Genomic DNA, 63,289 nt, shown 5'->3' with positions numbered 1-63,289 from the left:
GCTACGCGCTGTTCACAGCCAGCTGCCTAACACTACAATGGCGAGTATTACAACAATGCAAAGCAGACACAGACTGCCCACAGCACAGCCAGTGATTTTCATACAGAGGTGGCGTTACCAATAAAAAAACCTAAACAGCCTACTTACATAGCCCCCATGCTCCCCACAAAAAATTTTTTACAAGTTGGAATGGGCAGTGGCCAATACAGATTTGAAAAAAATTTTTCATAATTACAATAACAAAGAAATCAAATGCACACACTTATTGATACAATGTTGGTCAAAAGCTAAAATTTTCTCACAGTCCATAAAGACAGTCCTGATCATTCATCATAATAGTAATTACAGGTTTTTTTTCACAAAGTCTCACTAGTAAAAGAAATTGCACACAGAAGTAGTGGATTTCCATGCAGTCTTGAAGAAGTAGTGTTGTCCTTCCAACGGAAAGACAGTGCTGACTCTTGACATGCTGACAGGTAATGGGCCACAACAGAGCAAACCCACAGCAGAGTCAGTCGTAGTTTGGAACAATATTGGTAGGTAGGTCATCACAGAGCAGACCCACTGGAGTCTTGGTAGAGATTGTGGTATTGGTGGGCCACCAGAGGTGCAGACCCACTGCAGTCCTTGTAGAAATAATGGTATTGATGGATCATCAAAGATGTAGACCCACTGTAGTCCTGGTAGAGACGGCCAGCAGCCATCTGTTGCAAATGTGCAGGTGCACAATCACCATCGAAGAGTCTTGCGGACAATATAGCAAGTCCATAAACCACCACTTGTGCACTCACAAAGTTTCTGGAATTGTCCTTAGATCCAGCAATGCTGTTATCCAGTCCCTTGCTGAATCATTAACACACGTGCAAACACTAACAGTCCCAACTTCTCACATATTGTCCATATACTATGACCAACAGAAATGTGTGCAGTGAAATGTAACTAACAAGTTAACAATATCATGAACTGGTGACAATTACAATTTTATAACATAAGAATACAATTACAAAGGTACAAAATACATCATTAAAGAACATAGCAATATAGATAACAATTGTAGTAACACAGGCTTTACAAAAGAATAGAAATAAACATATACATCAGTGTTACAGGAATTATGAGATAAGTAGATACATAAAAGATCAGAATAACTTTCGAAACATCAACTTCACACATGAGCATTAAACAGAACGGAATTAATAATGTCTAACATCTTTACAAAGTAAATAACATATTATTAATGCCAATTATATTCGAGAATAACAGTATTCCTCATCATAGTGAATGTAGCTTAATATTAAAAGAAGAAAAAATTCTATGAAACTACACAGAGACAGGAAGAAAACAAATACACAAGGGTACACAAACATATAGTGGGATAACACAAAAGGAAAGGACAGGGTTTGTTGTACTGCAGTATTTTGCAAACAAAACTTTCTTTACTTCTTGGAGATCTCCCTTCATTCAACATTATTCCCAAAAAGTCCTATCTATACCTGCTTTCTGTATTCTATTCATATTTTTTTCAATATAATTATTTCTCAGTGCACAATACTCATTTTGGCCCAAGTCTGTTTCATATAACTTGGCAACACATTCTTTACCTACTCTCCATAGTCAGTTTCTTATATAGTCTACCCCTCTTAAGCTAACTTAAATCTACTGAGCTCAAATGCTAAACTAAGGGACGAGGCAGTGCAGCAGCACAAAATAAGTAACACAAACAACAATGACCAAAAAATGCAAATTGGCAAAGCTAGCAGCATAAATTAGCAAAAGTCAAATTCAATAACACTATGCCTGGCAAACAGCAGCAACTTATACCTAAACATTACATAGCGCAAGCAGAAAAAATATTATACTAAAGACGATAATGCAGACAAGGGAAATGTATATTCACATCTTAATGTCTATGTAATTAAAGTGGTGCACCATAACAACTTATTGTAAAAAAAATATTACCATGTACTTGAAAAGAAAATTATGTGTTACTGTTACTAGTTCCTTCTTATTGTTCTTTCCTTTCCAAGTGCTCCTTTTTTAAAGAATGTGGATCATAAAATAATTATTTAATAGATCTGTTGACAGAAAGTGTTCACATTAGCAAATGCATTTCATTTTATAAAAGCAATGCTGCAACACAGCTGGAAACCAGACATCAAATGAAATAAGCAACTATGAAAAGCAAAGCATAAAAATATCATTCAATAGTCATGTGGCATTTCGTAAGTCAGTAGCACTCAACTCTCGGAGAAAGACACTTGTCATAATCAGGTGTGCAGATGTATGAATATTTCCCATCAATTCATAAGCATTTCAGTAATTAGCACAAAGTGCGAGTAATCATATGTTTTCAAGTAACGAGGGTGTCGCATTAGCGATGAAAGGCACACCCTAATGGCTTGTTCTCCAGGTGTTTGACACAGCTGTGTGCCCACAACGCATTACAAAAATCATATGTTTTCAAGTAACGAGCGTGTCGCATTAGCGATGCCCTCTACAAAGGAATATCAATAGCAAGGTTAATGGAAGTAATAAGGGTGTCGCATTTGCAATATTTTCTCTAAAGGAATGTCAATGGCGAGGATAAAGGCCTGCCTTTTTTTCCTTTTTTTTCTACCTGTGCCTCTGGAAAGACCCTCACTCTAATGGCTTGTTCTCCAGGTGTCTGACACAGCTGTGTGCCGACGACGCACGTGCAGGTGGTCACTTTCTTACGGAAATATTTACGACAGCAGTTTCCGCTACAGAGACAGTCTCATATACAAAATTTCACGGGTCGAGAATTTGCGTTGCAAGTGTGTAGAAACAAAATCCTATGAATATAACAGTGTCCAAAAAAATTTTCGCCGGCATTGTGATACATTCACGCATTTACACACACATTTCATAACTCTTAAAGTACGATTCTCGGTTTCCAACATCCTTTTTCAAAAGTCAAGAGTCCCTAACCACTATTCATTACTCCTTACCTTATTCGTCGACACTTCTTCAATATTGCATCATAACAGATAAGTAGCATAATCAAATAACTCATATAGCATCAGTCTATTAATCATAAACATACCTCAGCAGCATAATACACATCGTCGTCGTAATAATAACATCATAACACCTCAGTCAAATCTCAAAATCGTCGTAGCTTTCTGCAATAATTTCAAAACCTAAAGAAAATTCTCTGCTCATTTCAGTAGTGTCATCTACCTCAAACGTACTTTAAAAATCATGATCCCATACCAAATACATCATTCAAGGCTCTCATAGTATCACAATGGTTCCGAAAAAATATGAAGAGTTCACACAGTACAGACAAAATACAATTTCATAAGTGTGAAGTTACCCAACTGTGTAATTGCGTAAACATCTGTCACTAACGTAGTAAAAAGGTTTGTCTCTCTCAGTTAAATGATCAGATAGCTGTGTAATTTATGTGTTAGAGAAATATGGTACCGATGTGTAAAGTTGTATAAGCAAATACCATATTAGCTAGGGCTCCTTGTGCTTGCCAAACACATGGTACACAAAGCAGGCGTGTACCCCCCTGAGGTTTAATGTAATTATACCCTCAGGTGTTACAGATTACAGCAATGGAATGAAATATATCACGGAAAACTTTCTTTGTAATTCAAAAATCTTAAAAAATAAATGTTTTAAGTACAACATTAATCACTGAAATGCGTGTCCTGTAGCGCTAAATGTGCATCTTGTTGTAAGATAATCTCTGTGGAAGTGTCGTAGTTATCGTCCTCCAAAAGCTAAGTTCTGCAGAAGCCAATGTACTTACCTCATGATAAACAAAAGTGAAATGCTTTGCGTAAAGATATCTTAGTTATTACGCTTATTGTTGTGATGAAGAAATTACTGTGCTGTAATGTATTGTTGTGCCACGAAAAAGGCTGTCTCATTGTTGCTATACCACAAAAGTTACTACTAAAACATGTTTTTCTTCCTAGAAGAATTCAGAAAACTGTGCAGATATAAAACAGATACACTGCAAAAGCAACATTGTGAATTGTCACTCATTAGTAGCGTCGTGATAACATCGTGTAGCTGTCACATAAACTAACCACTGTGTCCTCTGGTATCTCACAGAAAGTACTTTAAACCCAGAATGTATTTTCAAGTAAACCAAAATGTTGCATTAAAATCTCATTAGCAGTACCAGTATGTGTCCTAAGTATGTAAGCCTGATAGTCGTTACGTAATCGTGCAACTAACAAGCAAGAATGTACAAATACAACACTGTGTCGTCTGTTCACTATAACAATGCATTCGTAATTTCTGTTTAAAAATGTTCCCTAGGTTCTAGACTGGATATTTAACTTCAAACATTGTTGCATGTTAACAGTTTCTTAAGTCTGACAAAGCATACTAGAAATGTGAAGTGAAAAGTTTTATGCAATATTTTGTTAGCGCAACGCAATCTGACTTTCAAAAATCCCTACAAAAGAATGGCCCTGACTAACATTAAACTATACCTTTCACAAATCACTTACCTCACAAAAATCTTCGCTGCTCAAGCTACTGCAATACAGCGAGCGCCACTACTGCCAGCTAAATAAAAGATTTAAAATATGGAAGGCACTAACTACTGATAGGGATAGTTAGCAAATGAAAGATATTAGTAGAGAGCAAACAATGTATTTACCGTGATATCATCATATATAAATATAGCAGTTCATGACAAATTACAAATCTCCGCCATCTCTCTCCCCACATCCACCACTGCTGGCGGCTCACCTCCAACTGCGCAACGCTACGCGCTGTTCACAGCCAGCTGCCTAACACTACAATGGCGAGTATTACAACAATGCAAAGCAGACACAGACTGCCCACAGCACAGCCAGTGATTTTCATACAGAGGTGGCGTTACCAATAAAAAAACCTAAACAGCCTACTTACAATCTTAAATGGTCGAATTTTGTCTACACTGGGAAAAGACTACGACAATTTTAAGGATCTCTGGGATACGATACCGACAGAAAAGCAAAGCTTGAATTTATTGATTGAAAAACTCTGTACTATTGAACTGCGTGAACAAGACGTTAATGGAAGTGCAGCTTTTGTCGTTTCTAAAACAAGAAAACGCCAAACAAGTAATCAGCAAGTAAAGATGACGAACTCCCAATTAAAACAGAAGTTTCCGTGTAATAAATGCAAACAATTAGGTCACTGGGCAGCAGAGTGTCCACAGAACACTCGTGACAGCAATAAAAGAAAAGAGAAGAAGCGAGACAGTGAACACGCTGCATTTACTTCATACGCTATGGGTGTGTGTACCAGTAATCACAGTGACCCAAATAAATGGTATTGCGACAGTGGCGCTACAAATCATATCCCTCCCAACAAACAGTATTTTGTTTCGAATAGTGAATTTGATGTTCCTCAAGTAATTTCATTGGGAATACAAGATGTGAAAATGTGTGCGTACGGTCAAGGAACAGTTTACATTCAAATCCGACGAAACAATAAATGGTACAATGCTAGAATGGACAATGTTTTATACGTCCCTGATGCAAGTGCTAATCTGTTCTCTGTGAGAGCCATTGCCTGCAGAGGCTACAGTACTAATTTTAGTTATAATAATGTCTGTGTTCGAAAACAAGTCAGTGGCAATAGTGTTACGACAGGTTATGTGAAAAATGGACTTTATGTGTTGAACATGCATGTTGTTAGAAATGCAAAAATGAATCGTATGAGCTTGATGACTTCATCCGAAACATTGCAAGTGTACCATGAAAGGTTTGGTCATCAGAATAAACAACATGTGAAGAATATTTTAAAAGGAATGAACATTAATGTGGAAGATGCCAAGAGTGAATTTTGTGACGGCTGTGCGGTTGGAAAGATGCATAGGCTGCCATTCAAAACACAAACAATACGCGCTACCAGTACTGGTGAATTAATCCATGCGGATGTAAATGGACCAATGAGCACGAAATCTTTTGGAGGCAAGCATTATTATGTATGTTTCAAAGACGATTTTAGTAAATTTCGTCGAATTTTCTTTCTAAGACACAAAAGTGAAGTGTGTACTGTGCTTAAGCAGTTTTTAAATGAAGCACGAACTAATGGACATGTTGTCAAACAATTTAGATGTGATGGTGGCAAAGAAGTTAACAATAAGAATGTCAGTGAACTGCTTGCAGACAGGGGAATAGAGCTACTGATTCCTCCTCCTTACACTCCTGAACAAAATGGTGTGGCTGAACGGGAAAATAGGACCATTGTTGAAGCTGCCCGGTCAATGCTAAATCTGAGTAAATTACCTAAAGGGTTGTGGGCAGAGGCATTTAACACAGCAGTCTACCTAATAAATCGTACTGGAAAATCTTCAGTTGAAAATAAAACCCCTTATGAACTATGGTTTAATCGACCAGTAGGACGACTTGATCATCTCAGAATTTTTGGTACAGGCTGCTATGTTCACATTAACAAACAATTTTGTTCCAAGTTTGATGATAAGGCAGTGTTTGGACGACTTGTTGGATATGTTAATGACAAAGATGGGTTCAGAGTTCGGATTCCATCTAAAAGAAAAGTGGTGTTGAGTCACGATGTAAAATTTAAGCCAGAAATTGTTTGTGATTTACATAGTGATCATGTTGAATTTGAAGTCCCTCGGGAAGAATTTAATGATCCGAATTCATCTAAAGATGACCAATGTAAATCTCCTAGGCTGTACACTTCTGGAGGAAGCCAAACTCAAGAAAAAATTGGTACTCTCGATTCTAGAGAACGTCTACTATGTTACCTATTCTAATACAAGTTGGTTAACATACAGGCATAGAGACCCAGCATTAGGCAATAAAGTTATAGAATAATCATTAGTAGACCCCCTGATTTAAATTCAGAGTCATTTCAAGCTTTTCCCTGTTCAGTACTGCTACTAGTTTCATGTGTTTCGGTATTAGGTTTTATAATCTGTTGCACCTAGTTCATTTAAGGTACTTGATTTTGAGAGGCATATTTTGCTGTTTACTATCTCATTCGCCATTTGCTTATCCGACTTACTAGTTAGTAGCACATTTATCTGTAAGGTTAGGTTATTGTGTTGTAGTGTGAACGGATATAATGAAAGAGTTTAGTGTGTGTGTCAAAGAAGATTAGGTTAGCCTTAGCACTGCCTTCTCTTTATCGTTATGGTTGACACAACAATGCCTAATTAGGCTGGCGACCTGTTTTAATATGTAATGTTACAACTTGCTTTTGTGCATGGGGGGCAGGGGGGGGGGGGGGGGGTACGTCTGTTCCTGGCCCACCATTCACTAATGTTTATACTCTGCTGGAGTATTTCGGAAATGAATCCGACTTTGATTGCTCTGTTTCCATTAGGTTATCTCGTGAACACATCTAAAAAATTCCTCGCACAGGTAGAACCTTAGCATTGATTGCTGTTTAAGGTGGTAGGTGGTGCTGTTACAGTGTGAATAGGTTAACTTGAAAAGTCATACAACGATACTTCAGTTTTTTACGTGATACTCTAATAAACTTCTAGACTAAATATTTTGTAATATATGTGGTATAAAAATATTCATTTAGGATCTATTCTATTATATCGTGACAAGTTGATCTTTAGTGATGTAGCTAAAAATCTTGAAAAATTCTTGACGAACTTCCTTCCAATTTGAACACAATACACTAATAAATGTTTGAATGGACATAGACTACATATTATGTGGGAAATGTTATTAAGGCTGGTATTACACTTTCCTATTTCTGTGTCAAAGTTGATATGACAAATATTTGTCTCAAAGAAATTTGATGGTGTAATAGGGAACTTTGTCAAATCTCGCCTGTCGTCAAATAAATATCATCAAATCTAGGGCCTCGCAGAAGATTTGATCATAAAAGTCACTTGTCTTCTGTTCACTACGATGTGAAATGTTACCACTTGGAGCGCTAGCATCACTCCAGCGTTCTGTCACCGTTAGTGTTTTTGTAAATTGGCTGTGAAGTTTAATTTGTGTGTGCCATCAACAACAAAATTAATAGAAATGTATGAAGCTGATGAGGCACTTTACAACATAAGACACCATGAGTACAAAAATAGGTTGAGAAGACTGGAGAGCTACAAAATAATTGCGGAGGTCATTAGCCATGAGATATGGCCTAGGTGCACAGCCGGCCAGATTGGCCGAGCAGTTCTAGGCGCTACAGTCTGGAACTGCGCGACCGCTATGGTCGCAGGTTCCAATCTTGCCTCAGGCATGGTTGTGTTTGATATCCTTAAGGCTAGTTAGGTTTAAGTAGTTCTAAGTTCTAGGGGACTGATGACCTCAGCAGTTAAGTCCCATAGTGCTCAGAGCCATTTGTTGAACCAGGTACACGGTTGAGGATATAAAAACGTAAATTAATGGCCTCCGTTCAAGCTATTCTCACGAGAAAGCAAAAGTAAGTATCACCATACTTATTTATATATATACAGAAATTTTCTGAACTCTCAAATATTCTTAATCGTTTTTTGTACTCAGGATGCCCCACATTGTAAAGCACCTCATCAGCTTCATACGTTTCTATTAATTTGGTAGTTTTGGGACACAAAATGTAATTATTGCTTTGATCTACAATAAAAATAGATCTTAGTGCACATAAAGTGCATAGAACATATATTTACTTTCAGATATTGGTCCTTTAGTGCTTTATGAATTGCTTCACAGGTTTCAGGTATTATATTAACTAATGTGCACTGTGGTATTAGAGTGCTGTACTTTAAGACAGAGTAACTCTCTCCTGTAGCAAGTAATTGTAAACCTACTGTGAGTCTGTCTTCTGCAGATATAACGGTTCTTAATTGAGTATTGTGCTTTGTGATATGACGAGACACTTCACTGAGCGAATACAGAAATGTATGCTCATCCATTCTTAAGTAATTTATGTACAACTTATGCCCTCCACTAGAAGCTGTTGAAAGCTTTTATCGTTTCGTCGTAAAACCCATAGCTTCACCCGGGTATGTTCCTTCACCCCCCCCCCCCCCACGCTCCTCTTTCAAATGCGCACACAGCACTATTGTGGTAAATGCAACTGCTGTGCATTGTAACAAGTTGTTGTCAGCCATCTTGAACTTTGACAAAAAATATGATGACAGCATAATACCCATTTTTAGCGCCACATCAAATATCTTTGCCAAACAAATTGGACAAATATTTGATCATATCTTTGATCAAATCTTTGACAAAGGAGTATGATAGTGTAGTACCATAATAAGAAACATATCGAAAAGTTCTTGACGGATTTACTTCAAATTTTTATGCAATACTGTAATGAACTTTTGTACAGACATAGGCCTGCTCCTCCCTCCCCCCCTACACACACAAGTGCACACACACAAACCGATATATATATATATATATATATATATATATATATATATATATATATATATATATGTGTGTGTGTGTGTGTGTGTGTGTGTGTGTGTGTGTGTGTGTGTGTGTGTGCGTGTGTGTGTGTGTGTGTGTGTGTGTGTGTGTGTATGTATGTATGTATATAAATATATACATACACTTCATAAAGGGGCAATATTGTTAACAAAAATCTAGAAAAGTTCCTGACCGATTTACTTCAAATTATTACACAATGCTCTTTGAACAGACATAGACTACACGTTTTTAATATACTCGTACGCTTTTGAAAATAAGTAATAAATCGAATTATTACTTTGTAGGGGCAAACCTTATAGCATAAGCAGCAGCAATTGTCCAAGTTTTCGATGTGCTACACACTGTTTGTATGTGATGCTTACTGTGCAATGGTAGTGTCTATATACATGATGGCGTCACAATAGGAAAAGGCTTTCTATGTGCACCGTATTGAGGTGTCCAGATCTGTGGTTACAGAGCAGTGTTAGTTTCATGCACAGTTTAAGACACCCCATACAAGAATAATATAAGCAGGTGGTGCCACTGTTCATGGAAACTAGATATCCTTGTAAGGCAGAGAGCTCTATTTGGCCTAGTTTTTTCTGGTGGAAACATCGAAAGAGTGCGCAAGGCGTTATACCAAAGTCCTCACAACTCACTTAGTAACACAAGCAGGGAATTGTTCATGCCAAAGATTACATTGTAGAAGGTGATGCGCAAGCAGCTATATTTAAAACTGTACAAAGTACTACATCATTAGGAAAAAGTGAAAAGGCGTGACTTTTGTGAAGAACTACAGTTAAAAATGGAGTATGGTGGTCTTGTAGAAAGTCCCATCTTTTGTAATGAAGAGCAGTTGAGTGCCAAGCACTGAGTGCGAGTAAAAGGGAGAGAGGGGATAAAGGTCCCTGAAATGCATGGTGAGGATGTGATAAATACATGGTGAAGACGTGAGGCCGATTCCAGGTTCAGAGAGAGCCCAAAATATTTACGAAAATCGGTCCTGAGGACAGAACAGTCGACATCAGCGACCTCGGAAGTCCAAGAGAACATCAGGTCCCCCGTGAGCTGGGAATGAATGTCGCAGTTGGTGGGTGCACAAAGGAACAGCAGACTTGTGAGACAGGATATGTAGTTGAAGATGAGACGCACTTTAACCTGTTTAAAAGTCCATAGCATGACGCCAAGTAGTTCCTCAGATGTGACTTCAAAGCGACAATGGCGCCACAATTGAGATGAGGTCTGAACCTGTAGCTTTACTTTGTGTATAATGTAGTGAATTGTTTCGCTAGGAGGGTGAAATAGGGGTTCAATAAGTGGGACCTAATGGTAGCATATTTATGTTGAGAGGGAAAATCCAGCAGCAGGTGACTGATGAAATCTGGTTCATTAGGTAAATGGTTAAGCGGGCATATGAAAACATCATAGTACAGAATTCTGTGAATGTCCAATGAGTTATAGACCAATGCGAACCCTGTTTTGAGATTCTCCTTCTGCGGGTGAGATAGTTTAGGGAAACGTTCGACAAGCACCTGTTGCGGCGATGCAGAAAGAGGCGAGTGGCAATGTTGCGATGACAGTGCCGACAAAGACCCATGAAGTAATACTTCGTCTGAAGTCTGAAGCGGGGGGGGGGGGGGGGGGATAACTACGCACTGTCCACACTTGACACATGATGCAGTTGGCATGGATGTGCATGCGGTTTTCGTGAGTGCTCCAACGTTGGTCACGAATGGACAAAACAGAAATGTTGTCGTTACAATGATTGCGCAAAAGTACATGTCCACATTTAGTGGAAGGACGGAACAAGTCCACTTTATGTACGAATGTCTGCTGTGGCAACACTGGAAAGCCGAAAATGTCTGTTGCTTGATTTGGTGTGGTATGAATTTGGGGTATTGTGGCACGTTGTGGATGAGGACATGTCCTATATGCAGTTCCCACTAAGGTGGCTGCAACACAGACACGTTAGTTTTCACATTCGCAGATGGATGCCAGCTGGTAGGCACAAACGACTGCAGGATAAGAACACACTGAATGGTAGCAGTGTCACTATCGAAAAACACTGTCCATGTGCCATGGTAGAGTCCACGTCACAAAACTGCAGCTGATCCATTGTGCAAGCTTAGGCATGAAGGCATTAATGCATCACACAAAAACATGATAGAATGGAACACATCAGATGGTCACCATTGTGGCAACTCAGGATATAGGGGGTTGTAGAATATTTAATACTCGATCTGTATGTGGAGTAACACAGTTTTTTATTGGAAACATTTACACAATACTTATGCACATCGCCAGAGCACAGTTCTTACTAAACAGAGACAGTCCACAAATTCACTCTTGTAGGTCGGTGATGTTATTGTGGTCCATAGCCACGATGGTCGCAAAGGCGTGATGTACACAGACATGACCCTACATATGGTAACAATCTAGATTTTGCTTTTAAACTGAATAAATCTTCATAGTTTTAAATTCACTGGGATGTAGATGTCAATGAACTACCTTTACTACTGAATCAGACGACTAGAAAAATATGAGTATTTTGTTTCATGCACCAACCACTAAAAGAGAAGATATTGTGAAATTTGAAGATTTTTAACTGGTTTAGACAAACAACTGTACAATATTACTCGTAAAGTAATTTACAGGCATACAGAAATGATTACATTTACCGTGTCTGTATAAAAGTGTTTTAAGGTAATCCCCAATGTGCCAGTAGCATATGGTATTGTCTTCTTGTATTAATGCTGTGAGAAAAGCTTCAGTAGCACAATTCATTCCTCAGTATTTAATGCACAATGATAATAACGTCGTCACGTACAGAACAACAAATGTTGACTATTGTTTAATCTTTAGTCTACTGATACAGCATGATCACACATGTGTTACGAAAATAGCAATAACATGCTTTCTTTCTGGCAGGCAAAAGTTCTTAAGGACAACTGCAAGGTAATTAGTGGTGAATTATTTACAAAGTGATACAGCCCTATAAATGTCTAACGGTGTGAGGAATCATAATGGCATTCGTAAGGAGTGTCAAAAATGTGGGGGCGCAACTTATAGGAGCTATGGTGACAGCGGCGGCCGTCTTGAAACCCGCCACGTGTTTCAAATGGGAAGAGGGTCATGTGGCACCTCATTTTGAACTGCCTCTTTCTCAGGAATACAAATGTGAAATTTGTTTTAAGATATCTTTATTTGTGTTGGAGTTGTCGCCTGTTAAAGTTTGAAGTTGCAAGGAGGTGATCAGTTCTGTTTATTGTTGCAGGTCATTCATAATGGCACTTACACAGCCGGAACGCATTGAAATTGTGTTAATTAGTGGTGGACGAAGGACCAGAGGGATTGTTGCTGACTTCAGTGCCCACTATCCAGAGAGAAATGGTGTTTCTCATATGACAGTATCCAAGTTATTGGACAAATTTCTTGCAACAGGTTCTGTGGTGGACAAGCCATTTAGTGGGTGCCCAGGAGCAGTCACCGATGAGAAGACTGCAACAGCAATTGTGCCATTGTTTGTGAAAAGTCCACATCTCAGTACACACTTGTTATCAGCAATATCTGGTGTCAGTCAGCATTCAATCCTGCATAAGTTGCACCCACACCAATGGCACACACAATTTACAGTTGCAGCATCATGTTTCAGAGGATGACCCAGATCGGCGAGTGCAGTTTGCAGAATGAGCTCCAGATCAGCGTAATAGGAATCGAAACTCTTATGACAGGTATTGTTCAGTGACAAAGCGAATTTTTATGTGCAAGGAGCAATAAACAAGGAGAATCATCATTACTGGTCAGACGCAAACCCCTCATGGGTGGATCCTCATGAAGGTTACGGTAGTGAAAAAGTGATGGCTTGGTGTTTATTGATGGAACCTAGAAGGGTGTGAGGTATCTTAACTTGCTGCTTGATGCATGCTTCCAACGCTGTTGAATCCACAGGATGATTTCCAAACCTTCTTCCAACAAGATGGTGCACAACCCCACTATACTATTGAGTTCAGACTGCTTCTGCATGAACAGTTTGGAGGTAAATGGATGAGCAGGAGAGCTCCTATCGAATGGCCACCATGGTCCCCTGATCTTACATCTCTTTCCTTTTATCTGTGAGGCCATTTGAAATCAATTGCATATGAACTGGAAATCAACAATGTAGCCCATCTTTGAAGGCATATTGACAAGGCGATAGCCACTGTTCACCCACAGATCCTGCAATGTGTACAGCAGGACCGGCAAGAAAGACCCAATTGTGTGTCAAGCACAGTGGAGGTCATATTGAGATACGCTGTAAAGTCGACTCTGACGAGTGTCCTAAACTGTAACAGCTCATAACTCCTACACAGATAAAGGTATCAAAAATAGATTTAAAGTGCGTATTTCTTAGAAAGAAACATGTAACCCAAATCCGAGATGGCGGAGTTCAAGATGGCCACCGCTGTAGCGATACCTCCCGTTGGTAGGGCCCCCACCCACAGACATCCCATACCAGAAGCTATTATGATTCCTCATTTCCCGACTTTTATGACGGTGTATCAAGACTTTTGCCTCACACCAAACAGTTTGATCGGCTTAATAATTCTATGTGGCTGAATTTCACCTATTAGAGTCCTTAACCATAGAATTTATTTTATGGTGAGAGACAATACCATATAAGCAGCCTCAACAGTAGTCAAGGCACTGTTCCTTGTCTCTTGCAAGACCAGGTTACAGGTTATCGATATTCCCATCAACTTCAAACAGCCACCTGTAATAGAATGTCTGTTATACCGTTGATTTCACCATTCTGCATCACACTGACGTTGCAGATTCCAGTTTGCTGTCTTACACTATCTTAATCCATAAAGAAGCAGTTCCTTTTCAATATCTACATATTCTAGGGTACTTAAAAATTTGCTAAGAGTATTAGCAGCAAAGGCAATCTCTTCCCTGAAAGTTTGAGCTAAATCTAAAAGACTTCCTGTTGCCTCCAAATAACGTACTTCCTTTTAACAAATTTCATCTTCTTCTGCTACTAAAGGCGTCGCACTCTGTTTCATAGGTGTCGAAACTTTTTCTTGTATCCTCTATGTGTACATTGTATGGTCATGGGACAATTCTTCTCCATTGCACGTCTTCATACTAAGATACTGCTTCACTTCAACTAAATCATGCATATCAAATTCAGACTGAACCTGTTTCCTGAAACTATTTGTTGAACTTTCCCCTTTTTGTCAAAATAAAAATGTCATAAACTGACATGTCCAAAATTATAGTTTCTTCTCCATTTCTTCTGTGATATATACCAGTATCAGCTACTGACACCTGTCCTGTTCTTGAGAAGTTTTCTTGGCTTCCTCTGGTGGCATTTCAGAAATTTCTTTCTCCAATTCTCCATTGAGATATGTGTTTCTTACATCCTTGTCATGGATTAATAAACCTTCTTTTACAGCAAGGAGCATGAGATAGTTTAAAAAAACATATTTCACTAGAAGTGACAACGTTTCTTTATAGTCTATGCATGCTGCCTGAAAATAGTCTTCAACTACCAAATGAACTATTAAATTTGAATTGCATCTTCAGGATTTTTAAAACTAAAGACCTGTCTCACGTGTAATAGGTCCTTTCCTTGTGGTACATCAACTCATTCATAAGTATCATTCTTGGAAAAAGACTGTAATTCCTTTCCTATAGCTTTCTTCCAATTAACTGCATTTGGACTGGCCAAGGCTTCTTTAACAATAAGAGAATCATTGTTGAATGTTTGAGTAGCTACATACATCTCATAATCAGGATACAACTTAGGTTCTATTGCACGTGATGAACACTTTAAATATGCATCTTCTGCTGCTGGAATTTTCTGGATCTCATTATCCAGTTCATCTTCAATAAACATATCTGACTGTTCCTGAACAACTTCATCAGGTACTTAAGTTTCTAAATTTACTGGTGTCAGTGCATTTTCTTGGACACCTTCTTCACGATTAATTTCTACATCTACTTATTCACCACTTGTTCATTATCACCAGATTCTTAAAATATTACATCTGTGCTAGTTATTGACCTTTTGCGTTTAGGGTTTATGAATCTGTAACCTTCGGAACCTTCACAGTGTCCAGTAAAAATTTATTGTTCAGATTTAGAGTCCCATTTTCTTCTAAGTGGTTTGGGAATCTGTACCATAGACTTTCATCCAAAAATTCTTAGGTAATCTAGGTCAGGTTTCTTTCCAGTGCAAACTAACTTCACATAAAGTCTTGTTTGGTACAGCTGTAGTACGTGATCTGTTATGCAGTTGATAGTGCATTTACCCAATAACATTTAGATAATCCTGCATCCTTTAACATGCTCCTTGCTTTCTCTATAACTGTTCTATTAGCCCATGCCATAACTCCATTTTGAGCAGAACTATAGCGAATTGTAGTTTGATGTATGATTCCAAATTCACTAAGTTGTTGGTACCTTTTTCTGAGTTGATATTTTTTATCTTCTTGCCAGTCTGCCTAACGACCATGGTGCAAAAACTGCCAAATATGTCGCTCACACGGTACTTGGTTCTAAGGAAATAAACATGACTATATCATAAAAGATCATGAATCAAGGTAAGCAAATAACAAATGCCTTCTATAGATTCTTCTTCCACAGAACCAGAGAGGTCTGTTTGTATCAACTGTAGAAGCTCAGTAGATGCTTTTTTACTCATTTGCTGCCTTGCTGTCTTTCTATACAAATTTTACAAGGTACGTTACAACTATTTCATTCCTTTAGCTCTGTTGGCAAACCTTTTGACAAAGCCTACTTCTATTAAGAAGCCTCAGTCTTTGATGCCATAAAAAACTTTTTGCAGAACATCTATTTACAATTTGAAGAACTTCTAATTTATAAATACCCCCTTCTTTACCTGGTGTGGCTATCACACTGCCACTCTGATCAATAATTTCTGCTCTATTTAAATCAAATTTACCTTCTTACCCATATTCACTATTTCACTCACTGAAAGCAAATTTATAGCAACTTTCTTCACATAATGTGCATTATGTGCTGTAATATCTTGTGACTCGTCTTCAACATTCAAATTAAAGTTTATCTTTCCTAACAGTCCACAAGTTAATTCATAACCATGCACTATTTTAACACTGATGTTTGTTTTTGGAGAGTCCTCACATTAAACTTCGGATCTTTGTTAATAGACACAGAGGCTTCAAAATCCAGGAAGCAGTCTGTACTCTTACTTTCAGTTTTATAATAGTAATAATATGCAGTAAGTGCTTTAACTTTATTGCTTGGATTGCTTGCATTCATCTCTGGATTTTTTCTTGTGAAATTGTTTTTCCACTCACTGGAATACAAAAAGCCTAATTCCTTGGAATTTGTAACATCAAAGACATTCCTCCTTTTTATGTTTTGAATACAAAGCCATTTTCTTGTCCTGGATGGGATAGTGATGTGCATGGTAAGAGATCCTGTGAAACATTACTAAATGCCTTCTCTGAAAACTACCTAGAACAGATAGTTAGGAGCCCCACTCATGATGGAAATCTATTGGATCTAATGGTAACAAATAGACCTGATCTTTTTAAGGATGTCCACATTGAAACTGGTATCAGTGACCATGATGTGGTTAGAGGCAACAATGAAAACTAAAGTACAAAGGAAAACTAAGACAACTAAAACAAGCAGAAACTTATATGTGATCAATAAAGTAGATAAAAAATTAGTAGTGCCATATCTCAATGCAGAAACTGAAATTTTCATCACAGGGCAGGAGCTGGTGGAGGAACTATGATTCAAGTTAAAAAGAATAGTTGACCACACAGTGGATAGATATGTACCCAGCAGAACAGTCCATGATGAGAGAGAACTTCCATAGTATACAGTCACTGCAACAAAACTTCTAAAGAAACAGAGATTACTGCAAAATAGGTGTAAAACAAAGTGTAGAGCTATAGGCAGAGAAATCCTGAAAGAAATTCATTTGACTGTCAAGAGAGCAATGTGTGATGCCTTCAATGGCTCTACAGCAGAATGTTGTCAAATGATATTTCACAAAACTCAAAGAAATCCTGGCCATATGTAAAGATTGTTAGTGTTGCCAAAGTTAGTGTCCAGTTCATAGGAGGATGGAACTTGAGATGAAACAGAAACTGAAATTGAGGGTAGCAAAGCAATAGCTGAATTGATTAACTCGGTTTTGAAATGTTCGTTTATAAAGGAAAAACCCAGGAAAACTGCCCCAATTTAATCCTTGTACCACTGAAAAAATCGACGAAATAAGTATTAGTGTCAGTGGTGTTGAAAACAGTTGAAATCATTAAAATTGAACAAAGCTCCAGGCCCTGATGGAATCCTTGTCAGATTCTATATTGAATTTGCAGCTGAGTTAGCCTCTGTTTTAACTATAGTCTATCAGAGATCTCTCAAACAGAAAAATGTGTCCAGTTCATGGAGAAAGGCATAGATCACTCCTGTCTGCAAGAAGGGTAGTGGAACTGATCCACAAAACTACCATCCAGTATCTTTGACATCGATTTGTTGTAGAATCTTAGAATGTATTCTGAACTGAAACATAATTAGGTATCTTGCACAAAATGTCTTCCTCAGTGTCGCCAGCATGGATTCCAGAATCATCGATCATGTGAAACCCAACTTACACTTTTCTCATATGACATAGTGAAAGCTCTGGATCAAGGCGATTAGGTCAATGCAGTATTTTTTTATTTCCAATAAGAATTTGACTCAGAACCACACTTACGCTTACTGTTGAAAGTATGATCATATGGGGTATCAAGTGAAATTTGTGACTGGATTGAGGATTTCTTGATAGGGAGGATGCAGCTTGTTATCTTGGATGGAGAGTCATAGTCAGACGTAGAAGTAACATCGGGTGTGCTCCAGGGAATTGTATTGCGACTCTTGCTCTTCATGTTGTATATTAATGATCTTGCAGACACTATTAATAGTAAAATCAGGCTTGTTGCAGATGATGTAGTTATCTGCAATAAAATACTATCTGAAAGAAACTGCATAAATATTCAGTCAGATCTTGATAAGATTTTAAAGTAGTACAAAAATTGGCAACTTACTCTCAATGTTCAGATATGTAAAATTGTGCACTTCACAAAACGATAAAACGCAGTACCCTATGACTATAATATCAATGAGTCTCTGTTGGAATCAGCCAACTCATACAAATACTTGGGTGTAACACTCAGTCATGGGTAAAGCAAGTGGCAGATTTTGGTCTAATGGTAGAATACTGGGGGAGAGCAATCAGTCTACAAAGTAGATTGTTTATAAATCACTCATTCGACTGGTTCTAGAATATTGTTCAGGTGTGTGGGACTCATACCAAATACAACTAACAGGGGATATTTAATGTATACAGAGAAGAGCAGAACGAATGGTTACAGGTTTGTTCATCCATGGAAGAGTGTCATAGAGATACTGAAGGAATTGTACTGGCAGACTCTTGAATACAAATGTAAACAATTCCGAGAAAGGCTATCAACAAAGTTTCAAGAATTGGCTTTAAATGATGACTCTAGGAAGATATTTCAATCCCCTGCATATCATTCCCATAGGGATCAAGAGGATAAGATTAGAAAAATTGCTACACCCACAGAGGCAATTGTTCTTCCTATACTGCATACGTGAATGGTACATGAAGAAACCACCATAACTGGCACAATGGGATGTATCCTTTGTTATGCACCTTATGGTGGTTTGCAGAGTATAGATGTAGATATATATGTAGATGTATATTCTTGTACATTCTTAACATCATGTAATACCTCGACTTTTACGCTGTCGCCTTTAGGTGGTATCCCTCAACTCTTATAAGGAGGGGAGTCACTTATCAGGTATCCCGCTAGTAACAAGGTACCAATCCATCCTTCAGCATTGTTGAATTCGTATTACATTAATTTAAAAGTGTGGTGATAAGCTCTCACAGGAAACGCACTTTCCCTGTTAAACCTCTGTACTAAAAACCTCTTCTTTGATTGTCCCATACTTCCTTAGCCATGCTGTTCTTTTCTAAATGAATGTAATTTATAGGATCGACTAGAAGAATTAATTTGGTTCTGCCTTATGATCTTTATTCTAGAAATCTGCATCCATGGACTTTAAGGTTCCATCAACGATGTCCCAAAGGTGGTCCTACTGTAGATAAGCTTCTATTGCAAACTTCCAAGTGCATAATTCTCTCGACTCAGGAGCTTCTTAATCTCTGGTATGTGACCAGAAGCCGTTTATGTAGTTACAATATAATTAGTGTAAAATATGAACTGTTCACAAGCAGTATTACATTTTTCACCGTTTACTGATCAAACTTATGCATTTCTTTCTTCCTGGGTCCGTAACATGTTGGGTTATATATTTGCACAGTAAAATAAAGTTTATGGAGAAACTTAAATTAGGAATATATATTTTATTACAAATAATGTCTTCGCAGCACTTACATAGGCACATTACGCAAGGGCATATTAAAGCCCATCCCCAAGAAACGAGCTGTCTGCGCAAATGTCTGCGCACATCACCCATACAGGCAGATCATTGTGTATGAACCATAGAGGTCTGTACAGGGTATCTGCACAGATATGATATCTGCACAAACCTGGAAGTTGGAGTTGGTAGTCTGAGCGAAATTACTCCAATCTGTGGGTTCAAATCACGTCTGCGCAGATAAATTGGAGGGTATGGATAGCAGATCGCCGCAAATCTGACGCTAAACCGTGTCTGAGCCAGTTGTTTGTTCACTCAGATATTTTTCATCTGTGTGCGCACGGTGGATTTTAAAATGGCAGATACACGTCTGTGTTCTAGATAATTCATTGCCAAGGTTTCGAAACGTCCAGTGTAACACATGTGCGTGGAAAATTAAAAGCAGGGAATCCAGCGATAGGGTATAAGAGGGCAATTGCTTATAATTTTTTAACAGCAAAATTACGAGTGGCTGAGCCTATGGCAAACAGGAAAACGGTACATAACTAAAAACATAATTGCAGACTGTTTACCACAAAGAGCTAAGCCAAGTAATGAAATCTATTCGATCTGTTGCTGGTGGATTTCTAGCATATTTTCACTCACTGCTGTCCTACATCATAATTTAATTTGAGCTGTGATATAGCAGCAAAAATAAGTAGGCACAATTAGTTCTACAAAAGAGTGCAATCAGAATACAGAGGTGACAAAAGTCACAGGATAGTGATATCCACATATACAGACAGTGGTAGTATCGTGTACACAAGGTATAAAAAGGGCAGTTGCATTGACAGATCTGTCATTTGTAGTCAGGCAATTCATGTGATAAGGTTTCCGACCTGATTATGGCTGCACAGTGGGAAATAATGGACTCTGAATGTGGAATCGTAGTTGGAGCCAGACTCATGGGACATTCCATTTCGGAAATCGTGGGGGAATTCAATAGTGTGCCAAGAACACCACATTTCAGGCATTACCTCTCACCACGGATGACACAGTGGCCGACGGCCTTCACTTAACGACCGACAGCAGCATCGTTTGTGTAGATTTGTCAGTGAACAGACAAATAACACTGGATGAAATACCCACAGAAATCAATGTGGGACATACGACGAAGGTATCCAGTAGGTGTGGCGAAATGTGACGTTAATAGGCTACGACAGCAGCCGACTGATATCAGTGCCTTTGCCAACTGCACGACATCGCCTGTAGCGCCTCTCCTGGACTCGTGGCCTTATTGGTTGGACCCTCGATGACTGGAAATCCGTGGGCTGGTAAGATGAGTCCTGATTTCAGTTAGCATGAGCTGGTAGTAGGCTTCGGGTGTGGTACAGACCCCATAAAGCCTTGGACCCAAGTTGTTAACAAAGGCACTGTGCAAGCTGGTGGTGGCTCCATAATGGTGGGTTGTGTTTACATGGAATAGACTGGGTACTCTTGTCCAAAGGAACTGACAATTGACTGGAAATATTTATGTTTGGTTACTTGGAGACCATTTGCAGCCATGCAAGGATTTCAAGTTTTCAAACAAGGATGCAATTGTTTGGATGGCAGTGCGCCGTGTCAGTGGGTCACAATTGTTCGTGACTGGTTTGAAGAACATTCTGGACGATTCGAATGAATGATCTGGTCACCCAGATCGCCCAATATGAATCCCATCAGACATTTATGAGACATAATTGAGACCTCAGTTCACGCACAAAATCCTGCACCGGTAACGCTTGCGCAATTACGGACGCCTATAGAGACAGTATGGCTCAGTATTTCCTCAGAGGACTTCCAATGGCTTGTTGAGTCCATATCACATCGAATTGCTGCACTATGCCGGGCAAAAGGAGGTCCGACACGATATTGGGAGGTAACACATGACTTCTTTCACCTCAGTCAATTGTGTTAAGCTGATAATGGAAGATCTTGTAACAGTGCCTTCAGGGACATCGTTATTATTACACTTAATTTAGTCGCTAAAACAATATGTGACACATAACAAGTTAAGAATACATGTAATAAGCTCCTGACACACATAACAAATATTTTTTTCGCTATCTTCAAATAGTTAGCAATTTATTTGTCCCTTTAATTGCAGTCAGTAATTTTAGTATACATGCTAAGTTGTTTAGTGAATATAGATAACTCGTCGGGTCAAAATGAGCCAAATTATGCGTATTTTATAGCTACAAATATCCACCCATATTTCACTGGAGCATAGAGTTTCGCGTCAGCTATTTGCGCGTCGCTAAACTACAGCCAGGCGTGTACAGGCGCTAGTCACGTGGTGCTGGTTTCCAGTCACAAACGTTAACGCAACCAAACGTTTTACTGGCGCGAGACACTTACAGTGTGAATCTGCTTCTGTGTAGTGGAAGATGTACGCATGTTTTCTATTCGGCAACTTTGGTTTCTGCGCAACGCTGTGGTTAAACAAAACATCGGGTGCGAGTTTTGAATGAGTGTTGATATTGTGATTAAGACTGGTTAATGAAGTTTATGAAACGGTGTCATAATGCCAACCTGGAATCAAATTCAGTCTCAACTTAGGAATCCGAATAATCCTGTTGTGTTCTTTGACATAAGTGTCGGGACAACGGTAGCACATTTACTCAGTGTTAAAATGCCAAATTACATAGTGATGTCTATATATGTATTTTTCTCATGGCTTTTAATCTTTCGTAGGAAATAGGACGTATGATTCTTGAACTCTTCGCAGATGTGGTGCCAAAAACGTGCGAAAATTTCCGTGAGTTTTGTACTGGCGAATATCGAAGAGATGGAGTGCCTCTGGGATATAAGGGTGCAATATTCCACAGAGTGATAAAAGATTTCATGATTCAGGGTGGGGACTTCGTAAACGTGAGTAATTATTATCATCGTTCAAGGTATTTGAAATTCTGAAACCGACCGAAAAAAATGGAATGCTAGGGCGCCATTCCATCCTAGTGATCACATTTTTCAAAAGTTTCCCGCTCTTCCATTTCCGATTTTGTTCAGATTTGCCGTGGGTACAAATATACCATGGAAATCAACTTGTGAAAAATGTGAGCTCTTCATGTTGGAAATTGTGGCCCTTTATTTGAGAAGCTCTTCTACAAGGGTATGTTGCAGTCAAACCCCAATGTTTGAACCTTTCTTAATACAAGGGAACAGCAACTAGGAACCTATTGTTTTCAGATTCTATAGAATTTTTAGCCCTGAATCAGAAAAACAGAGTGTGGCAATGTGCAGAACACGTTGAGAGTCAGTATAATGCATCAAAATACCCTAAAGAGACGTGCAGAGAAAAACTTTAAAATTTTTAGCCTTCTTTGGAGTGGGATATCTCTGGAAAAAAACGCAAAAGAACTACAACAGGGCACTTGTATTAACAGCACCTGGGGCAGGACTCTCAGTCCATCTTCTTGCCTAAGTACTTCTTGTGTATCATACTCAACCAGAAACATGGTGTCAAATATAAAACTGCAGAAAGTGAGCCAAGTTCAGGTGCAAAATTGCAAAAGGATCACTTCAGAAGTTCGTATTTCCAGTACTGGGACCAATGACCTCAGCAGTTTGGTCCCATAGGAACTTACCAACATTTCCAGGACCACCGGAAAGACCACAATTTTTTCCACTACAAACGTCTTCTTGTATCTTAGAGTTAGTTCACCAAAGGGATGAAAAGTAAGGTTGAACTTCAACAAAAATCATGCACAGTATACTACCGTCACAAGATCGTACAGCTGGTTGAATGCACCGTTGATTTACAGCTAATCATGAAAACTTATACAGTTCTCATCTATAAAGACATCCTTCTATGAACCTGCTGGACAATAGTCTAATCTGATGTTGCGAAATTCATGTAAGATTCTTGTAGATATTGTCAAGGAAAGAAGGTTTTTGTCATAGCTAGAAGTCCTAAAGGAACGAAAACAGAAATGCCAATTGCTTGTAAATTTGAAACTGTTGTTTATTCAGTATTGAAAAGAAAATATGAAGCAAGAAATTGGGTTACCTAAATTTTGTGAGTTTCAACCAAAATAGTTCATTACCATTGGAGCAGCTGGAACTCTTTCAGTGCACATTCTGCAGTCCATCAAAATGTGAAGCTGATATTTAATGCAAAACCTGTTGACACTGAATACAAATCCCTTCTTGCTGAGACTGATTGCAGTTTAGATTCGAAGGATTGCATGCTTCAGTGGTGTGAAAGAGTGTGGTTTTGATGAGGTGATTGACTTCGAACTATGGACCAACACTGATCGTGATACACTGGAGACAAAGCAGCTGCCTTTTAAAGAATTTAGTGAAAATTTGAAGCTTTCTAGTCATCACTCCGTTGCGAAACAACTGACTTGTCACCTGAAAAAAGTCAAAGAAAATTTGAGGTCTACTGAATTAGCCTTTCTAATGCATTTCACGGAAAACTGTTCTTTTATCATCCAAGATGCTGTTTAAGGATGCCACTGAGAGAACAGTCCAGCTGCATCGCACCCGTTTCTGTACACTATAAAACTGAAGAAGTACAACATACTAGCTTACACATTATCAGCTATTGTCCCGAACGTGACACCATTGTCGTCCATACATTTCTGAGCAAATTGATCAACAATTTGAAAAGTACAATGAAGCAGTAGTATGCATTCACTATTTCAGTGATGGTTACATTGCTCAGTACAAGAATTACAAAAAATTTATCAGCTTGTGCTACCATTAAAAGAACATTGGTAAACTTTTGATCAAAAGTATCTGGACACCTCCAAAAACATATGTTTTTCATATTATGTGCTCTGTTCTGCCACCTGCTATCAGGTACTCCATATCAGTGACCTCAGTAGTCATTAGACATTGTGAGAGAGAAGAATGAGACGACCTGCGGAACTCACGGATTTCAAACATGGCCAGGTGATTGGGTGTCACTTGTGCCATACATCTGTAAGCAAGATTTCCACACTCCTAAACATCTCTAGGTCCACTGTTTCTGATGTAATAATGAACTGGAAATGTGAACGAACACATACAGCACAAAAGCGTACAGGCCGACCTCGTCTGTTGACTGACAGACCGCTGACAGTTGAAGAGGGTTGTAATGTGTAATAGGCGGACATCTATCCAGACCATCACACAGGAACTCCCGATTGCATTAGAATCCAGTGCAAGTACTATGACAGGCGGGAGGTGAGAAGACTTGGATTTCGTGGTCGAGCAGCTGTTCATAAGCCACACATCACGCCGGTGAATGCCAAACAGTGCCTCGCTTGATGTAAGGAGTGTAAACATTGGACTATTCAACAATGGAAAAACGTTGTATGGAGTTACGAATCCTGGTACACAATGTGGCGATCTGATGGGAGGGTGTGTGTATGGAGAATGCCCAGTGAACATCATCTGCCAGAATGTGTAGTGCCATCAGTAAAATTCGGAGATGGTGGTGTTATGGTGTGGTCATGTTTTCCATGGAGGGGTCTTGCACCCATTGTTTTTTTGCATGGCACTATCACAGCACAGGCCTACATTGATGTTTTAAGAACCTTCTTGCTTTGCAATGTTGAAGAGTGATTTGGGCATGACGATTGCATCTTTCAACATGATTGAGCAGCTGTTCATAATGCATGGCCTGTGGTGCAGTGGTTGGACAATAACATCCCTGTAATGGACTGGCCTGCACAGAGTCCTGACCTGAATCCTGTAGTAAACCTTTGGGATGTTTTGGAACACCGACTTCATGCCAGACCTCACCGACCGACATTGATACCTTTCCTCAGTGCAGCACTCTATGAAGAATGGGCCACCATTCCCAAAGAAACCTTCCAGCACCTTATTGAACATAGGCCTGTGAGTGTGGAAGCTGTCATCAAAGCTAAGGGTGGGCCAACACCATATTGAATTCCAGCATTACCGCTGCAGGGTGCCACGAACTTGTAAGTCATTATCAGCCAAGTATTCCAATACTTTTGATCACGTAGTGTATATCTGCTGAATGGAATTTTTGTGGCACAAGCCATGTTAGATCTCTGTGCGATGGAATTGGTGGAGTGGCTGAACACTTATCAGTAACAGCAAGCTTGCAACAAACTACAGATGATCAAATTTTAACCCCAGAACATTTATTCAAATTTTGTGACCAACAAATACAAGGAATCAAGTTCATTTTTGTTACAAGTGAAGAAATAGAACGCAAAAGATAGCTACGTGAATAATTCTTTGAAAATGGTCTTATTTTAGCTGGAAAATTTTTTGCCAATGGATTTGATCCACATTCAAATGATACAACTTCTTTTATAGGTTTGGTTTATCAATCAACTGATACCAATAAGGCTTTCATGCCAGTTTTAAGCCTTATTCCTGGCCACTACATAACCTGCATGTATGACAGTCACTGGCGGGTTGGTAAAGTATGTAAAGTTGATACTGAAGAACATGATGCCCTTGTCAAGTTCATTCACCCCTTTGGTCCAGCTCACTCTTTCTATTTGCCTGAAAGGTAAGATGAATGTTGGATTCCTGAACAGCACATCTTCATGAATATTGCAGTGCCTTCAGCAACTAGAACAGGACAACAGCATAATTTTCCAAAAGCCATATTGAACAGTATTAAAGAAAAATTTAATTCTGTGAAGCTTTAATCCAGCTCATGCTTTGGAAACTTGTTTAAGAAACCAACAAACATGGCTTGCGAACCAAGCAAGATACCCAAGTGAGGATTTGGAACCTTCATGAAGAAGCCAGCAACACAGGTATCCATGTTATGTAGCAGAATAAGCAATGTTTGATAACATCATACACCTCTTGTCTTTGCAACCACACATGGCCAATTCCAGGATAGGTACAGAAACTGAGTCAACTAAAGGTTTTAAACTGGTTGAGTTATCAAATTTCCATGGTTTTCATGGCTAGTTGAAACACCAGCATTAATCTACCAATTGTCATTCCTGCTCGTCTTGAAGTTATGGGTTCAGCAGCCTATACCATGTCGCAATCTTAACATATTGCATATGACTTTTGTTGATGTTCAGCCTCATGTTTGGTACTTCTGTTGTGCTGACTCTGAGGTCCAGCAAGATGTTTCCAGTGCAGAAAATTGTGCTGTTTTCCTGTGGTTCTGGAAACAAAAATTTCTGAAATGACGCTTTTGCGATATTTAGGTCTGAACTTGTGGCTCATATGTTGTGATTTTAAATTCAATGCTGTATTTGTGATTGAGTATAATCAAAAATAATTGGCTAAGCAGGAAGACATGTTAGTAGAATCATGTCCCAAGCTGTCAACAAATGTACCAAGTTGTAGTTCCTTTGCACTTTTTATTCCTGAGAAATCTGACCCTAAAGAGGGTAAAAAAATGTATGCAGTTTTCTTTGCAGGTTTTTTGAGCCACTTTCATGCATTCTGCTGGCTCACAGAATGCTTTACATTCTGTCACACTGTATTTTACTGATTCACAGCTGAAAGTTATCCAAGACCTGAAGGTAAGAGTTTCCTACTTGCTTTTGCCTTGTAATAAAAGAGTTTCAAACATTGGGTTTTGTTCATTTTTATACACATTGGTTGAAAAGCCATCCCACTAGAAGGCCACTGTCTCTCAGTATGTAAGCTCATGATTTCAAATTTTGCACAGGTTCATTTCTAGGATAGGTCTACACCCACAGTAAATTTCAGGAAAATTGAGTCTCAAGGAGTGAGAGAGCCATGATCACTTGAAATGGAATGACACTAGGAGAAAAAGGTAATTAATAAAACTTAATTGGACTAACCTTTTTCAGAAATAAAGTTCATTCTAGACTGTGTGTTACTTAGTGCATGTGTAATTTATTGTCTTAAATACTACCACTCCGGGAATAGGTTTGGCAGTAGTCCATGGCTTATGTTGCCATTCGCATATACATATATGACACATAATTGACAGTAGGGTAAACTGCAGCACTCTCATCAATCACTTTTGCACAGTAGTGTACCATAATTTTTAGATACACCCTGACGGTAATGTTTTGAATTAGTTGGAGGGAACTCAGCGATAGTGAATGTTTGAGTCAGGCATTTAGGTTGGCCCACATACCCCAGTGGGTAAAGGGACTGCTCATGATAAACAATAGATTAAAGTTCAAGTCCCAGTATGACACAAATTACATGTCAGGTCATATTCATAATATAATTTGAGTCAACAGTTTGTTTCATAAGGGCTGTTAGTAGATAAATTGTAAAAATTGAGTCAAGAACTGTCTTAAAACTCTAGTATTTCATGGCCAAATGTAATTCATCTTAGTGTCTTGTATTGAAATTCTGTTCAAGATTGCAAGTTATCCATTATGTTATATCCATTTCTACAGTCTTGCATCCATTACACTCACCTACAGACTATAAATACGTATGATACAACGTCCATAGCCTAAGGGGCCGAAGTGTGTGGAGGAAGGTCAGGCAACTGAACCCTGGCACATCAGAGTCAAAAACGCTATATGACATTTACATTTTTAAAGCCTCCTTTTTCCTTTCTCTGATTAAAACACTTCAGTTTTTTTTTAATTTGCAGGTAATGATAATTTAATTGAATATCATGCAAATTACATAGAAGAGTGACTAGATTGGTATCTTATTTTGTCTTGCCTGTCTTCCGTTGCATGAAACAATTATTTCAATTTTGGAGAATTGTTTTCCTCTGCAGGTGTTCTATAGGTAGTACTTTTGATTAAATTTCCTCCAGTATTAACCATTTCTACTGAAACACCTTTATCTCATATCTTCAGTGGCATTGTATACTTCATCTATATGGGCGAAAAAAGTGTAAATTCAAATTTCAATCGGCCACCTGCTTGGAGGTAACTATGTGGTACAAGCAATCGCATTGTTTGCAAGCTGTGTAAAATTTTTAAAAAAGTAAGTCTATGCTGGTTATGCACAAAAACAATTGTTTGTTTTGGGATACAAAATCTTCAAATAATAAAAATTACACAAAAAACCCTGTTTTGAAACTAGGCTTTTCTATTGCTCCCAGAACTGTGTATTGTTTAAAATACTGTTAAAGTTCACAATAAAGCGAAACTATGTTTTTCCAAATTAACTGAAGTGTTTGACACAGCTTCCACAATTCTCAACTGTCACCTTTCAACATAACACAGATTTTGAGCTGTGCTACAGATCAGGCTGTGGCCACAAACGTATGTCCAGAAACTAATATAAATGCAAAAGAAATATTGTCATTGTTCTGTTTTCTTTCTGTCTGTGCACATAAAATGTCACATGCTACAATATCTTTATGGTAAAGCTCGAAGGTATTGGTAGGTACAGTTGATCTGATTTTCCACCTTAAAGGTATGATTGCCTGGAGCCAGACTATCTTCATTTTTTAAGCTGGAAATTTATGTACATCATTATGTAAGAGGAAAATTGCTTCTGGTAGGGGCACTTTGAAACATGCTTTAGGGCTCCATACTTTGATCATTTCTTTTCTCAGTATGTTCCATTGACCTTCCACTGACAGTTTTTCAAATTGGTATAAGCATAATTGTGCAAGGACGTCTGTCGAAATGAATCAAATCGTACCTAATAACTTTACTGTTATTTGTAATAAAACAAGTGCATTCTGTTTTTAACATATTTATTATTGGGATGTTATTAATTTATTCGAAAAATGAGTGTTCCATAAACTGGGGACTGGGGATTATTAAACTGGAATTTTACTATACTGATAACTGTTTAGACAACAGGCATTACGAACATCAAAAGTAACAGCACTGACTGTGTGTGGCAGTGGCAGTTTGTAAGTAGCCAATGAGAGTGCAATGGTCAGACAACAGATGTTTTGTAGCATTGAATGGAAGCAGGGCAGCCACACAATAGTTTGTAGGTGGTGGTGTGTTGGGGGGGGGGTGGCGACCTATGGGCATGGAGTATTTTTAATATTTTGGAAGACAAACAAATAAAAAAGTTCCAGATTCTTCAGCCCTGTTAAGGGTGATTTCATCTCAAACATTGCAGTTCATGTCAACTCATGGTCATGAATTTCTATGGAAAAAATATATATTAGATCTCTAAATCATAAGTATTAAGAAATAAAGTATTTAATTTTATCTTAATTTTTGTGGATGGTACGTCCCTTTGAAAAATGTATATTTTGCAAATAACTCTTAAAACAATTGAGAACAAAAAAAACATTATAACTAATAAACCAAAAGTACTGGAGACCTGGCAGATATTTTGCGTTAAAGCTCCCTCACAGTATCTTGAAATTTAGTTGACTAATGGGCTTCCTTTAGCTTACAAATTTAAGATGAAAATACGAAATTAAAGTTAATTTTTCCACTTAAAAAGTTATTATTATTTTCTAATTTGGAAAGTCACAGAACACTATCTTTTCGGTCATATTACCAGAGACTACGGATGTAAGTATAAATCATATCTTCTCCGCTCCAGCTATCTGTATTATGTAAATATTTATCCCTAAAAATGTAAAAAAATTGCATTTTTGTGAGGTTTTATGCATTATTTACTTGAAAACCCCATCTGAAAACTTTTGAGATTTATCAAAATATTGTTTGGTTAATATTTTACTAGTCAGAGCAGATACAGTGGGCAATAATTTTCTGTTTAAAGTGTTAAAATTTTTTTAACGTTCTGCATATTTCACATCACTGAATTTCTAGTATACGAGGGTTGCCAGAAAGTAATGCACTGCATTTTTTGCCCTCAGCCAAAAACAATGCTACGAATGCAAAACATTATGTATGTATTATTTTAAGTCTCCTGAGTGAGTGTACCAAGTTTCTGTCACTTCTGACAGATAGCGTAGCTCCAGGACAGTTTCAAAATAGCGTCTGTAGGTGATGTATGTTACAAGCAACAAGCCGTCATTGAATTTCTCACTGCAGAGAAACTGTGGGGAATTTCACAAAAACTTGTACAAAGTCTATGGAGTATCAGCTGTCAATAGTAGTTCAGTTAGTAGCTGGGCATGGAAGGTGAGGTCATCAGAAGGCAATTAGGCAGAGCTCCATGATTTGCAGCCTTCAGAGAGACCATACACAGCTGTCACACGTGGCATGTTGCCACGAGCTGATGATGTCATTTGTGAGGACAGACACATTACGATTTGGCAGTTGGAAGACATTTTGAGGACGATGATGAGGTATTGCCGCGAGCTTATGATGTCATTCGTGAGGACAGATGCATTACGATACGGCAGTTGGAAGACATTTTGAGGATGGTGATTAGGTGATTCACACAGTGAATCACTGGCTCTGCCAGCAAGACAAGGATTGGTATTGACAGGGCATACATGCCCTTGTTTTGCGCTGGATCAAGGCCATAGAACAGGATGAAGATTATGTGGAAAAATAGGGTGTTTAGATAAAACATGATGATTCTTTCATGTATGTAATTCTGATTATGTTCAGTAAATAATTGTTAAAGAAAAGAAGTGCGGTGCATTACTTTCTGGGCATCCCTCATAAAATATGCATGTTTGCAACATTGTTTCCAGTGCTCTGCCGTTTATAACAAACAAGTGAGAACTTGCACATAAACTAGGCACTACACCTCCATGAACGCTAACTGCAGTTATCATTGGTTATGGTGTGAGTCTGAAGGTAGGCTAAAACAGGCTGAAACTGGTAACTTTATATAAAAAAAATTTAAAAAGCTTGATTGTAGTTATCTGTTTATATTCAATTTTAAATAAATAATAAACTGCTGTACTCCAGAGAGTGCGCTCTCTCCCAGTTATTGGGTGACACTGATGTGGATTTAGTTAGGCACACTGTGACATTGTCATGTGTTTTGTATGATGCAGAATATTTTAACCAAATGAATAGCACTGGGATGTGGAGCCCATTAACTCCAGTTATAGCCAGCATATGTATAGAGTACTTTGAGGACATCGCTCTGGACACAGCTCCAGCAAAGCATAGTTCATTTTATCATCACTTTGTTGTCCAGTATCACAGATTTGAAAAGCTGGGAGAATTCCAGGATCACACCAACAATATCCTTGACAATATCAAGTTTCTGATGGGCGATTTCATATCAAATCATGCAGGTTAAGAGTGAGAGTGTCACGTCACTATTTCAAAGTTTGCTGCGCTACAGACCTCTCTATATGAGAGTATTTGTGAAAATTTTGTAATGAAAGGAAAAATTGAAAAATTATAATAAAGAAACCAAAAGTGATAGAGATCTGAATTTATTTTCAATAAATACTTTGTTCCCAGTACTATAAGACATGATTAATACATAAACACTTCTGAGCTTTTTTTTAGGGTAGGGGGAAAGAAACTATGAAAATTTGTAACTTTTTGTGAATTTTAAAATTGTTTTGAATATATGAATAGTCACAGAATATCAGTGGTATTGAGAAATAATAAAGTGAAAGGACCGCTAACTATCAGCTATGACATTAATGTGTGAAATTCTTAAACTGACAAAATATTTGCACATAATGATGAAAGAATGTGAAATTTTTTGGTTATTGAGGAATTATTTTCTTCAAATCTCCTTCCTAAATGTTCTAAAAATTTCATGGTGCGTTAGTTGGTCATTGTACAATCAGAGAGGCCAATACTTGTCTGTACAAAGTGTGAGAAATTTTTTAGGTAGACCTAGCTCTACTCTCACAGTCAAAAAATCATGGACACTTAAATATTTAAATTGATTGCTGATTTTAAGTAAATGTTGTGCAAAACTGGTATTTATGAATCAAAATAATTACTTTGGAACATTATAAGTTACTGGGAAAACAATGCATAATTTTGTTCGAAAGCATTTTATAACAAAAATGAGATATAGAATATTTATACCCATTTTTCTTTTTATGGTATTATTCACAAATAATTGTTGTCCTCTGTCATGAGTTTACTTCTTCATGACTTTCCATGAATTAAAGCTACCAACAATGTAACAATCAACACAGCACTGTTGCAAAGAGTTCATTCTTTTTTTCTGCTTTTCGTTGAACTTGTGTAGCTGAGCTGAATTTGCACATAGATAAGGTTGATCCAACAAGAGCAGTACTTGGGAAATGGGAACTGCACACTGATCTTTTGATGATAGCCATTTGCAAGCATTAGCAGGACCATGAGGTGTCATAAAGGAGACAATTATATCTTGCAGCTCATGAGAGACGCTTATTATCTGTCCCAACCACCACTGATTGTCATACACACAAGAAATGACGTGGCTCACTACAGTCTTCTAATGTATACTGTGGGCTCCACCAGTGACAGGCTGCATTTTGTAGAGAACCGTTCTTCCAATGTATGTCCCATGTGGGATGCAACCCGATAATAACTTGATTGAATTCCTACCAAAGGCTTCATAGCAGACCACTCTTCTCTCTTTTTTAAATGGAATTCCCTTAATGTACTTTCATTTGTAATTAAGAGTTTCATGTTTGTTACTAATGTTGATATGGTGTGTACAAATCCAGTAACACCTCGTATAGTTCAACAGCTTCATGCTGGAGATTAAATCTTGTTGCAGGATGTTTACAGAGACCTCCTACTGTATCATGTGCACTTTTTCCATGACCTGTTGCTGAAAATATCCATTTTTTGCCTTAATTCCTGTACTATAGTGTTGACCAAGCTCATAAAGCTGGAAGCGGTTTTTAAAATGAGATGCTGCACCACCAGGCACACACATGGCCTTCAGATGCTATGTCATCAATTATCATGCTGACAGCATAGCATGCATGCCACGAAAAAGTGTGATGTTCTAAGGAAATGTGCCACACGTGTGAATATTGATACCAGTGATGTGTGCCAGTGGTAACTTGGAATTTCATTCTGCAAAGCAACAGACCAGTTCTCAACAAAGTCGAAATGAAGAAATAGTGTGTCAGCATTCTGGGACGTGGTTGATTTTACTTCTGCTATGGCCTGTTTCTGAATGCTCCGGATATGATGGTGGGCTATTCTTTTCATGACCCAATGCCTAAGCTCTGTAACAAACTTCTCTGGCTCTATTGTCTTTTTCACCAACTCTCCTCCCTCCCACAATGCATAGGTTATGTCAATGTCAGTATCCTGAAGGTGTAATGCTTCAACAGTCATCACTTCAGCACCAGGACACATTGCACACTCCTGCAACCAACATTTATCTTGCGGCTCTTGACATGTATACAAAAGCATCAGGTCCATCTCTGTGTACTTCCTTCTTGTGACACTGCTTATGGCGGAACAAACAAGTTTCAAATTAGTGCAGCAAATACATGTGCATACTCCCTTCACTGGCTGACATTTTACCCATTTTGGTCATAAGGAGTCAAATTTTGTGAGACGAGATTTTTTTATTTATTTTTTTTATTTTTATTATTTTTTTTCCCTCAGGTTCTCCTTTTTAATTAGGAGAAATGCTTTCTCTTATTGATCTTGTCATATATATTTTTTAACCTTTTTTCACAATTTTCACAACAATTGATAACATCAGACTGGTTAGGACTGCCTGCTGCAATGTTTGTCATCACTTAGGTACTATTCGAGAGCAACAGTAAGCTTATCTTCTTGCAATGGATGCGCCACAGCAAGAATCTGGGCATGCCCAAACACCTTTATCATTCTTTATTTAATGAGCTTTTGAAATCAAATAATCTGAGGAAGTGGGTATGTATTTCTGTATCTGCTGCTTAGAGTAGCTACCTGGTATCAGTCTCAGTATAGGTGACTGCTGAGATAGCAGTATTTAAGTTTTGAGACTGCACATCACATTTCATGCTCATATCACTATCTTCGTGTTCTGCACCAAGTTCATTTACTTTATACACTACCTCTTTCTGGACATTTAAGGGGGGATATAGTAGGGGCTATGGCAGAAATGCTAATATTCAATGCATCAGCTATTTCACACTCAGGAATATAACATCTGAACTATCTTTTTCAGTTTCACATTTGGATGATGGGGATTGTTCAGGTGGGTTGTCACTAAATTTCTTCTTGTAGTGCGTGTAGCAATTCCTGCACAATGGATGTGATGCTAATGCCATTACTCGAGGACCAAGATATTCCTGCAGTACATCTGACAGATTTCCAATGACTGTGAAGTGTTTTTTAAAGAAAAAACACCACCATCTTGTGTTTTTGTTTCATAGTCCACACACACTTTACTCATTCACTTCTGTATTTTCTCAGTGATTGTGTATCTAACAAAAAGTTCAAACCAAACACAAAACTCGATACAGAATGGTTTATGTGCAAGTTCTCACTCATTTGTTATAAATAGAAGAGCGCTGAAAAGTGTTGCCAACAACCATATTTTACACTAGAAATTCAATGATGCGAAATATGCAGAATGTTGAAAAATTTCTAACACTTTGCACAGAAAAATGTTGCCGACTGTGTTTGCACTGACTTCTAACATATTAACCAAACAATATTTTTGTAATTCTCAAAAGTTTTCGGTTTGGATTTTTCAAGTAAATGATTCATAAAAACTCACAAAAATGCAATTTTTTACATTTTTAGTGTACGTAATACAGATAGCTGGAGTGAAGAAGATATTGTTTATAATCGCATCAGCAGTATTTGGTAATATGGCAGAAAAGATACCATTAATGCAATACATCTATCAGGTCTCCAGTACTTCTGGTTTATTAGTTTTTTTTTCTCTACTGTTTGAAGAGTTATTTACAAAATATACATTTTTCAAAGGGCCGCACCATTTACAAAAATTAAGACAAGATCAAAATGAAAATACTTTATTTATTAGTTCTTATGACATAGAGGTGTACTATGTACTTTTTCCAGAGAAATTCATACCACAAGTTGACATGATAGGTATGATATGGGATGAAAACACCCTTATGGAGGTAGAGACAGATGGTGCGTTGCCGTTCCTTGATGTCCTTGTCTGTCATAAAGCAAATGGGTGTCTCAGCCACGGTGTTACCTGGAAAGCTACCACCATCTGTCACAGAAACATTCTGTTCTGATGAAGCTGGTGCATTGAGTGGAAGCTGTCTAAGATGCTGGAAACCTTCTGAAGGAATTGAGCCACTTCCGGAAAGTATTCAAGAAAAATGGCTACAACAAATCCCAGATTCTACAAGCCAGCTTTCTGAAAACATACAAGCAGAAGGATCCAGAGGAGAACACAAAGAAGCTGGCATTTTTGTTGTCTTGCTCAGTAACAGGAAAGGTTAGCTGTTTCCTAAGAGACATAAATTCATTTGGTCTTCAGGGCTCCAGGAACAATACAAGAACTCATGAGGCCTATGAAAGACAATGTAGACCTCAGAATGCTAGGAGAATATAAAATACTGTGTAGGTGTGGACATGTACGTCAAACAGACTGAACAGTGCTGCAAAGAACACTTCAGTACCCTGAGCAATCAGTGATAGCAGGGCATGCTCTAGGGAATGGATATCATATTGCATTTGAAAAGACATTTGTTACTGCAAGGATTAATAGTGTCTGAGATAGCTTCATTAATGAAGCGACTGAGATAAAAATTTGTGACTACATCGTCAATGAAGACAGCAGCCTGTTGTTGAGCACAGCTTGGGACCCAGCCATTGGAAGGTTGAAGCAGGTGTGCAACAAAAACATTACCTTATATGGTGCTGGAGCGAGCACCACTAGTGTTACAGAAGGCAACACAGCCATATAACGATGGTAGCAGCAACCAAATGACAGTCACCACTTGAAAATGGCCGAGTAGTACTCAGCAAAAAGCTCGTGGATTTTAAACAACTCGGCATGGCTGGAAAATCAAGATAATTTTATCAATACATATTGGTGCAAAGCTATGCATTCATACTTAAACTGATATTAGATGACAAATTCCTCCTTTTCAGAAATGCTTTTTTCACTATTATCAATCTGCCTTTTATATCATCTCTACTTCACCATCAGTTTTTTATCTGCTCTAAGAGCAGAATTCATGTACTACTTTCACTTTTCCTAATCTGATCTGTCAGCATTGCTTGATTTAATTCGATTACACTTCATTATTAGTGTTCTACTTTTGCTAATGTCTAGTGTTCATCTTTTAGTCTTTTTTAAAGACCTTATCCATTCTGTTCAAGTGTTCTTCCAAATCCTATGTTATCTGTGACAGAATTACAGTGTCGTGGACAAATCTTTAAGTTTTTATTTCTTCTCCTTAAACTTTAAATCCCTTTCCAGATTTATCCTTGGTCTCCATTACTGCATGCTCAATGTACAAGTTGAGTAATACTGGGGATAGGCTGCTACCCAACCTCACTCCCTTCTCAACTATGGCTTCTCTTTCATGTCCTTGACTCTTATAATTGCTGACTGGTTTTTGTGCAAGTTGTGAATAACTTTTCATTTTATCCTTGCTATCTTCCAAATTTCATATAGTGTAGTCTAGTCAGCAACGTTAAAAACTCTTCTGTAAATCTAAAAATGCTATAAGTGTAGGTTTGCCTTTGTTCGACCTATATTCTAGAATAAATCATAGTGTCAGTATTGCCTTGTGTGGTACTACATTTCCTCGGAACCCAAACATATTTACCAAAATCTGTAAATAATTCATGTTATGTCAATATTGTACAACCATCAATTATTAAACTTCAGTCTGAAACATAATGCACCAGGTGCCCTGTCCTTTTTTTTCTCTCTCTCTTTCTGTCTTTCAGCAATCATATATAAGTTACAATGGAGAAATAACACAGCCAACCATCTGCAAATAATTGTTTAATACATTTACCTAAGTTCCGACACTTCTAAGGACATAATCATTAGAATGAAAAATTTAAAAGTCCTATAAAATAATACATAGGAAAATAAGTTTGTCAGAAACATTAACCAAGATGAAAAAAGTCGTAACATAGAAAGGTTACTTACATAAAGGTACATTGCGAGAAGGCAGTTGTCAAAGTTTAGAGCCGATATGTTCAAATCCAAAATTAAAAATGTTCCAACCTTTGGTACCTACATCTTGCAAGGAACATTATCAGATTAAGTGGCCCAGTAGCTTACATTGTTGCTATGAAAACAAGGCACAAGTTGCACCACCTATTGGGCACAGACAATGACATATGCCCATTTGAGGCATTATAATAGAAATAACCGAATTAAACAATAGTTATAAAAAACAAAGATGCTGTGACTTACCAAACGAGAAAGCGCTGGTAGATAGACACAAATTTCAAGCTTTCGCAACCCAACGTTGCTTCATCAGGAAAGAGGGAAGGGGAGGGAAATACGAAAGGATGTGGGTTTTAAGGGAGAGGGTAAGAAGTCATTCCAATCCCGGGAGTGGAAAGACTTACCTTAGGGGGGAAAAAGGACAGGTATACGCTCGCACGCACACACACACACATATCCATCCGCACATACACAGACACAAGCAGATAATTATAAAAAAAATTCAATGTATTTTTGAAAATAAAGTAAATGAAATACAACTAAGAGCCATTTGTCAGGCTTTACTGAAATGCCCATTACGTAAAGTGCAGAGTATTGTAAAGTGTTTACACACAACTTCTGCACAGTCCAAAAAAGTGCATGAAGGAAACAAGTGGTACACTTTTGTACGATATTTGAAGAAAAAGATGTTTCGGAACTCTAGGCACAACAACAGTAAAAAATAAGCGATCAAAAATCTGTGAGTAGTGGATTAAAAAGCCATTGAAAAAAATTTTGTTTTGTAATTGTAATATTCGTCGAGAACGAGGCCATCATCCTCAGAAATATGCTTGAAAATCTCCAGCCCTTCGAGTACGTCAAGCCTCTGAACTTTCTCCTCCCTACGTAAAATAGAAATTTCTTCAACACTTTTCGGTTTTTGACCAGACATTGTTAAACACAGAAATGGCTATTAGATTCAATAAGAACTGAGAAAAAATGGGCTGTTGCCAAATTGCATGAAATCCTATCTTAACATCAGGTAATGCAAGAACATCCAAAAACTTTCCAGTGCCTAGTTCAAAGTATTATTTCCAACAAAATTGGTGCTTTATACAAGGAAAAGGACAGATCAAATGAAGAGGCCTGTGTTTGTATCTTGAGCTCACAAAATTTTTTTGCATACATTCTGATTTTCATATTGAAGCATTTCAGATTTTATTAATTATGAGAGGACAACTGTAAGAATTGTATTGCCAAAAGACAAGAGAAGAAAACTGGCTAAACTGAAGAGCATTTTACCTGTAACAAAAACCTGGTGTTACTAGTTTTCAGAGTTCTGAACATAAATTTTTAACAGAATTCTGAATAAGACTGAGATAGATTTTACTCCAGAACAAACAGCCTTCACGGAAAAAGGGCTTAAATACAATGTAATGCCTAACCTGTCAGACAAAAATGTTGTAGAAAGTATGATTGTAGATCTTGAAATAGGCCTTGATAGCGTCAAAACGGACACGTCTCGACAAACGATGATAGCTCATGGTGTGTGTAATGTTTTTGAGAATTATGCGGTTCAGGACTCCTGTCAATACGATTGTGACAAAAAATTGATTAAAAGTATTAATGTCAATCGAAAAGAAAACAATGCCTTTCTAACAAAATCTGACAAAAGTAATGCTGTAATCGTTGCTATTCAGAACGAGTATGTATCTAAAACATCGGCATTACAATTTTTTGGAGAGAACAATGTTTCGTAGCTAGATGAGGATCCGACTCCCACGACACTAAAAGAAATTAGACTTGCTATTAATAGTGCTATGCATTTGCTTAAACCTTACCATAAGAAACAGCTTATTAGTATGAATCCACAGGTCCTAAAATTGTGTTCCCTGTTTAAGGCATATAAAATTCACGATCTGATAATTTTGATTGTGAGCAGTATGAACAGTTCATATCTTGAATTAACAAGGTTTCTTTACAATAAAATAAAGAAGTCCTTTCTTTTTCAAAATAATTATTCTGTCGTCAATAGTCAAAAATTAGTCAGTAAAATCAAAGATTTGCAGTGTGTGCAGGATACTAAATTGTTTTCACTAGATATTATGAGAGTACATACTGCTGTACTTGTTCAAATAACTATTGACATCATTGGGGGGAAAAAACTCCATCAGCCTGACGACCTGGCAATAGGTAATCCACTGGCAGGCATCTGAGCCAAAATTTTCAATAATTTCCTGGTAGAAAAATTCTTCAGTAATTTTTCAGTTACTGATCTGGATATTTTGTCATATTCTCAGTACATAGATGACATTTTGATCATATACAGTGGTTCCTAGGAAGGTGTTGAGCATTTGATTGGAATATTTAATAGTATCCATGAAAAAATCAGATTCACATGTGAATTAGAAATTAATGATCGTTAGTTGCATTACCTAGGCCTTAACAATAATGTACGAAAAGACGGATTGCTACTTATTGTAAAGAAGACACGCCAAGTTGCAGACAGGCATAATTAAAAGACATTTAACCAAAACTTCATCAGTAAAACACACACACACACACACACACACACACACACGCACACACACACACACACACACACACACACAAGCAAGCACACCTCATGCGCACATGACCACCAACTCCATTATCTCAGGCTGAAATGCAACTACCGTGTGGGATGCAACCAGCAATCTGGAGGGGAAGGGATAGTAAGGTATGGATGGGAAGAGAGACATATGTTGCCTGGAGGAGTGTACAGAGACTAGACTGCCAACAGGCACATCATCAGGAGGTTGTGGGGCAGGGAGGTGGGGAAAGAAAAGGAGAGAAGTGGGGCAAAATGAGCTGACGCATTGACGGAGGGCTGCAAATACACAGGGTGGGAGATGAGAATGGTGAGAAAGAGTAGGACAGAGGGGTTTGAAACTGTTGGGTGGAGGGTGTAGGGACAGTATGTTACCATAGGTTGATGCCGGGCTAAATATGGAAGTGGAGAATGTGTTGTAAGGATAATTCCCATCTTGTTGTAAGGGTAACTCCCATCTGCACAGTTCAAAAAAGCTGGTGGGAAGAGGGAAGGAATCAGATGGGAAGGAATCGGGTAGTGAAGCAGCCATTGAAATCAAATGTGTTATGTTCAGCTGCATGTTGTGCTACAGTATGGTCTATTTTACTCTTGGCCACAGTTTGGTAGTGGCCATCCATCTTGATGAATAGCTGTTTGATAGTCATACTAACATAAAAAAAACTGTGCAATGATTGCAGCACAGCTGGTAAATAACGTGGCTGCTTTCACAAGTGGTGCAGCCACTGATGGGGGAAGATGAACTTGATGTAAGACTGGAATAGGAAGGGCTGGGTGGGTGGATTGTGCAAGTTTTGCACCTAAGTCTTGCACAGGGATATTATCCTTGTGGCAAGGCCCTTAGTATTGCCATAGACAATGATAGACTTTCCTTCGATATTTCTTGAAAAGCCACTAATACAGATCAGATTGTGTCCACTAGTTCAGTGCATCCTAATTCCTATCAAGAAGCATATTCCCATTCAGCCAATCATCATGTAGGTTCTGTACCTTTATCACAAGAGAAGCTTAATAATGAGAGGAATTTAATAAAAACTATTGCAGTTAATAATGGTTATGATCCTTCATTAATTGAAAACATCTTCAAAGTTAAAACTGATGCTGTACTTTAGGCATCAGTGCTGTTTCTGATAGTAACAAGTATAAAAAAGTTTTTTCGGTCCCATTTTAGGATCTATTTCTTACAGAATTGATCACATTCTAGTTAAAAAATATGGCTGCAAAGTTGCCTTTGCTGTTAACAATAACTTGCAGAAAAATCTTATTCACAATCTCAAGTCCACATTTGCTCCTGTACACAGTACAGTAGCTTATAGAATTACTTGTGATACATGTCCTGTTTATTATATAGGACAAACTGGAAGATCTTTCAGTGTCAGGTATAAGGAATATTTATCAGGAAAAAGAGGCAATAATGTACATAATTCCACTTTTGCTGACCATCTGTTAATTTCTGGTCAAAAACCAGAAAGTGTTAAGAAATTTCTATTTTACATAGGAAAACGAAGATCGCACACTGTATGTACACTCCTGGAAATGGAAAAAAGAACACATTGACACCGGTGTGTCAGACCCACCATACTTGCTCCGGACACTGCGAGAGGGCTGTACAAGCAATGATCACACGCACGGCACAGTGGACACACCAGGAACCGCGGTGTTGGCCGTCGAATGGCGCTAGCTGCGCAGCATTTGTGCACCACCGCCGTCAGTGTCAGCCAGTTTGCCGTGGCATACGGAGCTCCATCGCAGTCTTTAACACTGGTAGCATGCCGCGACAGCGTGGACGTGAAGCGTATGTGCAGTTGACGGACTTTGAGCGAGGGCGTATAGTGGGCATGCGGGAGGCCGGGTGGACGTACCGCCGAATTGCTCAACACGTGGGGCGTGAGGTCTCCACAGTACATCGATGTTGTCGCCAGTGGTCGGCGGAAGGTGCACGTGCCCGTCGACCTGGGACCGGACCGCAGCGACGCACGGATGCACGCCAAGACCGTAGGATCCTACGGAGTGCCGTAGGGGACCGCACCGCCACTTCCCAGCAAATTAGGGACACTGTTGCTCCTGGGGTATCGGCGAGGACCATTTGCAACCGTCTCCATGAAGCTGGGCTACGGTCCCGCACACCGTTAGGCCGTCTTCCGCTCACGCCCCAACATCGTACAGCCCGCCTCCAGTGGTGTCGCGACAGGCGTGAATGGAGGGACGAATGGAGACGTGTCGTCTTCAGCGATGAGAGTCGCTTCTGTCTTGGTGCCAATGATGGTCGTATGCGTGTTTGGCGCCGTGCAGGTGAGCGCCACAATCAGGACTGCATACGACCGAGGCACACACGGCCAACACCCGGCATCATGGTGTGGGGAGCGATCTCCTACACTGGCCGTACACCACTGGTGATCGTCGAGGGGACACTGAATAGTGCACGGTACATCCAAACCGTCATCGAACCCATCGGTCTACCATTCCTAGACCGGCAAGGGAATTTGCTGTTCCAACAGGACAATGCACGTCCGCATGTATCCCGTGCCACCCAACGTGCTCTAGAAGGTGTAAGTCAACTACCCTGGCCAGCAAGATCTCCGGATCTGTCCCCCATTGAGCATGTTTGGGACTGGATGAAGCGTCGTCTCACGCGGTCTGCACGTCCAGCACGAACGCTGGTCCAACTGAGACGCCAGGTGGAAATGGCATGGCAAGCCGTTCCACAGGACTACATCCAGCATCTCTACGATCGTCTCCATGGGAGAAGAGCAGCCTGCATTGCTGCGAAAGGTGGATATACACTGTACTAGTGCCGACATTGTGCATGCTCTGTTGCCTGTGTCTATGTGCCTGTGGTTCTGTCAGTGTGATCATGTGATGTATCTGACCCCAGGAATGTGTCAATAAAGTTTCCCCTTCCTGGGACAATGAATTCACGGTGTTCTTATTTCAATTTCCTGGAGTGTACTTGAAGAGCTGGAGATTTTCAAGCATAATTCTAAGAACCATGGCCTCATCCTCAAGATTATGTAACAAAAATGTTTTCAGTGGCTTTAATCCACTACTCACAACTTTTTAATTCCTTTATTTTTAGCTATGTTTTTCTGTGTCTAGTTCCGAAACAGGTTTTTCTTCAAATCTCATACAGATGTGTACTACTAAAGTTTCCTTCATGCACGTGTTCTTGGACTGTGCAGCCGTTTGTGTAAATACTCTACAATACTTTATGTAACGGGCATTTTAGTAATGCCTAATAGATGGATCTAGGTTGTATTTCATTTAATTGACTATTTTTTATAATTAACTATTGTTTAATTTCATAATTTCTATTGTTATGTCTCAAATGGGCATATGTCACTGTCTGAAACCGATAGGCAGTGCAATGTCTGTCTCGTTTTCATAGAAGCAATGTAAGCCAATGGCCCACTCAGTCTGATGTTGTTCCTTGCAAAATGTGCAAACCAAAGGTTAAACATTTTTAAGTTTTGATTGTGGACTTGAGCATGTCTACACTAAACTTTGACAGTTGCCCTCTCACAATGTAACTTTATGTGAGCAACCTTTCTGTATTATGATGTTTTTAATCTTGGTTAATGTTTCTGTAAAACTTATTTTCCTATGTATTATTTTATATGGCTTTTAAATGTTTCATTCTATGAAGACACCTGTAAAGGTGTTGAAACCTAGGTAAATGTATTAAACAATTACACAGGCCAACGAAAAAAAAAATTTGAAACCTTTTTTTTTACTTTGATAACTGATCTTTATAGATTTTTATAAGCTGAATCCAAATCTAGCCTTAGTTTTTTTGTATCACCCATAGTTTTCAAGCAATATGCTTTTTATTATACAGTATAAAAATCCTAAGCTATACAGTGAACGGGGAAATTAATGATAAGCTTTGTTACAACATAAGCATGGTTTGTATTTACAGTAAGCTACTTAAAACAATGATATGTGTTAATAGAGGTTTCACTTGCCTGCTGGAATTGGTTGGTATTTTCTTTCTCTTTTTTCATTGAAGCTTCTAGTGCAGCTTTTTATACGATGAGTCACTTGCTGAACTTCTCGGTGAAGTGCTCAACAATAGTCCCCCATCATATTGGTGTTCCAGCAGCCATGATAGCGTTTTTCCATCACTTTAATGTCCTGGTGAAAACGCTCTCCTTGATCCTCACTAATATCTCCAATATTATCTGGGAAGTAATCAAAGTGAATGTTCAGACAGTGAACTTTCAGGCTCATTAAACATCCTAAAGTTTTAAACTTCTTTAACATTGTAGTTATAATAGAAACATATTCTGCGTTTTTTTCATGTCCTAAGAACTTTGTAACGACTTGCTTGAATGATACCCATGCTTCTTTCTAATTTAAGGTCATTGTGGATTCAAAGTTAACATCAAACATAAATTTTCTAATGTCAGGTCCAACAAAGACGCCTTCTTTTAGTTTAGCATCTGTAATGTGTGGAAACTTTTGGCAGAGATACTTAAAACATGGTCCATCTTTAGGCAAAGCCTTTACAAACTGTTTCATTAGGCCTAACTCTATATATAGAAGTGATAGGGGTACATGTTTTGGATCTACAAGGTTTTTGCATAGAATGTTGTTCTCACCAGGTTTTAAAGACTCCCTCACTGGCCAGTTATTTCTGCAGCAGTGTTGATCCCTAGCCCTACTGTCCCATTCCCACAAGAAACATGGAAATTTGGTAAAGCCACCTTGCTGACCACGGAGCATGCATGCTACTTTTAGATCGCCACATATCATCCAACCATGAGCAAAATAACCTATTTAGCACTATTTCTAGGTTTTCATAGCTTTCTTTCATATGTACAGAATGTCCAACAGGTATACATGCATACATGCTACCATTGTGTAATAAAACAGCCTTTATACTAGTTTTGGATGAATTAATAAACAGCCTCCAGACTTCCTTTTTGTATTCAACACCAAACTCATTCGTCAGACCGGTAATGTCTAAGCAGTACACTAAATCACCTTTTTGTTGCAAAACTTGGGAAATTGCTGCTCTCTCTCTTTCTATACAAGTATATTCTGGTTCCAACTGCCAATAAGTTCTTTTATTTTAATCTAAAGCCAAGCAATTCAGCTTTTTCTTTCATTAAGACCAGATCCCTAACCAAGTCGTTAAGCTTGGTCTGAGTGAACAATTTGGGCTCTAGACTTTCTGTATTACAATGGAATTCATCATCATCTGGTTCATCTAAATCAGAAAATACTTCTGTTGGAATAGAATTGAAATCATCTGGTGGTTCAGGAACCGGCAAATCTACACCATGCCCTAATGGTCGGATGGTGGACGGAAGGTAAGGGTAGCTTATTACCTTCTTGTTTTTTGAATTATGACCAGTAATATCAACACTGCAAAAGTAGCAATCATCGGGATGATTTCTTGGCTCCCTCCATATCATAGGAACAGCAAATGTAAAGGCTCTTTTCTCCTTTTTGGACCATGTTCTCAGATCTTCAACACACTCATAACATACCTTATTCGGTGCCAAAGATTATCTTGATCACCAAGTTTAGATCCAAAGGATGATAGATAAACCTTTTTCACGTGTGTAATGTTTCTTTGGTGTTTTTTAGTCACGAATTCACCATAAATATAACAAAAACTGTCAGCATAGGTTTTACAACCACGATTAGACATTGCACTGAGCACATGTACAGGAAACAGGAAAGTGAGGTTAGGCTGACAGTAAACAAAACACCATCTGTTAACATAAAAATAGAATCAATCTTTTTTTGCCAGCAAATGTTTTTCAGCAGTGCTACCAATGTCATCTACATTCATTACACCTCCGTTTTAAATTATTTTAACTATATAAAAGTTGTTAAATTCTTTAAAAAATTGTTTAATTTAATAAATTTAACTGTAAAATATGGGTGATACAGTTTTTTAAGTACCATATTTGGTCTTCCCAGTCTAAAAAACATAAGAATAAGGTATTTTCAGCAAAAAAATTTCCATCTTTGGCCTGTGTTATTAGTAACCACCTAGCTGTGTTATTTTTCCATTGTAACTAATATTTATCATATGTATTACAGTCTGGTTGTAATCTCTGGCGCAGCACTGCGCACTGTCCATCTGCCCGTCTCATAAGAACTAAATAACACAGCATTGAAATTCAGGAAGTGAACTGGCTTTCATCTTCTATCTTGCATATACTCCATAATAAGCCTCCTGTGTAGCAGCCTCTGATATGTAGTGTGCCACTGACCCATTTACAGGAACCCTACAGTTCTCAACCCCATGGTGCAAGTCTAGGGACATACGCTCTATCTTGTCACTGAACCTTCTGAGTTTCTGGTTAAATCCTTTAATGGGACTCAGAAGAAGGGTGTGCTAATACGTTTTGGTGAAATTATGTGAGCATGGCTGGTTTTCTCAATTTTCTCAGCAAATCACTGGAATAATCATAGTATGACCTCGGAGCACAGGCAACAGTTATTGTGCACCACAGTCAGCTAGCAGTCACTGAGTCCTGTAGTAATACATACTGAGTTCACAAGGAGATCCTTCTCTTGCCTTGCTGTGATTTACCTAAGGGAGATTATTTGTTGGCAGTTAACAGATTCCTACCCTTTTGTACTTTTGCTAACACAGGGCACAGCAGGCTTCCCAACAAGTGTACTGTGTTTCAATAGTTTGTTGTCAGTTTCAGTGGAGGACAGCAGCTCTAATTTGTTGATTACTGCAGTGTGTGTAATACCCTGAGTTCTTCCTGGTCTCTGCCCCTCCCCCCTTATTTCGAATGTCCAATTACTAAACACATACTAATGTGTAAACAAGCTATGTGGTGCAACAAAACAAGCACTGTGATACAGACTGCTTCCTATGTCAAAGAAGCTGTGAATATCTGCTTTTTATGAGCTGGTACAATGGGTGCCTCATGAGTAAAATGTTGGAGCCTGTTTGAAAGTGTCACACGCTTTGTGCCAATGTGGTGCCAGATGCAGAGCTTGAATGGAGCAGCTACAGACACTTGCTGTTGGAAGGGAAATGGGAGGGGAGGCAGGTATGGGGCCAGTCACTCCACTACATGAATGGGGGGTAACAAGTAAATACAATGTTTACAGGATGATAGCAACTCAAATCACCAGATGGTGGCTTCTCAGTTCGACATTGAAAATCTGTTTTGACGTGGTGATAAATACTCCTCGAACAGTTATCAAGCACTTTTTTTTTTTTACACCATTGCCTTTGACAGGCAGGTTCAGCATTCAGACCATCCACAGATACACTACCAAGAATAAACAGCAAGCATTTGAATAGGTGAGTCACTGTGGCTTGCAAGCAAAGTAAAGTACTGGCTCTGTGATGGGTGGCTAAGGGGGACTTTGACTGCACTATACCCTCTGTGTTCCTTCGTGTTTTGTGTTGATCACACAACCATAACCAATCAAACAAATGTTTTGTACTTTTATATTGTCGTCAGTTCTACCACGAACAATGTTTCAATCAATAAATATTGTTATTGATATAGCCGAGCGGTCTAAGGCGCTGCAGTCATGGACTGTGCAGCTGATCCCAGCGGAGGTTCGAGTCCTCCCTCGGGTGTGTGTGTGTGTGTGTGTGTGTGTGTGTGTGTGTGTGTGTGTGTGTGTGTGTGTGTGTCCTTAGGATAATTTAGGTTAAATAGTGTGTACACTTAGGGACTGATGACCTTAGCGGTTAAGTCCCCTAAGATTTCACACACATTTGAACTTTTTTTGTTTTGTTTTATTAAATCTTTCTTTCATTTAGTTATTTAAAAACATCACACTGAGTTAACTTAGGGTAATATTTTGCATCATCACTGATCATGTACATTTGTATAACTAAAAATACCTCATATTATGTACTGCTCTGCTTGTTAACTCTAAGTTAGACAGCACTGTAATTTTAATGTAATGTGTTTTGAATATATGATCAGAAAGTAAACTAACCATTAAAGGGTTAATATAGGATGTATTTGATTAATCAACTGTACCGGCAATGTTTCAGGGAGATGGAACTGGTGTGATGAGTGTATATGGTGGTGGCACTTTTCCTGACGAGAACTTCAATCTGAAACATGATGCACCAGGACTTCTGTCTATGGTATGTATTATAGGTGGTGTTAACCTTTGGTGCAGCACTAACCAATACCTTTCTGTGTGTCTTATAGGAACTAAATAATACAGCATTCAAATTCAGAAAGTAAATAGGTTAAAAGAATAAGATACCATACAACTTTGACTCTTAACACCACCAGCAAGGTAGGCATGACAGTGTCTCCTTCCACTACTTTGTTTACTAACATCTGCAGTTTAATATATTTCATATTTACAGTTTTCATGAAAAAAATAATAAGAAACCAATCATAGTATTACTACTATGAGATCTGTGGGGAGAGGGCACTGATGCAGAGAAACAAGATATATCAATAACTAAAATAAATACTGGTCAATCTTTCATGCAAGAAACTAATTTCTATAACAGAATGAGAAATATAAAATAGATTTCAGTAGCTGTATTGCACCCAGTCAAATGAATACTGGTGTACTGATGATGACTCTTGTATAATGAATTACAGTGTAGTGTTCTACTGTTAATCCAGTTTGATCTCTAGAGATTAGTTTATATTATGTGTTATTTCCCTAACCTGCCTGGATAGATGTGTTTTAAAGCAGTGATTCTGGGATGGGAGCTGTGCCAGCCCAGATCAAATACACCCTGTGGTTTAACGACGAGAGTCATTGTGCTGGCCAACCTGGATGTGGCTTTTAGGCAGTTTCCCACATCTCACTAGGTGGATACCAGAGCTGGACCCATGTCCTGTCTCTGTTACATGATTTGCAAACATTTAGAAAACTTTTGCTCATTTTCACGTGAGCAACACTGCACACAGGACAGCTGGGGTGCAAATTTCATCCCAGGGGGTAACAGTGGCAAAAGAAAGGGCATCCAGCCACCCCCTTCAATTAACTTTGCCAATCCATTAATAGAGGTTGTGCAGGGTACGGTGGCCAATGAACAGTGACCAGTTTTCATCCAAAGCTCTGAGCGAGTTCATTCATTTGTTCAGAAAGGGTGGCCAACAAGTGTTTTCCAGCTTTTGGCTGATCAGTTATGACAGAATTGAGTTGCACACCCCACAGTATTTCTCAAATGATTTTACAGAAAATGTTTGGCAAAAAAAGTCATTTTTGCTTTACTTATAGCTTTATATGTCAGGTTCATGATGATGTGCCCATCGTTTCATTAATGGTTTTGTAAACCCTTGTTGCCCGTGTTGTGAAGGCCTCATCACTGCTGCTGTAGAGGCCAAGTTGCCACTATTGTTACAGTAGGCTGAGTCTGTAAGTTCGTGAAATGGCTTCTGGTGCAGTACACTGCTCAGACAATTTCTCCCTGCCACTATTATGCAGTTATGCCCCAGGGTCAGTTAACAGGATAGGAGAATGAAGATTCTATGACACTCCAAGAGATTAGTAACAAGGTTAGACAAATGAGTTAAAAGGTTTACATATCTTTGTGAATTGTTGAATGATTAAGTCTGCAACACTGCATGTAATATAACACAAAAAAAGCCCTCAATGGCTAAGTGTAAATAATCGTAGGTCAACTTCACGGTACACCGCAAATGCAATTTTACAACAATTGTCTGTCCACTTCTAAGAATTCACTAAATGATATTCCCTGTGTAAGTCAGCCCTGGATGATGACCTATAACCAAATGAGTGAGAGCTGCTTATCTATCTTCCGAGACGGTTTCTGTCCATTGTTGTCTGGTTGTTGGCGGATTGTACTCGACCAGCAATTGGCCAAGGTGAAGTCGATATCTTCATCCTCAGCACCATCCATGGTGCTGGTGGAACTCACGCAAGTGGCAAGCCTCTATGGCACTGGAATCAGCTCACATCTTTGCGCCTTGTCTGTGGTGCTTTTGGCCCAGCTGTGTCTTGTTTGGATGACACAGCAAATGGTGATAGTTATTGTGATATTTACATGGAAGTAAGACACTTCGCAAAACTTGGAAAAGTTTGCAATTAAAAATAGAGGTCAGTATGATTTTGTGCTTGGTGCATATTACATAATACGTTGTTCTGTATGAAATTTAGTTTACATATTGAATTTTTCTTTGGATTTGGACAGAGATAGCTATCTGCCACCATTCTCAAGAAAACTGATCTGACACAGTGCACTCATTAGTGATTGCGCCGTGCCAGCAATAAAGCCAGAGTAAAATATCTGCAACATTCCTCATGTTCATACACAGTTTGACGTATCAAAACGATATTTTGGCAAATGATAGCACATAAACTTCGTCATGTACCATGTTATTCCACTAACTACAGACTTTTTCGATGAAAGAATGTAATTTTTAAGGGCCATTGATAGCTGGTGAAAAGAGAAATGCTATGGATTTTGGAACAACATAAGTGAAGACATTACACTTTTTTTGTGCTGAGGATGTGCTTTTTCATAAGCTACTGGCCTAACTTTTCCTCAGTTCCTCACTTAATAAACCACTGTTCAGAATTCTCTCGCAGTTGTGTCTGCATGATACATTAGTGAAGTGAGACTGTAAAGTCCGCTGTGTTTTGGCAAAATAAGCAGATTTTATCATAGCAGCCAGAGAAATGTGTAGGTTTTACACAGAATTTGCCACTCATGGCGCTTCTCTGAAAGTCACTGGTTAACAAGCAGGGCTAAAATAAATTCTTTTTAGGTACTAACCAAAGCAGAGGTGACAGAAGAGCTTTTTGAACAGTCACCATGCAAGTGTGGACATGGAGGGGCCCCACTTAATATTTACAAAAAATATGAATGGAGACTAGAATGGCACATCCTCTCCAGTGCTCGGCATTTCCCATAAAACACCTGTCCGTAACCCCCACCACTACTGTTCTTCCATACGTGCCCTGCCATCTGTGCGTGTACTGGCCAAGTCATTCTGCACAGACTATAACCACGTCATCTCTGCGCTGATTTGGGACCGAAAAAAAGATGATGATGTGTAATCACATTGGATGCATATAAATTTATCAGTTTGTATGAGTTAATATTCTCCATTTTATTGTTTCATAATACGAGGTGTGATCCAAAAATTTGGTGAATAGTTTTATTAGGAACAAAATAATAAGCTTACATGGAAGTTGATTTAATCTCCTTCAAAGCACTGTCCATGGCTAGCAGTGCATATATCCCATTGTTGAATCCATGACTGGACGCATTTGTGGAAAACTTCTTCCTCTCAGTGTCAGCAATGGGGTCAAAATGTTTTTGTTTAAGCACAGTTTTAAATTTTAGGAAGAGCGAGAAACTATGTGGTGCTAAATTTGGCATGTAAGGTGGATGTGGACAGATAGGAACATATTTCCATCCAAAACCTCATGAATTAAAATCAAGGTGTGGTATGGTGTATTGTCGTGATGAAGAAGGAAGCCATTGGGCCATTTTTCTGGCCTTTTTCTTTGTACATTGTTTCAACTCCAGTTACAGTTTGAACAAGTAGTCTGGATGTGAATGAAGATGACCATTCAACTCCGTGCAAACTGATACACAATTTTCCTTCTGCTCACCACTCGAAAGCCTGGAAACAAATTTTGCACTCACTCGCATCATTAATTATTGGTCAGAATGCTTTCCATGGACCTGTGCAAGATGCTATGGGCTTCAATAAGCTCTCAAATAGAACTTCACAAGTTTGAACAAACAATTTTTGCCACTTTTTTCACATTTACTTCTGTTTTTTATGTTAATGGATGTCCTGAATGTTGCCTGTCTTCTTACCACTTCTAAACAGTCTTCACAGTCTCAGCATTATTGCCATACACCAATTTCAAGATTTCATGAGCTTTTTTGCCCCCCCCCCCCCCCTCTACCCAGCTTGAAACAGAATGTTCATGCTTCATTTTAAATTCATGATGCGCGACAGACGTGGTAAACACAACCTCACTCTATCTTCTCTTGATGCTTACTAAGTCAGAATGTGTTCCAACTTAACATTGCCTGTCTCAACAGATAAAGCTGTCAAGCAAATTACTTCAAACGGTTGTAGTAACATCAGCAGTTGCTACTAAATAGATTCATTTACTGAATTTTTTGATCACACCTCATATGTGACTACCACTATTTCTTTGATATTGTCACGCATGATATATCTAACCAATCTCTAAACAGAGATATGAGCTGTGGTTGTCAACTCTCCATATCCATATTAAGTCATGAAATTATGACTTTGATACTGCAAACAGTCCATAGGCTAGGCAGGTTTAAGCCATGGAAAACAACGTGCTGTAGTAATTGTACCTAATCTTAATCTTACTCTCCTGGTCCCACAGACTGCTGCAGTTGGTTTTTGGCCTTGTCAAGTAGCCTCCTTCACCATATTCTGTCTTTGGCATCTCCTTCCCTTTCTCCAAGTATTTGAAGATCTTGGCCACCTGGTCTTCTCATATTATTGGTGTTCCACTGAAGGTTTTCGGCCTTTGGGTTTCTTCTCGAACACTTCTCTCAGTCTTGATCCCTCCTCTTTTCTAAAGACATGGCCGAACCATCTCAGTCTCCTTGTCTTGGCATCCGCAATAATATCTGGTTCATTATATATATCCCAAAGCTCCCTGTTCTTTCTTCTTTGCCATTCTCCTCCCGTACAAATTGACCCAAACATCTTCTGCAGGATTTCATTTTCAAAAACTTTTATCCTTCTGTCTGACTACATACATATTCTTCGTATTTCTATCCCACAGAGAAATAATTCATTGAGTGAATATGATGCTGTGCATTCCAGTTTTATCGTCACCTCAGACATTCAAACTCTTCTGCTTCTTCAAACATGTTGTTATCAATCTGCATGGTTTCCCACCTTTTTGTCTGATAATTTATTTCTAACATCATAAATATTGTTTCCTCCTTATTTACCTTTAAACCAACTTTTCTGATTTTTGAAATAATTTTCTTGCCATTATTTCTAGGTCATCTAGATTTTCAATGATTAATGCTACATCAACTGCAGAGGCCAGTACAGTAATTTTTATCCCCTACTTCCCTCTTCTGCTTTGTTTATTTCGTCCAGGACTTGCTGTATGATTATGTTGAACAAGAGTGGTTACATTCCATCTCCTTGCCTGACTCTTATTTTTCTGTCAAAAGCCATGGAATATTCTCTGTCCATTTCAGTCTTCTCTCTCACATTTTCTCTCTGTTTACACAATGTAGGCTTCCAGAAACTCAACAAACAGTATTACCATTGTGTAGTTGTATCCTCAGTATTTTGCTACGGCTTCCTTCCATACAAGTATCTGATAAATGGTGGATCGTTTCTTCATAAATCCCACTTGTTTCTCATCTATCGCCTCTTTCAAATGCAGTTCTAATCTTTTCTGGAGAATCTTGGAGAACACTATGTAGACTGCACTAATTAATCAGATGCCTCTATAACTTCTGCAATCTTGCTTATCACTCTTGACATTAAATTTTACAAAAACAGAAATTGTTCATTTTACCACTAAACAATCTGCACAGTCTATAAGTGAAATAAGGTATATGGACAAAAAATTAGAGACTGCAGACTATGTCAAATTCCTTGGCGTGTTAGTCAATAAAAACCTGTTATGGAGTCACCATGTGGACAACATACTGGGTCGACTGAATAGCCTTGTATATATTATGAATATCTTTTATAGTATTACTGATTTAGCTGTAAGAAAAACTGTATATAATGCATATTTTGTTTCAGTTATTAGGTATAGTATAATTTTCTGGGGATCTGAAAAAACAAATTTACTTAGAGCTTTTAGACTACAAAAAAGAATCATCTGAGCAATGGATGGGGGGAAAACCAAAGCAACATTGCAAACCTTTATTTGTAAAACTAGATCTAATGAGCATTCCAAGCATATACATCTATGAAACTCTCACTTTCACGAAAAGAAACCCACAACTTGCATCAATATGATACTAGATATAGAACGAGCTACATGTTACCTACCCACCGTTTAAAATCATATGAAAAAAACCCGTATTATATGGGCATGAAATTTGTAAATAAAATATGGAAAGATATGGATGACCCAAATGTAAAAGGTACCAAAAGAGACCTGGAAAAATATCTGAAAGATAAATGTTACTATAGTGTAGAAGATTTCATGAATGGCAACAATGCATTATAATTGTAATTAAAATACCTCTCTAAAGATGTTACATCATATATATTATTAGTTTATGGTCTATTTTAGTATTATTATATATAGTGTAAAACTGACAAGTCACCTATGTCACAATCTTTGTTTGTATAAGGCATGTTATGTGATAATAAAAATTGAATTTGAATTTGGTACTGTGACTGCTCCTTTCCACTCAGCTGGCATTCTTTCCTCATTTCAAATGTTGGTCACAAGTTAGTGTACTTGTTTAGGAATTGTCTCTCTTTCCTGAACTTCAGCTGGTATTCTGTTTCTCCCTGGAGCTTTGTTGCTTTTTAGTATTTGGATTGCTTCTGCTGTCTCTTTCGTTGTTGAACAAAGGGCTCTACATTATAATATTCATGTAGTTCCTCCATCTCTGTACTTCCATCTTTGACATTTAAAAGTTCCTCAAAATATTCCTTCCAAATTTCTGTATGTTTGGTTCTTTCAAAAAACCTGTCACCTGTGAAAATATGTTGCATTCCAAGCAGTTTTATCCTCTTTTCTTCTTTTAGTTACTTTCCACATGCTCCCTCTTTTTCCTTCTGAGAAGATTTTTGGTTTCCATGTTAGCATTTTCATATGCTTCTTTGCTTTTATGGAATCTTCCTTTCTTTCATTTTTTGTTCACATTCTTCTGATGAGAACAACTAATTTTTCTTCCTCCTTCTTTCACATATTTCTGCTGCTGCTTCCACTTAAAAAAAAAGTTGTCTTCCATTGTTAGAAATTCAAAATCTGTTTTTAAGCATAATGACAAATTTCTGTGCCTTTTCATTATTTTTCAAATTGGTCTGTGTCAGGATTTCATTCTCTTATGCTCTTTCCCCCCTTTGGCTTTTCTGTAGCTATTCATTGTTGTACCTCTGTCACGACTAAATGGTAGCCAGTGCCTCCCTCGACTCCTCCTATGGTTTTCATGTTCTTTACACTTATGTTATGTCGTTGGTCTACCAAGACATGGCCTGTTTGGATTTTTTGTTCTACAATTTGGTGATATCCATGTTGCCTTGTGAATGTCCGCCTGAGGAAGGTATGTGCTCATAATCTTGAAGTTTGCAGCATGTGCCCAGTGAAGTAGTCTTACTCTGTTCTTGTTACTTTCAGTGTGTGAGCTTTTTATCCCAGCTTTTCCCCTCCAAATGGTCTCCCTTCAGACTTCAGCTTTGACATCTCAAACAATGAGCTTCGTATCATATCCTGTTGTCTTACTAATTGCCCTCATGAGGTAAAAATCCAAGTACTACCAACATACACATTTAAAAATAGAAATATCCACAAGTAGTTTTCAGAATTAGTATATCCTTCATAATGTAAGTTGAGGAAGGTTGTAAAGATGGGGCAGGTCACTCAAACCCCACATCAAGAGTGACTGATGCATCTGTTGTTTCTAGTATTAGCAATACTTTCCTTGTAATTTACATTTTTCTGAAGTGAATTTTCCTTTTGGTAATATCACAACAAAAGAAACTTCAGGTATAAAAACATATTACCCTTAAAATAATACTACATTGCAAACTGTTGTACAAAAACAATTGATCAAGAAACACATATACTAAACAGGATTTAATGGTGCCACAGATTTATTTGTCTCTCACAGATGAGCAAAGAAGACATAAACAGTATTTCATAACCTTGGTTTCAATTAAATTCGAAATTAATTCAATGTTCCAAAACAAAACCTTATGAAAGCTACTAATAAACATTAATTGTTCTTTGGAACTAAAAGACTTGCATAAGTAGAAATGTTTACCCATATACAGCAATCATCCTTTTCAGTTTTCATTTGCTTATTACATACATATTAAATTGATCTATTTCACTATTATTCTTGTTATTGCTTCAATAGGACAATGAGGAAAATAGTAATGAATGTGTGCCGATATAATTTCAGTTTAAAATTATGTTGGAATTTGAACTAATTCACTCATAGTACATTTGCATAATAACAAATGCTGTAATTTGCTTCTTGCTTTCTCATTAAGTGATACAATTCACGTAGTGAGGAGGTAAAAGCAGCTCACACCATCTGTTATCAAGCAGATGTACTGTAAGAAAGTCAACTTTGGTTTCTATATAATTTGAAATGTTATACAGTCACATTAATTATTATCCTCAAATGCTGTTGAGGTGTACGAGGGAAATAAAGTATCTCCCATGGACCAGAAAGGATGCAGAGGAAACTCTTGATAGCAAATCCATCTGAGGTGAACTCAGCAATCCAGTACTGGGTAAAAAACATTGTTTCAGACAAGGAACAAGCCTCTGAAAGAATGGATATAATGGAAGAAGACCCAGTTATTCCCAGGGACTAAGATTTTACGAATTGAATATACAGTTCCTTACAGGGAAGATGAAAGAAATGGTGGACTTAGTGAATAAGAGGAGATTGGATAGTCTAGAATTGTCAGAAACCAGATTGAAGGGTAAAGGAAGGAGAGAATCAAGGAGTGGATGTAGGCTGTGCTGGTGTGGGAATGAGGAAGAAGGAAGACATGGAGTAGCAGGAGATATGAAAGAGGAGCTGAAGGGAATCAGTGACTGGACGATGAAGGCTGAAGTGAAAGGGAAAGGTTTGGAAATTCTGCAGGTATAAGCAGGTATCTCAAGTAGAGGAGGACTGTGAAGACTAAATGCAGAGACAACTAACTGGATAGAATATTATGATAATGCCAGAGATCTAATGCACAAATGGGTAAGGAAAGAGAATGGTATGAGAAAATATTAGCAGTAGAAGAATGACGAAGAATGGACAAGGAAGAATGAAAACTATTAGACTTTTTAAAAGGAATGGACTAACAGTCAGCTAGACCAGGTTTAAGAAGTAGGAGAGGCATATGGTAACTTCATATGCCTGTGACTTGTCAAGTAAATCTGTGGCAGACTACATAATATGTTACTAGGACACATCTACGAAAGAAATGACGTACATAACACCTGTTCGACCAATTTTTTTGGTATTGTTCATCAGTTTGGGACTCATACCAAATACAATTAACAGAAGATATACAGGGTGAATCAGGAGGAAACATACCTGCTTTGACGAATGATAATATTAATGATTCTGAACAAAAAACTCCATATGGACACATGTCCTACTTCAAATGTTTTCTGAGATAGGACACATTTAATGTACATTGTTATTTATTTTCTGTGTTTCTCAGATATTGATGTTGTTTACAAAATACCACAGTATTGTCATGGAAGCTGAGACGAACGATTTGTCACAGGACACTTGTTGTCAGTCGAGTTGGGAAACTACGTCAAAGTGGCCTACAGAAATACAGTGCAAGCACATTGTGCAAGATTTTCAATATTCTAACGCTCTCTCTATGTAAACTATTAGTTCTAGAGAAAAAAATTAGTGGAACCTATTTTGTAGGAAATTTAATGTAGTTTAGTTTTGTACCGCAATGTATTTTCACTGGAGGTGCGGTTCTTGAGTTATTCAGGAAAATGTACAAAAGTTACATTACATCTATCTCAGAAACATTTGGAATATGGCACACATTCATATAGTGTTTTGTTCAGAATCGCTAATACTATCACCCCCTCAAATCATGTACCTTTCCTCCTCACTCACCCTGTAGAGAAGATCCAACAAAGAGGGGCACATTTCATCATGGGATAGTGTAGTAAATGTGAGAGTGTTACAAAAAATTCAGAGTGTGGAGTTTTGAAGAAGAGTTGGATGACACATTAGTTCTTCCCACATATGTCTCACGAAATACTACAATGCAACCAATCAGAGAAATTAGGGTTGATACGGAAGTTTATCGACAGTTGTTCTTCCCTTGCACCATTCGTGAATGGAACAGAGGAAGAGGAAAATAATGGTGGTGCCAGAGGTACCCTCCGCCGTACACTGTAAGGTGGCTTGCAGAGTATAGATGTAGATGTAGAGAACAGTCACAAATGCCAAGGTAGTACCTTAGTAATACCTTTTAGTAGTGGTATTTGCAGGGATTAAAAAAAGGAAAATGGAACAGAAATACAGGATCTGGAAGACAAAATAAAAGAAATTTATAGAATTTCAGAAAATAGTAAGGAGCAGCATATCAAGACATGAACATTTAGAGGAGTAAAGAAGAAAGTTCAAAACAGTGGTGATGGAAGCAGCAGGAAAAGTGTGGAAGAACCAGTGCGAAAAAAAGGTGGAAAGAAACATAATGTTGCAATGATAGTGTAAGGGAGGAAATGGCAAAGAAAACCAAAGCACTCCAGATATGATTTCAAAAGAGAACAGAGGAAGAAAGAAGGAAATACACTTAGAAGAAGAAGAAGAAGAAGAAGGTGGTGAATAAAAGAATTTTAATAGGGGAGAAGAGGAAAGGGATGAAAGATTAGACAAAAATGATGGAAGAAGACAGCGAGAAGAACAAATACGGGATGGGGCAAGTAAAAGTGGCTCAAACATCGGTTTTCCCAGATCAACTGTAAAAGACTTCATGAACCCATTAGGTCACTGTATAGCAATGACTGTAGATAATTTTCTGTTAGTGATGATATTTCAACCAGAGTATTAAAGTCATGTTTTTACTTTGTAGTGTCTGTCTTGAATTAGCCTCCAGTTGATGATTCTGGGTCTAATTCCTAAAAGATTGAGTTATGCAATAGTAATTCCCACTTACAAAAGAGCGCTTAAACAAGTGACTTTTAATTATAGACCCATCTCCCTCATCATTTTCTCAATTTTATTTTGAAAAAGTGGCTTACAACATAATGTTTAGCCACCTTTTTGAGATAAGCATTTAACAACAGTGTCTTTATTGAGAAGTCAATATATGTGCTAATAAACTCAATCCTGGTAGAACTAAGAAACAAAAACTTTTGTGGTAGCATTTTTTGTGTCTTTCTAAAGCCTTTGATTGTGTAGGTCATAAAGTTGAACTAGGGAAACTGAAATGGTATGTGTAAAAAAACAGCTCTCTGCCACATCTTAATAATGGCGAACAGATGTCACACTATCAAAGGAACAAGACTACAACCAGAGCAAGGAAACATTAAATATCATGTCTCCCAAGGTTCAGTGCTTGGCTAGCTTCTGTTCATGACCTACAGTATGACCTAAACCTAGGACGTAGGGTGACTTGTCAGAACTGTGGTGGTTTTTGAAGACAGAAGTATACTGATAAAAGATGCAAAAACATATGTACCTGACACAGTCAGGAGAACAATTATTCTCCTGGCTCACAGCAAACACCTTAATTCTTAATCATATGACGACTATATTTCTCCCTGAAATCTTAAAAAAGGAACAGTCCTGTTATCTTGTCCCATCTTTTAGTTTGTGTATTCCTCATCAGTTCTATGGATGACATTACTTATCTTGTCAGTGCACTTAATTTTCAACATGTTTCTGTAGCACAGGTCAAATGCTTCAATTCTCTTCTCTTTTTTCCTCCACAGTCAGGACTCACTTCCATACAGTGCTACGCTCCAGACTTACGTTCTCAGTAATTTATTTCTCAGATTAAGGCCTAAGTGTGATATTAATTGACTTCTTTTAATTAGGCACACACTCTGTGGATGTGCTAGTCTTCTGCTGGTTTCCTCCTTGATTTATTCATTTTGTGTTTTTTGCTCCTAAAGGAGAATTCCTTTTACTTTGTACACTATGTGGTTTCCATTTTTGAAGTGAATTTTGTTGCTGGCCCATTTTTTTGCTTATCAGTATGGTAGTTTTGTCTTTCTTTAGTTTACTTTGTGTGTATATTCCATGCTTGGTAGGGTATTCTTTCCATTCAACAGGTCCAGGAATTCATCTTCATTTAGGCACTTTGATAGATAAGAAGTTGAGGTGGCTCCGCCATATGAATCATTTAAACAACCCATATATAAACCATTAACCCACGTCACCGTACCTTCTAACAAACAGTTCCACCTTCCTCTGTCTAGTCCCCCCCTGCCAGCCCACACCTCCACATCATCCTCATCATACACCACATCACACTGGCTCCAATACCCACATAGCACATGCGTAGCCTATGCATCTGTCTGTCACCCCTCCATCCCGCATTCCTAGACAGCAAACCTGCTGCCTCTCACCAAGCCACTAACTACCCATCCCCCCACTCCTCTTCCTGCTTTTGCCTCTTACTCTATCCACTCGAGCCGACACAACCTCCACTCCGCCCTAGTACACGTTTGTGTGGAGAGGGAGTGTCTCAAGTTCATCAAAGCATTTTTTTTTTTTTTTCTGAAAGCAAGCAAGTTTTATTTCTCTTTTGTGTGTACTGGTCTACAACTCAATTCTTTTGCTATTTGGTGAGTGGTGTCCTTTACTCCTAAATTATTTACATTCTGCCAGAACTTTCCTTATCTTCTAATGGCATTTGTGGTTGATCAACAGTGCTATTCACAACCATTTCCTTATAAAATGTGAATCCCTCTATAGTGCTCAGAATGGAGATTTATATTGTGGTGTAAAGACTGTAGCAGGTTGCTAGGAGACATAAGGCAGGAAACTGAAAACCCTAGATATTAAAAAAAAACTCATTTTACAGTTTTTCAGAATTGTTAGAATCAGGGATGTAAAGTTTGGTCGGTTCTAATATTTGTGTTACACAGAAATGGACTTAGGGAGCATATAACCAGCTGATAGTGTTCTTTGTAAAGTTACATAAATGCTTTGTTTGAAGTATAAAATTAAAAATTAAAGAACAGTGGTTGAGTACTTTTAGAGGAGAGGCAGTATCTTTTATCAGAGTAGTTACTTTCTCTTAATATACATATGTAATGTAAACTAAAATTAATTCCCATAATTATGTGTGTGAGTTGATTAGCACTAATCATAATATAGCATTAGTGTATGTCACAGAAATAGTTTGCAGTAATTACTTCTATCTGTTAATGTATGACTTGACTTGTTCCACTTTTCTGAAGTCTCTCCTTCATGGCAGTATTTGTAGAACACTTTGCTTGAGAGTGCTGTATTATTACACATTCAGCATTGTAGCTCTGACGCCACTTTCTGAGCTGATGTATACTTCTTTCTGTCTTTATTTCATTATCAGCAGAAATTAATATGATGATTCTAAATCATAAGTGGAAAGACTAATATGGTGGTTGGAACTTTAATAGTGACAACTATTATTTACAGCTCTTACAAAATAGATATGGGTTTCAAAGGTTTACTGACCTCCAAAGTAGTCACCAGAATTGTGTATAACCCGTTGCCAGTGATGTGGAGGTCATAGGATACTCTGAGCAGTGCCAGTTGTGTTGACAGTTCGAGCGGCGCGGTCTATTGCCCAACGACTTGTAGCAGTTCTGAAGCGAATTCTGTGAAGTATTTACTTCAGTTTAGAAATGGAGTTGAACTTACAAGGGCTTAAGTCAAGGGAGTTCAGTAGGTGGTATAGCACTTAGCAGCCCCATCAGTCAAACAAATCAGTAACTGCTTGCACTTTATGTGCTTGAGCATTGTCCTGCAAAATGATGGGTAGGTCCTTCAGAAAGTGTCTCTGTCCCTATGCTGTTCAGTTTTGGAACACAAGAAGTGATGACACTTTCTGTAAGACCTTACCATCATTATGCAGGACAGTGCTCAAGCACGTACATTGCAAGCTGCTAGTGATTTGTTTGACTGATGGGGCTGCTAAGTGCTGTACCGCCTACTGCACTCCCCTGACCTAAGCCCTCATGAATTCAACTTGATTTCTAAACTGAAGGAAACACTCACGGCATTCACTTCAGAGCTGCTACAAATTCGTCGGGCAATAGACCACGCCGCTCGAAATGTCAACACAACTGGCACTGCTAAGAGTATCCTACGACTTCCACAACGCTGGCAATGTGCTATACACAATGCTGGTGACTATTTTGAATGTCAGTAAAACTTTGAAACACTGATCTATTTTGCACGAGCTGTAAATAAATAGTTGCCACTGTTAAAGTTCCAACCCTCGTATTTCAGAGAAATGTGACACCAAAATAATTTAGAAAATAATTAAATAAAAGTTTGGTGGATTTAGGTGAAAACAAGTGATCAAAAAAGGATTAATAAAATTTCCACAATTGCTGTGAAACTTGTAACTTGAAAGAAAAGGCCATTGCAGAAGAATGAACAGTTGGAAGTCTGTTATTATTCTTATTTATTATGTGACATTTTAATATAAAGTGGTTCCATGCATTTCACATTTGTTATTAATTGTCTTGTCAATCTCTTTCAGGCAAACAGTGGAAAAGACACAAATGGATGTCAGTTTTTTATTACATGTGCCAAATGTAATTTCCTTGATGGTAAACATGTTGTTTTTGGTCGTGTGATTGATGGACTTCTAGTAATGCGTAAGATTGAAAATGTCCCTACAGGCCCCAATAATAAACCAAAAATACCTGTTGTAATATCACAATGCGGGCAGATGTAACTATCATTCCATTTTATGGTGGCCTGGTAATTGTGGATGACCATAGCAAATTTAGTGAAGTTTTTGAACTCCGGGCTGAAGACAGTGGAAAGCAGTCTATCAGACTTACCAAGGTGATGGAGAACTGCTCTGTTGTCATACGATTCCATCAGTATTTGTGAGTTAAATAATAAACATTGGTATTCATTCCATTTTGTGTTTGACAGTCAGTGGCTTAAATGAAATGTTTGATGATAGTAAATATGCTTGAGGAAACCTTTGGTATTTAACTGTATTTTTTTAAATAGCTACCTTTTAAGTATTTATGGACTATTTCCCTTGCAGTATTTGAATGTGATAATTCAGTGCACAGTGTGGATGGTGTAAGTGCAAAGCTCTTTGTGCTCCTGAAGCATTTCTTAGAACCTTCGAGACTAAAAGTGATGGGCTTTGTTTACATATTTGCGAAGACTACTCTTCTAAAGAAAGGATTTGTGAAGAGTCAACTCTTCTCCTCATTATTCTTAATGTAATATTATATGCTTTGGGATTCCTTTTGTCTGAAGATCATTTTCTAACCACGTAAGTGT

General features: G+C 38.2%; 1 protein-coding gene across 1 annotated transcript; it reads left to right on the top strand.

Moving 5' to 3' along the window:
* Nucleotides 1-22,196: 22,196 nt before the first annotated feature.
* On the top strand, nucleotides 22,197-62,975 carry LOC124789981 (peptidyl-prolyl cis-trans isomerase H). The gene is made up of 4 exons (XM_047257525.1): nucleotides 22,197-22,413; nucleotides 22,500-22,676; nucleotides 48,179-48,274; nucleotides 62,523-62,975. The coding sequence occupies exons 1-4, from the start codon at nucleotides 22,330-22,332 to the stop codon at nucleotides 62,718-62,720; spliced, it is 555 nt and encodes a 184-aa protein (XP_047113481.1). The 5' UTR covers nucleotides 22,197-22,329; the 3' UTR covers nucleotides 62,721-62,975.
* The last annotated feature ends 314 nt before the right edge of the window (nucleotides 62,976-63,289 follow it).

Source organism: Schistocerca piceifrons, chromosome 3 (assembly GCF_021461385.2).
Source record: "Schistocerca piceifrons isolate TAMUIC-IGC-003096 chromosome 3, iqSchPice1.1, whole genome shotgun sequence".
Taxonomy (NCBI): domain Eukaryota; kingdom Metazoa; phylum Arthropoda; class Insecta; order Orthoptera; family Acrididae; genus Schistocerca; species Schistocerca piceifrons.
Note: the sequence above shows the minus strand (reverse complement) of the source record. Positions and strands in the feature narration are given on the sequence as shown.

Bases quoted from the DNA above. Each gene is read 5' to 3' on its own strand.
- LOC124789981 (XM_047257525.1), top strand. From the start codon at position 22,330: ATGCCAACCTGGAATCAAATTCAGTCTCAACTTAGGAATCCGAATAAT. The intron at 22,677-48,178 runs GTGAGTAATTAT...GCAATGTTTCAG, and splicing joins AGGGTGGGGACTTCGTAAAC to GGAGATGGAACTGGTGTGAT. The intron at 48,275-62,522 runs GTATGTATTATA...AATCTCTTTCAG, and splicing joins CACCAGGACTTCTGTCTATG to GCAAACAGTGGAAAAGACAC.